Source organism: Vicia villosa, linkage group LG1, assembly GCF_029867415.1.
Source record: "Vicia villosa cultivar HV-30 ecotype Madison, WI linkage group LG1, Vvil1.0, whole genome shotgun sequence".
Classification (NCBI taxonomy): domain Eukaryota; kingdom Viridiplantae; phylum Streptophyta; class Magnoliopsida; order Fabales; family Fabaceae; genus Vicia; species Vicia villosa.
This window is the reverse complement of record NC_081180.1, coordinates 101451027-101523115: the sequence shown is the minus strand read 5'-3', so window position 1 is coordinate 101523115 and position 72089 is coordinate 101451027. Positions and strand designations below refer to the sequence as shown.

Here is a 72089-nt window from a genome sequence, read left to right as displayed (position 1 = left end):
GATCATCAAAAAATACAGCAGTTGGGATTCTGTTCTGCTCGTAACCGGTTACGCCTGTATGTACTGGCTGACCGTAACCGGTTACGCTGTTCCCTGCAGAATTCTGACTCTGTTTTTCCTGTCCGTAACCGGTTACGCCTGTTTGTACTGGCTGGCCGTAACCGGTTACGCTGAGACTGCTGCTGTTATTTTCTTCAAAAATAACATCTCGACTAATTTGAATCTTCCGATTTCTCGCATCGAACAGTTTGTAACCGCCTGTAGAGTGATATCCAACGAATATCATCTCTTCTCCTTTATCGTCCAACTTCTTTCTCAATTGTCCCGGCACATGTTTATAAGCCACCGAACCGAATACACGCAAATGACTTAGATTCGGTTTGAATCCACACCAAGCCTCTTCCGGTGTAAGCTTTTCAAGCTTCTTTGTAGGACAACGATTCAATAAGTATGTGGCTGTAGAGACCGCTTCTCCCCATAGTTCCTTCGGTAGGCTTTTACCGCTTAACATGCTTCGAACCATGTTCATAATTGAACGATTTTTCCTCTCGGCAATACCATTTTGCTGCGGCGTATAGGGTGGCACAACCTCACGCACTATACCCTCATCATCACAATACTTCCCAAACGCAACCGAGGTATACTCACCTCCACCGTCCGTTTTGAGAACTTTCAACTTGCGACCGCATTGCCTCTCCGCCATGGACTTAAACCTTTTGAATACATCAAACACCTCATCCTTTCTCTTGATGACGTAAGTCCACAACTTTCTACTAAAATCGTCAATGAACGTGACAAAATATCGATTGCCACCAAATGTGTCCACTTGCATAGGTCCACAAACATCGAAATACACCACCTCAAGGTGTGCATTGGTCCTATGACCCGCATCCTTGCTAAAACTTCCTTTGTGTTGTTTTCCTTTCACACATTCCTCACACAACTCAGCTGGAACGTTAATGTGTGGCAGCCCGGTAACCATACCCTCTTGTTGCAACGCTTTGAGATCACGAAAATTCAAGTGACCGAGACGATAATGCCATAACCACTCCTCTCTACTTGCAGCTGTAGCTAAGCACCTATGCTCCAATACTTTCAGCTCCACTTTGAAAGTCCTATTGGTAGCCATGGGAGCCTTTAGGATCAACACTCCACTAGCATCAACAACTCGCAAGATCTTATCTTCCAACCGTATATTGTAACCTTTTTCGAGCAATTGACCAATACTCAAAAGATTACACTTAATACCTGGAATATATAGCACATCCTTGATCATAGAATGTCCACCATCCTTTTTCTCGATCAACACATCACCGACACCTTCGGCCATGAGAGTGGAATCGTCCGCAAACTTCACTTTGTTTTTCGCCACTTGATTGATTTGCACAAACCAATCTCTTCTTCCCGTCATATGCGTTGAACATCCGGAGTCTAAGTACCACTCCTCTTTGCCTTGAGTTCCATCACGAACCGAAACCATCACATTTTGTTCCGAACTCAAAACTGTCGCTTTTTCTGCACTGCTGCAGCTGCTGTCCCGTGACTTGCAGCTGCTGTCCAGCACCTCTGTCATGCCTTCGCACTCATCGGTAATCATCATTAAGAGTGTGGCTTCATCATCCACCTCTTGCCTAGCAACCTTGGCTTCATCCCCTTTAGTTTCAAGCTGTTTAGCACCACACTTTGCTTGAAAATGCCCAAGTTTCCTGCATTTCCAGCATTGTACCTTGCTCATGTCTCTTGGTTTTCCACCTCTCGCGTTGCTTCGATCACCATAACCGTTTGAGCTGCTGCTCTCACCCTTTTGTCCCTTCGAATGTTTAGGTTCACCATCGCCTTGCTTCCCTTTCGAAGGCCATTTCCCTTTCGAACCTTTACTCCTTTCATTGAAACGAGCTTGCAAAGCTAATTCCGCCTTTGCTTTATCGCTTCCTCTCTCGTCCATTCTTTGTTCATGTGCTTCTAGGGAACTTTGAAGCTCATCCTTGCTCAGCGACGTAAGGTCCTTCGACTCTTCAATAGCAACCACAATGTTGTCGAATCTTGACGTCAACGAACGTAGGATTTTTGACACAACATTCTGCTCTAAGATCGTTTCCCCACACGACTTGATTTGATTCACTAAGCGCGTAATGCGCGTCACATAATCGTTGATCGTTTCCTTCTCTTCCATTTGCGTTAACTCGAATTGCCTCTTGTGAGTTTGTAACCTCACAACCTTCGCCTTCGCAGCCCCAGCATATGCTTTCTCAAGAATTAACCAAGCTTGCCTTGCGGACTCGCAATCACCGACCTTTTCGAAGTTATCACCATCGACGCAAGAGTGTATCAAGAAGAGAGCTTTGTAATCTTTCTTCTTCTCTTCCCTGAAAGTTGCTTGATGTGCAGCTGTAGGTTCAGCCCCAAGAGGTGTGACTCCATTGTTGACGATATCGAGAACTTCTTGATATCCAAACAAGACCTTCATTTGCTTAGACCACTTGTCGTAATTCTTCGAATCAAGAATCGGTAAATTGGATGGGATTCGATCATTGGTACTCATTGTTGCAGCGGAATCGGATCAGAACCAGAGCTCTTGATGCCAAATGTTGGAACATACAAATCAAATTAAGGTTTCTTTAATGGGGAAAATGATCAATTGAAGAAGATGAGGATTAAAGAAAGAAGAGAAATAATAGAGAGAGAGTAATTGAGGGTGAGATAGTGAATTGGCATTAACCACAACATAGGAGTAGTGAGCTCCTTATATAGTACAAGTTACAAAATGATTGGAATGATTTAAAACAGCCTAAAACAAACAGAAAAACAGTTGGGCTTCAGTGTAACCGGTTACGGCAAACAGCGTAACCGGTTACGCAAACGCAACATCTACAGTAAATCTGTTTTACGGGTTCGTAACCGGTTACGGTAACAGGCGTAACCGGTTACGCCAACTGAAGTGCTAAAAACAGCAGTTTCAACAAAAATAGTTACTTTGATTTATAATTATGATCGGAGGGAGTATAGTTTAAAAAGGCACCATCGTTGTAGCCACTGCACACTCAAATGTTAATTGGTTCATGGTATAGAAAAGTCGGGCCTAAAGCTTTGCCTCTTTTCAAGAAAATTAGAGCGACCAGACATGCAGGTCTTGCATCCCTAAAAACTAAATTACAACGATTTTTGATAATATTCGCATTTGTAAAAATTCATAAAAAAATTAGATTGAACGGACATATTAGAGAATAAGTCTAAAATTTTGTTTTACTCAGCCAAAATATAGAGACAAAAACAGACACTAATTCGTTTTAGGCCTGGTATTACCGTATAGTGAAAAATTCTTAATTAATTACTTTTCTATTTAGATGTTGAAAATATTGCTTACCCTCTCTTTTAACTATTTAGGGATGGTAGTGGTATCATATTAAAGAGATAATGAAGTTAGTATGGACCTTAAGTTTTAGGAGATAATAGAACCATATGTCCTTAAATCAGTCACTTCCAAAGTCATTGTAGCTGGTGTTAAGTCCTTGTTTTAAGAAATATTATAGTAGGTACATTTTACTAATTTTGTCATTTTTATTTGGTGTTATTCATCTTTTTCTCAATGTATATGCTAAATGTTAGTGCCCATTTTGTCTACATACCCAACTTATTTATATCTTCTTTAAATTAAATATATTGTTATGATATTTATATGGATGTGACCAAACTTCATAATGGAATCTTTCTTTAATTTAATCAAAATTATTGGCTTAAGAGCTTATCCTTCTACCACTTGGCTCTTTTTGTTAAGTTCAAACCCAATGAGTTTTCCATTCACACTCTTTATCATTGTTAAATAAATTGGATTAGAATGCTTTTTGGGCCCCAAAAACATGACTTGTTACTAAACTAATTTAAATTTTAATAAGAATGACAAAGATGACAATGATAATGACAAAAGGTTCTCTTTATGAGTTCTATCCCCTTCAAATATAATTCCAAAACAATAATTTATTTTGCATCATGTATTGCCTCTATCACTCTTTTTCTTTTTATTTAATATCATACACGAGTTGTAAAATGAAAGGTTATCATTTATGGCTCTGGTTGTTATTAGGAGTCCAAAATGGAGATTATGACATAAAAATTGAGATTTATATGTAAATGTCTCTATTTATGTGCCGTGCTTAGAAGAACTTCTTAGTGTTTAATTGATTTGAGAGTTCAACTAAACCTAAAATTGTAGTACAACAATAGATGGTGAATCGGCGTACTTTTCTTGCAAACCCTGCAAAAAAACGGAGTAGAATGGGTCCAACAAACCTTAAATCCATAAAATTTAAAAATGATAAAAAAAAAAATTATGTCCGCTCCTTGGTGTTTGTCAAATTCATGGTTGTTTTTTAGGACGTGCAAAGCGGGCTACTGCACAGGGTCTCAAATTTTTTAAGGTTAAACGATAGTTAAATAGAATCTCATAAAATATCGGATAGATTAAATCGGGAGTACATAGGTCCTCTATTAGTTTTTATGGTTAAAATTTGTCAAGAAAATAAGAGGCAAAAATTATGAATAATACAGACAAAGTAGAGAGTGCAAATCAAAAATTTTAAATCAGTATGTCAAAAATAACGAATAATACAGACATGTGTGATGGGTCCGTAAATTTTTTAATTCAGTCCGTAAAAACTTACGAGTTAAACAGATATGTGTGATGGGTCCGACCCGGCCCGTTTTGCCCCTATTCAACTACACATAATAGTATCATTTTTTAAAGATTTGAAAACATACTACCTTGTGATATTTCGTTTTCATAAGTCACTATATAAAACGTGAATTGCCATGAAATGTGGAACTGGTTCTTTACCGTTAAGTATTATAAAATTCTATTTTTTGTCACTGAAAAAAACATTCGATTTAGTTTTCATTCTTATAAATAATATTCTTAAGAAAATGTTCTGTTAATATTATTTTTTGGCAAACGGTCGAATCATCATCTACAATTAAAAATATAATTACAATTAGTACGTCACAATCACATGATTTGGTGCATTAATTGTGCCACAAATCAGGACCCAAAACCTAATTTAAAAAGCTAAAAACTAAAATTGAGCCAACATTAGTGACGTTATATATATAACTAATAAAGTAAATTAACCAAATCAAAGATTAGTCTACTCATATAACTCAAAAGAAAATATGAAAAATACCTATAGTTACACATGATCCAATATTTTATTATATTACAATTTCAGTTGTAAATTAATCTAATTAAAAAATATTACTGTCACGTTAATTAAATTCAATTAATAATTATTCAATCATGATAAAAATTTATAAATTTTGATATCTTTATATAAGAACGTATTATAGAGATACATATAAAATTGATGTATATATAGACATAGTATTAGTGTGTACGTAACAAAACAACTGGTACCAAACGACAATCACAAGCTGTCGTTTTAATGAGTCATTAGGATTATAATTATAAGAATGAAAACAACAGATTATGGGTCGTTATTAATATTATGAGTACACTAACGACATTTCTTCTGCTAAACATTTATATTAGCTGTTAATCCTGTCTTGAATATGATTGAAAGATGGTGATACTTGCACAATATTTCGATATAATTTTGAAATTAAACCAAACAATTGGACTCGAGTGGTAAACGAATTTTTACTAAAGACAAAAGTTCAAAAAATGCCGAGTTTGATTCTTAATAGGAATAATACTTGGCCCGTGCTAAGACCTCTCGGCACGAACTCTGAATTATTAGGGCTCCATTCCCATAGGAAACCGATTGCATAAAGAAAATAATATATAATTTTGAAATTATGTAATAAGTTTTTTAATGTACTGAATATAATATTAAATAATTTTTTTCCTCAAAAATCTTATACTCAATAATGAAATCTAATGACCTCATAGCAAACATAGGATAGGAATATATATTCCTTATCCATATTTCTAAGAATCCACAACAATAAAGACATTATTTAACAAACATTTCCCTATACAAAGATAATATCATAGTCATAATCCAAATCTCCAAAAGATATAATGACGTAGATAGTGATTTTCTAATAGGTTAATAATGGAGAGTATAGAAATAACTCTATAAATTAATCTGGAAAATATTCATCGCATCTCATTTAATTCTCTCAAATTTTATGAAATTCGAATTTACTTTTTTATTATTGGATAGAGATTAAAATTCAGACGCACCAAAATACAATAAATCTCTTCATTAAAAACACATTTTATACAAGTTAAAAAAATGTCTGAATTACAAAATCCGAACACTCTTCAAAAATTAAAATTTATAACAATTCAAATAAGAAAAGGAATTCTACATAACCTTGCATGTGCACCCTTCATTAACTGTGATATCCTTAACTCTTCTAAAAAAATTTGCATATTTATTCAATATTTTCACATACAAACACAATTTTACTGTACTTCGATATCAAACGATGCAAAATTGATAGGTTTACAAGCAATGTACATGTATATGATTAATCATCATGTAGATAATCTGACTTTTTTTTTTCTGTAATATGAACACATATTTTGGAGATTGAAATTCAAATTCTTGAAGGATTTGTCCATAAATTGAAATATGAATTCGTCGAATGTTGGTTGAGTTGTTTTTTATTGGTTGTAGTTATGGTACACCTTAATATTGTGATCAAAATGAATGCATCTATGGATGGTGATCTAGAATTACTCCAACAAGTTGTTGTACATGTTGATGTTGAAAAAGAATTTACCAATAAACATGAATTTACATTACGTGAATATATGCTTCAATGAGTCTTCGCGGAGGTTGTAAAATTAGAGTTCGACATTGTTATCGAAAGGTCGAACTATGATTCTAATAGAAAACAAATATTTGTTACGATGAGATGCGAAAGAAATTGCCAATATAGAGAACCTATCACAAAGTTGAAATGCGGTGACACCGAAATAAGGAACTGTGTGGATGTCCTTTTAAGTTGTGTGGGTACACAAGACGAATAATACATGGACATTTAATGTGGTTTGTGGTGTACATAATCATAACTTGTATCATAAATTAGCTGGTCATCTAATTTCTATGTCGTATAAATTCTAAAAAGACCTGAAAACATACTCCCAACTTTAAAAAGGAAAAAACCTGAAAATATGTCAAATAATAGGTAAGTATATAATGTTTGGACAAACCCATAAAACTGCATTGTATGCATATAGGTTATACCACGGGGTGAATTTGAATTTTATAATCTAGACATATTTTTAACTTGATTTGACATAGTTCTGAAATTGGGTTTGTAGTCTTATGGAGCGATTGGATTTCAAACTCCAAATAGTGCAAAACAATGTTTTGTTAATTTCCTCCAAGGTGGGTGAGTAATGGCATGGGTGCCATGAACCATTCCCTTAATCATCTTGTTTACTTTTGATATTGACCATTTTCTCTCCCAAGCCCAATGAAGTCCATTTCCTGTATAGTATGGTGTAGACTTTCCCTCCATTTTTAAAGGGAATTTCTTAGTACACTTTATGTACCTGAAAAGTATCCTATAAAAATTTAAAAATGGGACGCACATTAAATTACTAAACGTTAAAAATGAGTACAGAGATGCATCTCTGAATTAACTCAATGTATACACCATGAATCACTCTTTAAAATGCCCCCTTTTTGCCATAGATTTCTCTGGAGATGCATCTCCTTATTCTCACCAGACAGAATCCGGAGACACTTCTTCATACCCAGTCTAGAAAGTAAATTTTAAGTTTTTTTTACTGATTTTCAAATAAATTAGTCAGAAGGTATACTACGATGAATTAGACGATACAACGGCTATGCAGAAAATGGCATATATAAAGTTATAAATCAAGAATACATAACGAAGTCTAAATAAAATAAAATCCAAAATAAATTCGTACAAGTACTAGAATCAACTGCGTATGATGGACTCGGACTCGGCCTCGATAATCCCGAGCCTCTGCCATCATGGCATCTACAACGTCTTTTGCCTCAGAGTCATCTAGAAATAGTCCTTTGTCTATACCTACCTGCCCAATCTCTATGATACGACGACATCTATGCAACATGTCAACAACATGATTTTCCCTAGTCTGCTCCTCTTCTAGTATCTCCTGATAAGCTGACCTCAACGGATCTCCTAGATCATCATGTACCATATAAGGATGTGACACCATGAAAAACCACCGAATATAAATGTCTATGTTACTCCAATTGCTCTCAGCTCTGGTACTTCGTGCCTCCTCTTGTACCAAATGATTAATATAATCATCAAACATAGCATCCATATCTCTGTGTCATAGTAGGAGGAGCAGACACAAAAAGATATATGGGAATGTATTGCATGTAGTCGAACTGACGCATGACGCACTCAAGAAGTTGAGAAAACGTTAGACGTGAAACGCAAGTCAACCATCTCGAGTATAAGACTATGTTGTCAAAGGGATGCGTCTCGCAGTGATCAACGAAAGAATGGAAATGTATATCCTATGCTACCAAGCGGTCAAGATATACTTTGAACAACTCTGTCACCTAATTTCCTCTGAGCAGGGCAAATGCAAGAGCATGTGGCCTATCCTCAATATAAGTCAGTATAGATGACCAGTCGGAGATGCGTGGGAAGTGCTGGAAGATCCAAGCCTAAAAGTGTTGGAACACGTAAATCATTAGTTAGTAATGGTGTTGCAAAAGTGTAATGAAAATGACACGCAAACACTAAAAGACAATTGGCCTCCCAATTGTACTCATGGATTCTTTCAAAGTCATCAAAGTGCTGCAAGTAGATGACATCCACATAAGTGGCACTCTTGTCCACAAAAATAGTAGCGCCAATCAAATACAACAAGTATGCTCTCGTAGATGACATCCCACGTGGTAGATGAATGACGACGTCTCCGTGTGCCATCTATCTACAAACGCATTAAGGATACCATGGTTAGACATAACATTACCGGTCTTGCACAAGTCTCGCATCCCAGATAGATGCAAAACTTCCTCAAACCAGTACTCAGTAGGATGATACATGCCACTAATCTTCCACCCATGGTTGATTTTTAGCGGATCACAATCCCGCGAACATAATTTAATAAGAATAAATCCAATAAACATAATTTAATATTACAACAAACATAACTTCAAAAGAATGAATCCAACTAAATTTTACCTCTCCTTCCCAGATATGTCTGGCAGTATGGTTCAGGTAAAGAGGAAACAATGATAAGTCTGACGGGCCTCCTCCAAACCTCTGAGGTACCTCCTGGGCCTGGGGTTCCTTAGGTTCCTCTACTATCTCTTGGGTCTAGGATACCTCAGGTTCCTCTGTTGTCTCTTGGGTTTAAGATGCCTTAGGTGTCTCTAGTGTTTGAGGTACCTCAGGTGACTTGGGTACTTATGCTGCCTCGGGTTCCTAAAAATGTGAACTATGTCGCCTACGGGAAGATGGAAGTAGGGATGTAGAAGGAGGGGACCCTCATCTCCTATGGGAAAAGGAAGAAGACGACGGAGATACATGAGCCCTAAAAGCTGACACATCCCCATCAACTGGGCTATAGGTAACAAGACCCTGAGATGGTTGACTTTTTCCATCCGAACATATGCATGTTGTGCAATCCTGCCGTGTCTCAATTGGTCTTGTCTATCATCCATAATTCATTTAAGTAGACCACACCACAAGCGTTACACAATGAGTTCAATCTAGAAAAGGCAAAAAAATGCAGATTGATACACTACAGAGATGCGTCTTCGATTTCTGAGTTTCCAAATGTTGCAAAATTTCAGAGATACATCTCCGGAATATTATGCAACTCTCAGCATCGTCAATGGCGGAATGTAGACCCATAAATCATTAAAAATAATGCATTGATCATAAAATCTACACATCTAACTCGTTTCTTATTAAGTATAAGCTATCAAACATGTATAGTCTATCTATTTCATAACCTAATTATCAACTTTTAGAAATTTATACAAAAACTCAAAAAAAAATTACAAAAATCAATAACTTAAAAATAGTTGGTAGAAGTTGGTTGATTGGACTTGATGTTGATGGAGGAAGTTTTAAAGTTGCTTGATCCTTCCAAATTAAGAAACTGATTCACTAATTGGGTGACTAAAAGTGTCGTTTTTTAAACCTCCAGGTAGTGTGAGTTGGGATAAAAATATGTTTATTGTAAGTCATAAATTGTAAATTAGGACATTATAATTTTAAAGAAGAGGATTTCTTAATGCACCATATACATTACTATGAGACCTCGTGAAAATACTATAATACCCGCAGATTTCAGAGATACATTTCCAGATGCACCAAACACATACAACCAGGGCTGCTTTTGAGCCATACCCCAAATTTGTGTATAGTTTTATTCCGGATCTACATCTTCGTAAAGGTTATGAAGATGTATTTTCGGAGCAAACTGAAGCAGCAAACCAGAAAGTTGACAAAACAAAAGCAAAAACCAACAAGTTTACAAAATAAAATTACCATTGACATCATAAAATCAGTAATACATAAGAGATTTTAACATAGATCAAATATTGCATTTCAATATACTGGTGGATGTTGCAACAACTTCATAATATCTTCGACCGATCTCGAAATCTTCGCATCCAGCTCGATCATAACTTTTGATTCTAAACAGAAAAAATATTCTACACAGGCCTTAAATTTGCAGTTGTCTTTAGCTCAAAGTTTCTGAAATCAATCTTCCCTTCTTTGTCGGCGAACGATATTCGATCTTCACAATTTTTTGATTATCGTCGTATGGTAGGAGCTCATGCAGTGTGTGTGTCAGATCTTAAAGAGGGGTGTATTCATTGATCTTAAATGTGTGTAAGGGTTTTGCATCGTTAAAGTAAACATTTCCAAATAATGTGCGCAATGAGGTTTGAAATAAATTAACTTTAACTTGAATTTCAAATTCTTTTGCTCCTTTTGATTTGATGAAACACAAGTTTTTGAGTGAAAATCTTGATTGAGAATGGAAGAGATTTTCAAAAGAGTTTATAAAAAAGTATGGGATCTGATCATGCATGTGGATGTTTTTAGCGATTTCACGTTTGATTTTTTCAGAGATGCATCTCTGAAATAATCTGACATGCAAAAGTGACATAGTATCAAATTCCCACTTTAAATATTTTGACATATATCTCCGGATAACTCACTAGAATGCATAACGAAAAATACATTAAATATTATGCAACAGAGATGTATCTCTGAAATAAAATTTTGTTTGACTATAGGGTAAAGGTATTTTTGTGTTTTGTTGTGTTATACAAATGGTACGTTTGAAAATATATTTTTGAAAAATTCAGGGGCATTTTTTGAATTTCTATAAGATTCTTTTCCATCTCATATGATGGACTAAGAAATTCTCTTAGAGTGTGTTTGGTTTAGGAGAGAAGTTGTGACGAGAAAAATATATAAAGAGAGAGTGTGTAAAGATAGAAAAAGAAGAGAAATATGATAGATTTATGGTATTGATTGGTATGAGAGAAAAATTGAAGAAATAAAGAAGGAATAAGTGTATTATTTCTCTTCTCTTGCTTCATTGAATAGAAATTGGAAAGCTTGATTGAATAGAAATTGGAATGAGAGACATATAGTTCTGTTTGAAATGACAAAAAGACCACAATACTTGTTATTCAACGTGAAATTAGTGTAATAGGTGATAGGGCCCACATGTTTTTATTTTCTCTTTACAAGTTCTCTTCTATCCCATCAAGAGAAGTATATTACTTCTCTTCTTTCACTCTTCTATCCAACTTTCTCTCTTCTATCCAATCAAGAGAAGTGTATTACTTTTCTTCTCTTTTTCTCTTCACTAACTCTCTCAAAACAATCACACCCTTAAAAAAAAAAAAAAACTTTTTGTACACCCATATACATTTCTAGAGAGTTTTGGTGAAATTTCTTTTTTTTTCATAGAATTCGGAGATGCATCTCCGAACGTATTAAATTTATATCTTTTGGTATTTTCAAAATTTTGGAGGGTACAATTTTGAAATATTTCAATATTTAGTGTTGAGATTTTTCAGAAATGTATTTTCAAAATAACCTAATATTTGTTAAAAAATTAAAATCAAGGTGAACTAATTGTATTAATAGTATAATTAAATATATACCAAGATATAATAATAATTTATAAATAACGATGATCAACCTATTAAATATTTAAATCAACACATTACTTTCATATAAAAGTAATTTTAAAAAAATTAATATAAATTAAAAATTATAAAACAAAAAGGAGGATATTTTTAACATGATAATTTTATTAATTAACAACATTACTCTAAAATTTTCTTATGAATTAGAGAGTTCAAATTTATTCGAACGCATTTGTAATGCTGTAATTCAAATGCTGTAATTCTTTATAATGTTGTAGTCATTTAAAAAATAATTATTTTTATAATTTAAAAAAATTGTGACTGATAAATTATTACAAAATTAAAATTTTATTTAATTTTTATTCATTATTTATAATTTAATCTCTTTATTTCTTATTTATAACAATTTATATTTAAATAATTTTTTATTTATAATAATTCACTTTAATAATATTATAAATACATATTTTTCAAAATTAAATTAAAATAAAATAGGGATATTTATTACTTCGGATGTACATATCCGAAAATCTATTGAAACTGAAATATTGAGATTCTTCGGATATGTATATATAAAAGATATTTTGGAGTATTCAGGGATATTTTTCACTTATTGGTGTACAAAGAAATTCTCAAGACAAGGTAGCAGGTAAAAACAACTCGTGCACCACCAGTTTAGTCATATAGCCCAACATTCCAATCCGGAGATCCAGGAATAATTAAACAGGAATGCAACAAAGATTTTGAGTACTCCTTTGTTGTTTTGTGAAGTTTTTACTCACTATATGTCTATATATGCTAATTAATACACATAAATAAGTAATAAGATAGAGTCCAATTTTCATACAACAAAAAGTACAATTTTTTCTTCATAATATAACCTTAAAGGGTAACACGAACAAGTTAAACTCGCCAAAGCTTGATTTATTGAAGGCAGAGCAGCACTTATGAGAATTCAGACTTCAGAAACTACAAAATTTCTTACAACAAATACGATTCATTATAAAATACATCTATCTGTGCCTTTGCAGCATGGCACTCTAGAAACAATGTTGACAAAAAAGCAAAGAGAAAAACATAGTTTAACCTTTATGTATTAATACAAAGCACCCACAAACATACATATTTGCCAGAATATGAGATGCAGACCAAGAGCCGGGTCCTCTTAAGGAAATTTGAACTTTTCATCAAATCGAAGTAACTGTCGAGTAAACACTAGCCAGAATGAAGACTTTATCTGAGGCCAACTATTGACTTATGCACCCACTTCATTTTCAAAAGTGCACTTCTTCTGTTTCTAATTTGGCTGACATAGATTCTTGAAAATCAAGGTTCACGGGAAATAGATTACTTTGTGCATATTGGGCCATCAATTGGTCCACAAGTACCAAAGCTACCATAGCCTCTACCATGGGTACAGCTGCAAGCCCAGTCCAAATAAAAATTTAAGAAATTTTCTTTTCTAGTGATGAAAAGGCAAAACTTGAAATTTAATAAAGACAGCACTTCAAAAAAGGTTGAGATACTAACCTCTCGGGACAACACAAGGATCATGACGACCACGGGCTATGAGATCTGTTTCTTTCTTATCCCGAGTCACTGTAGATTGCTTCTTCTGCACATGTATAACATTATGTTCAAATCATATCAAATAGCAAAAAGTCATCATCATGTGCAACAAAACATGCCAAGGAACTGGAGGTAGTAGAAGAACGCAAACAAAAGGCTCCCTCAGTTGCTACCCCAAAAATAGAGCATATCTATGAAGAATAAATCATACATCATGTACGCTAATCAGATGACGTTTACTATTCATAACTATGCAATTGTCTCATTCAAATAGAGAAAATGGAAATCAAAGTAGCAGCTTCAGTAGTTGTGTTTTGGTAAACACGCCTTACTTCAAGGGTGAAAAAGGTGAAAGGGTGGGCGCAATTTTTTTAATGCAATGATGTATTTATTAATATTGATAGATGATTACAAATAGATAGGAAGGTTTGTTTCCCCATAGAACCAAAATAATTCTTGCAATTAGAGGATTTATGTAGCAAAGGGAAAGTTAGGTATCATAAAACAGTGTATGATTTTTCAGTTATCCATCAAGCTTTATCTTAACAATCCAATTTAGAAGTTGAGAGCTTGGCTCATTTCATTTACTCCCCTGGCACTGGTTTTTGCTATGATCTATGATGTATGATGTGTGTGTGTGTGTGAGAGAGAATGTTGGACTTACCGTAATAGTTGATGTCGGCTTGAAAGCTACTCTCATGTTAATTATTTCTCCATTGGAAATTCCACCCTAATTTTTAATATAAACAATACGATTAAAAAAAAGTGCATGAATGTCATACAGCATATATAGAAACAACTAATTTGCTATTGAACAGAATAAATACCTGTATCCCACCAGAGCGGTTTGTTCTTGTCCTCACATTTCCATTTTGATCTATATAGAACTCATCATTGTGTTCACTTCCAGTCAAAAACGTACCTATTATGATTTCACTAAGCCATCAGAAGATACACCAGACACAAGTGATCAAAGAAAATTATATTGTTCAATTATCCATGTATAAGACAAAGTACTCATGCATAAGCAAGATTCAATACCTGCAAACCCACTACCAAATTGAAAACCCTTAGTTGCAGGCAATGACATAGCAGCTTTGGCCAGCTCAGCTTCAAGTTTGTCAAATACTGGCGAACCAAGACCCTGAGAAATAATAAAGTTAGTTTCTATTATAATTGAAAAACAAAATTAAAAATTTGAACACAAGCATAATTTAAAGTACTTGAATGTAAAACAATGTAATGATCAGATGTGTATATAAGATATAAGGCATTCCAGTAGGCAAACAAAGGGAGATACAAAGCTGCAAATCAACACGGGTTGTTTCAAAGCAGTGTTGTTTTCTTCCTTTTTCTCACATTCTTATTATTAAAATATCAAATAGCACAATCATATCTCAAATAGCAATCTAATATTGATAGGCTGCGAACTTAATATTTCTAGGGGTATACTGATGATTGATGAGTACAGCAAATACCTGGAAGGTGACCTTCCAAACTCATGAAATCACAGATAACTAAAGAGCACAGCTTCTGAGTTTATTTAATTTCCACTGATTTTTCTATAATTACCACAAGAATCTATATGACATATATTTACTAAATTTATTTCTGGATCAATCATATGATGCAATATTCCAGTCAGGAGCCAGAGCTGAAAGATATTCTGAGGAAAATATATATAAATACATATATTAAAAAATATGTAGAGTCTTTTGCAATTTTTGGTTTACAAATTTTGTTCTTTCAATCTGATTCATTACAGTGTCGCCGTTATGTTTCCATTGAAATGCTGCAAGCCAAATATATTCTCATAAAACCCTTTTAGAAGTTAATTTCTACACTAAACCCTATTATTTTGCAGATGTTTTTTTTACTTGACAGAAAAGTGGAAAGACTTACGCGTGGACAGTTCCTCACAATGCATGTTACAACACCACCAACAGAATCACCTTTCACCCGGACAGCATCAATAGCAGCTATCATCTTCTCTGCGTATTCAGGGTCTGGACATCTAACAATGTTACTCTCAATCTGGACAAATTTCAAAACATAGTGGCGAACCAGGAATTTGGCTTCAGAGATGCAAGAACAAAATATCATAATATCACCAGCAAGTATTATTAATACAAGTCATAACAAATAATGAGCCAATTCGTCAAAATACACGAGAAAGTATATGACAATTAAACTCATTCAATATTCTAGCTATATGAATTACCCACTTTTTGATATGAGAATGAAATTTTATCCATTTTATATCAAAGGTCCCATTACAGTTCAATCAATACTTTCATCATAAGTAAAAAATAAATATGTGAAAACTGTCTCCCTTTGAGATGTTTATTTAGGCACTAATTATCTGTATTTTGTATAAATTGTTATATCAAATCAAGAAACCAGTTGACGCTAATATGCACATTTACCGATTGGGATGGTAAAAAATCCATCGCCCATTTTCTTAAGGGTAATGCTAATTTGTGCCCCAAGGGCACATGTTTAGAAATCTACAAATGGAATGTTTGTGTTGGATATAGAAACTTTGTGTTTGAAAATTGTGTATTGATTTGATTAAAAGTTCATAGTTAATTTATTTATTTACTTTTTCAACACAATCACTCCATTTATAGATTTCTAAACATGTGCCCTTGGGGCACAAGTTAGCATTACCCTTTTCTTAATAATGTAAAAGTCATTTTCTTGGTAATACTCATCAGTCATGTACAAATTACATTAAGTCTCAGTTTAAGATCGCAATTAGATTTCTTCCTCCATGAGTCACTTTTGTCTATGGACTATGATAGGACCCTGAGTTTGGGCCTTAGACCAATAAGTGTTAGTAAGAACATTCCCTAAATTTTACGAAATTTCTGTTAAAAGAGAGAGAGAGAGAGGGAAGGGAAGTTGAGAGATACTCAGAAAGTTTGTTGGTAAATAGTTAGGAGAGATTTCTCTTTGGTTTCGGAGTTCATAGAATTCTGGTTTACATTTTCTTTTTCTGTTTTCCACTATTGTAAGGGCTGTGAAGCTCCATTTTCAGTAAATAATAAATACAGTTTCAGTAGTATAAATTCTGGTTTCTATCATCAGTCTCTTTGGCAAAATCCGTTTTAGACTTTTAGCTTTTATAATTATGTGTTATATTATATAGAATATATATTCTATATGTGAACTGAAATTTTTCTTTTCAATTTGATAATCTAGAGTGAATTTATTTTAAATGTGAAAAATAAAAGTTAATTAAATATGGACAATTTAGTCATTTCATACATGAATGTCAAAATTTCTTCCGACAAAATCAATAGTTTTAACTTTTATGCGTGATTTGAAAATGCATTCCAAGAAATGGAATTATAAGTAGTCTTTCTAGTTAGTGATAAGCAGGCTTGACAAAAATATTTGCTACTTAGTAGCATCCGAATATCCATAAAAAAGGATATAAAAATAAAACAGATAGCCAGCTTGGTGTTTATAATACATGACAGCACAAAATCTAATGCAAACAATTTTACAAAAGGTACATTCTAGCATATATAAATATGAAAATAACAATTATATTTATACCTGATCAAGTGTCAGTGCATCGTTATCAATTAAGTCCTCAGGAAGAATAATCTTGTGAACTTGAGAGACATAGGCAAGAATCTGAAAATCCAAGAAATTAGCTAAGGATACTTCTGAAGGAATTAGCAAATAAAGCACATATATCTACATCATATTACATAAGATCAATATCGTTAGGAGGATGCCCATTTTACATTTCGGACCTTGTTATTTTGTTTTGGTACCTACACTAACTATTTTTTGGTGAGTCTCTGGAATACTCACTTTTTTTCCGAGTCCCTATCTGTTGCGAACCAGAAAATGAATCACTCAGACAAAATGCAAAATATAAAAAACAGAAATGATCAAGAGATTGTGTATTATTGATGAATAGTGAAGGAATTGCAGATAGGGACAGTACCCCAAATCTGCCACAGAACTAGGCTCCTATAGGAAGCTACTCAAACTAGTTTCTCAATTCTTAAAATACCCCTCAATCCACACTCAACTCCAGATAATCAGGAAACAGATAAAAGTCTCAACCTTTTACTGCCATGTCACTAATACTCACTTAATACTAGAAGTTCCCACCTCACCGTTTCTAGAATATACGTACCAAATCCTAAGCCTACTATTGCCTTGATGGACTAATTGCTCATTTGAGTTTCCTTCCTTAGTAACAGGCCTAACAATATCATACAATCACAAATTTTGCGTAAAATAAATATTACAGGGACTAAAACAAACCCCAAAAAAGTATATATAGGGACTGAAACAAAACAAACATCGACTGAAGTGAAAAAGGTAAATATTATAGGGACCATTTCAGCCAAAAAAAAAATTACAGGAACTAAAACAAGATAACCTTTATATTACACAGAGGGCGAAAAAAAATCCTAATTTTTCATATGTATATCCTATACACCGTGTTTCCAATATTAGGGACCTTGGTGGAATAATGAATTCAGAAACTACAAGATGTTCAACTTGAGGACAAGGTGAATGATTTTCATTAGGTGGGTGAGGTGTTTGTTAGGACATTTCGATAGAGGATTTATCAAGTAGTTAGTTGGTTTGGTTGGACAGAGATAACTGTAACAATTGAGGTATTTTGCCCATAAATAAGAGATAAGTCGAGAGGGAGTGGCATGATGCCAGTTGATAGGAAATATGAGTCTTTGGGCAAGGAGGATGCATTCCCTCAGTTTTGTATTGTTCTTTCAAGGGATTTCCCAATACCAATTTTCTATTGGACGGTCAAAAAAGCCTGACACACTCCTAATATGATAAATATTCTTAGTTTATTAAAAAATTGAAGAAATATTAGCTAAACTTGTGAGACTAGTAACACACCTCAGTTCCAGCAAACTTTTTAAGGATTTTCTTAGCAACAGCGCCAGAAGCAACCCTTCCAATGGTTTCTCTAGCAGAAGATCTACCACCACCCTAAATATAGGAGTTAAGACATATGAGCTTAATACATATCTCATTGAATGAAAATACCTCTTATTACATTGTAAAGGTCAATACCTGAACTGATCTGACACCATACTTCATGTCATAGGTTGCATCTGCATGGGAAGGCCTATAAGCTAATGACATCTCGCTATAATCCTGAAAGAAAAAAACAGCCGAAAGTACAAAAATTTAACCGCCCCATAAATCAAGGACATGAATGCTTATCTTTAATGAATATTTCTGGACATGAAACAACACTCACATTTCCTCTTTGATCAGTATTAGGCACAAATACATGGATTGGAGTTCCTGTAGTAACTCCTGCAATTAATAAATTACAGATTAAGAACTTTTGTCAAGAAACTTGCAACTTCCCAGATAATAGTAGTAGGAAGAAATACTGACCATCTGAAACTCCTGAAAATATTTTACATGTATCAGTCTCCTTTCTAGGAGTTGTAATTCGGCTCTGACCTGGCCTCCTATACACAAGAACTTGCACTATTATTTTTTAAAGTCGTGCTGTGCCAGAAGCAATCATGGCCTATCAGCTATTATTCATAAATGTCACATTCTTTTACTAGCAGTTCAGAATGCATTTCAATAACATCCATCTTATACAATACTCCTATGTAGCCTCCAAAAGCCATTTTACAGAGCAAGTACAGTGAAATAATTTTGAAGCCAATTTACCTTCTGTCAAGATCCTCTTGCATGTCAGCTTCAGAAAGAGGGATGCGAGGAGGACATCCATCAATGACACAACCAACACCTCCTCCATGAGATTCTCCATATGTCGTAACCCGAAAGTGGTTCCCGTAGGTGCTCCCAGCTGCCACAATCTCTGTAATAAATCAATGGTGTCAAAAACTTAAATGCCCAGCCATCGCAGTACCATTATATTAGACTTCCTAAGATGCACCCAGCGTGAGAAGTAGTAGTGCAACTACTTCCTTTAATTCATTGTGTTTAACATAGTTTCAAAGCAAACATACTTGAATTTTAAGTTGAAAAAATAAAGATGGAAAAATCACTTAACTGAACTATCTATATCATTTTCAATTCTCACTGGTTATTTTATTTCCAGACTCTTCCTACATCAGCTAGTGAGATTAAAATTTGAAATGGGCAAAAAAATTACGCCTGAAGGCAGTTCAAGGAAAGTTAGCACTATCAGCCATTCCTAAAGGGGATCATGTTTGGATTGACTTATTTGAGTTTATCAATTGTGTATGTTTAGTTTTGCGGTGAGGAGAATTGATTCATAGTGAATTGATTTTACAGAATTGATTCAGGTTAAAAATGAGTTGGATGTAAAGTGGTTTATTTTGGATACATTTATGTAAAAGTGAGTTGAACAACAAATTTCAGTGTTTTAACCTCAAAAACTACAAATTATAACTTCAAGTAGAATCAATTTTGGAGGCACAATCAATTCTACTTTAGAAGAACCAAACACCTCAAAATCATTCCAGAATCAATTCTACACCTCTAAAATTATTCTTGGCTCTTCCAAAAGCTAAACCAAACATACACTAACCTAAGTTTTATGACACTATTTGGGTGACTATATCAATACAGCTTATAACATTTTTCATACACTTTTTGAACTTACTAAGAAAACAACTTATATCATATAAAAAAATAATTTGAATTTATGTTATCTTTTGTTATAAAAATGGTTTATGTGAGCTTATTCATAAGTGCTTATTTTGATAAGTACTTGAGCTATAATCTACAAATAAGCTGCTTATCCAAACAAACTCTTAATAACATTGAAATTGAAATCCAATTACACATAACCTAATACATGCAATGCAATTTCAAAAATTCTTACATGATATGAACTCCATATCCATAATCTAATTCTAGTACCGAAAATTTCAGGTCGCGAAAGTACTCAATCAAAGGAGCAGGAAATTCAACTAACAATTCTCGAATGAAAAAAAAAACAGAGAGAGAGAGGGAACTAACGGAGTTTCTTTGGGAAGCGAGGACGGAGGTAAACGGTGGAGAGAGATCGGAGATCGGAATTCGGAGAACCGAATGCGGTGAAGGAGTCGGTTCTGGTAACGGTGAGGAAGGGTTTGGTGGAGAGAGAAGAAGCCATGATGGGAATTGGGAATGGAAAAGAGAATGATGAATTGAGGAAAATGAAATAGTCTTTGTTTCAGGTTTGGTGGGTGTTGGTGTTGAGTTCACAAAAGTTGAATTGGTTGGTGGCAAAGGGGAATTGTGAAATGGTAGTGTTTTAAGTTGTCAATTGTCACTACCTACCCACTATTTTTTAAATGTGGGTTTGGGAAGTTGGTGAGTTAGGAATGTGGAGATGGATAATTCTTTGTATCTTGTTGGATTCACTGAATATTACAAATTCACTTAATCATGTATTTAATCCGATAACCAAAATTAGATATATTTTTAAAACAATTTTAAAAAATGCTTCTTCTTTTTTTAATTCAATGTATTGTAGTTAAAATCATAAATAAATACATGATGAATACAATGTGGTTTTTTTTGGTTCAAATAGCATAATTTTAAAATGGTGTGGAAAAGGAATTGGTATTAATATATTTAATTCATTTACTTTTTTTAATAATTGTTTTATATAGAATAATAAAAATAAATAAATACATATTCATTCATATATTTTTAATATTTAAAATATTATAATTATAAATTCAATTTGGAAATTTATGTAAATTCTTTTATTCCTTTCGAATACAAATTTTTTTTCAAATAAATGAAACTTTTGATTATAAAATAAAAAATAAAATAAACGTCAAATTCTCTGAATTCAAATTATTCAATCATTTTTATTTCATTCTTCTTATTTTAAAATCATCTTCTCATATTCAAAATTTTCAACAAAAGATAATAGCTTGATAATTTTTTTAAATGGTTATTTATGAATTGAGTCAACTACATTTTTTTTAACATAAGCCAAAAGGTAATTTCATTATAATATAATGCACGAGATGTAGTATGTTACAACCAGAATTAGAAAACAATAGACTATAAAGTATAAACACACAGGCTGCATAATAACAGTAGCAAGCAACCTACAAATATAATAGATACAGTTTTATTGGGCCTTCGACAAACCCGGAACAGTTGTCTCCCGAGTCCTTGATATCGGTAATATAGGGAGGAATGTTGTGTTAGAACAAAATTGTGTTAGAACAAGATAGAAGGAAAGCAACAACTAATTGCTCTTGAAGTAAAGGAATTTCAAATGGCTCTTCAACGGCATTAACCAGATCAGAAAGCTTTCCAACGTCTCTGATGACGCTTCTCTAAAATACTACGTGCGCATGAAATCTTCTTCAACAACTTTTTTATGTTCCTCAATTTAAGGAGTTGAAGATTTGAAGAAAAATACAACATTGCGTCTTGACAACTAAAGAGTTGTTACTCTATCAATACAATAGCTCAATTTTAGGATTTCTCAACTCTTGTATATTCTAAAAATTCTTAAGTCTTGGAGTTTTTTTGTGTCGTATTATTGTTTATACCTCTGATTGTAAATCAAGGTAATATTTCAATAATGTTTCTTACTAAGTCAGATTGTAAAAAGTCTCTTTCTTGTGAGCTTGAGCATTAGAGGTCTCTTACTTGTGTGCTTGAGCATTATAAGTCTCTTACTTGAAGGTTTGAGCATTTAAAGTCTCTTGCTTGTGTGCTTGAGCATTGGAAGTCTCTTACTTGTGTGCTTGAGCATTTGTAATCAGATTTGGTTATTAGTGAAAATCCCTTGGAAGTGCAGGGGGACTACACTACTCCTGATTTGTGAGAGGAGCCATGATATATCATTTGTATCTCTCTTTATCTCTTATCTAACTCTGAACTATTTTTATCCGCTGCTAATCACTTAACTCTAATTCAGATTCTTGACCTTGTGTTCAAAATCTGATAAGAAATTTTTGTAAAGAAAGAAAAAGTTAACACAATTCAACCATCATTCTTGTATTTTTCTCACCTTCATTTGGCATCAGAGCTACTGGTTTGTGCTCTAACACTTAACAGTGGTACACAAAAGATCTTGAGAGAAAAACATGGGTACAGGTGAATCTGGTGATAGTGGTATCCATAATGTTAATCATGATTTATATTACTTCTGAAAAGAATAACTATATTTTTAAACCTCTTACCTTCAGTGGATATTCAACAAAGTTTGAATGGTGGAAAAGTAAAATACAGACTCGCATCATAGGTGTTGATGATGAGTTATGGGATATTCTTGAAGATAGCATTGATATTCAAGTAGATGGAATAGGCATGGTGGCTGACAGAAAAAGTCTCCTGCCTACTCAGAAAAAGATGTATAAAAAACATCATAGAGTACGAGGAATTTTGGTAGATGCTCTACCTCATTATGAGTACCTCAAGATTCTCAACAAATTTACTGCTAAAAATATATTTGAATCGCTTTGTGCTACTTAATAAAGCAATCAACAAGTAAATGAGGTAAAGGCTAACCTTTTAGTCCAACAATATGAATTTGTCAAAATGAAGGAAGATGAGAATATTGAAACCATGTTCTCAAGGTAATTTCAAATTTTTGTTTATAGACTTTAGGTTCTGAACAAGATTTATACTACTGTTGATCATGTCAAGAAGATTCATATGATTCTTGAAAGTATGATAAGCAATTTTCAAAGTCATGAGTTGGAACTTAATAGAGATGAATATGAAAAGAAACTCAAGTTTCTTGCCTTGAGATCTGTTAGTCAAAATGCCAAATCTCCTCAAGTCTGGGATTTTGAAGAAGCTCCTTCTGCAAGAGGTTCTAAAAAAGGCTCTGATGATGAAGAAATGGCTTTCTTTTTCAAGAGATTTTAGTATCTAGCCAAGAAGAACAGTAAACCCTCGGGAAAAAGCAGTGGCTTCAAAGGATATAGTTCCAGAAGTAAAAAAGGTGGCTAGAAAGGGTGCTTCAAATGCAAGAAGCCTGGTCATTTCATTGATGACTGTCCAGAGTTGCCGAAAAAAAGGTCAAAGAAAGGAAACTATCAGAAGGACAACTTCAGAAACAAAGTTAAGAAGAGTCTCATGGCAACATGGGATGAACTTGACATTGAAGGAGAATCTGACAAGGACGAAGATGAAGCTAATCTAGCTTTAATGGCTTCAACATTGTCTAACACATAATCTAACTCGGAATCTTGTTCAGATTCTAAAGAAGATGATTTGTTTTCTAAACTTTCTCATTCTGGTTTAATTACTTTAATTTAAGACCTTATGGGGCAATGTCAAGAAAAAGCCAGACACATGAAAATTTTGAAAAAACGCTTTGATTTAAAAATAAATGAATTGAAATCTCTTAAAATCATATATTATGAGTTGGAAAGAAGTCAAAGGGAAAAGGTGTCTGATAAACCTCCAAATAAGCAAGAGCTTGCTCTTTAGAAGTTCATAACATGTTGATTTAACAGGACAAAACTTGCTCCATGATTTATGGTGTTAGCAGGAATAGAGGAAAAGGCATTGATTATTCATAAAAAATTGATAATCCAAGGATGGTAACCTTGAATAAACCAATGGAATCTTCTTACTCTACTGAAAAATGTTATATTCTTCATTTTGTGCTAGATGTTGATAAGGCAAAAGTTCTAAACCATCCAGAACCAAAAGCTGAATAGTCTAAAGTTTTGAACAACTCAAAAGAGTCAGAACCTAGAACTTTAAAGGTTCTAAAGAAACCAGAACCAAGGACTCAAAAGTCAAAGGTTCTTAATAGACTTGAACCAAGGGCTTAGAAGTCAAAGGTTCTGAATAAGCCAGAGCCTAAGACATCATAGTCTAAAGTTTTGAAAGGGTTACAACCCAAGCTAAGGTTAATTCAAGACCCAAAACTTTTAAACTCAATGCTTGAATGACCCCCAAGCCTCTTTTCACAAAAGTTAAGGTACAAAGTCGGAAGAAGTCTTTCAGGACTAATCCTAAAGGATCCATAAGATTATGGGTACCTAAATCTTAAGTTATATTTGCAACATATATGCTACAAGGAAAAAGCAAAACAACAGTCATGGTAACTGGACAATGGCTACTCACAATATATAACAAGAGAATGGCATGTTTATCAAACCTTAACTCTGAAAGAGGAAAGAACTACGGGGTTTGGAAGAAACCATAATTGAAGAATCATTGGTACAAAAATTCATGTGTCTGAAGACACTTCAGAAGCTGGTGGTTTAGAAGCCATAAGATATTTAGAGGTAGTTGGTTCAGAAGTTAATCCAACTTCAGTATATGGTGATTTAAAAGCTATTAACCACTTTAGAAGAATAATATTATAACAAAACGAGTGTTCAGAGTCTAATGTTAATTAGAAGTAGTTTTGTTTAAAGACCCCGAGTGATCTTTTGATGAGTAGTCGTTTCTAAAGCACTTCAGTCTCTGATAAATCTGATGACCTGTCCTTTAACTATTTTAGTCTCTGATGAATCTGGTGACATATCTCTGAAGCACATGTGTGGTAAATCTCTTAAACTTCTTTTAACATTTATCCACTTATTTACCTTGTTTTATGAAAGGTCTTTTAACACGTGTTTTAGCTAATTGATTTTAACTGTTGGGTAAAAACCTTCAGATAATGATGAGTTATCTTAAATTGTGTGCTTCCCATCTCCTTAGTCATTAAGTTTTGTTTGAATAAAAAAATTATTTTTTACTCATAACACTTAATAGATCGAGACTCACACACTTTTCTCACTTCACTACCCACACATTTGTTCTCAAGCTCTCTCATAAAAACAACCACTTTTTTAAAATACCTTTTTAGAAACTCTAAACTCCATTGCAACGGCTTCATCACCATTTTCTCATAAAGATTATATGATTTTTGAAACTGGGAAGAGTCTTCATATCAAGCCCAAAACTACGAAGATCATAAAGGAGGATTTAAAGTTGATTATAAAGTAGATTGTTGATTTCAAATCTTTAAGGGTTAACGGGTATCCTTTAAAAGAACATTTCAAACATCAAGGGTGGATGAAGTTCTTTGTTATGCTAAATGGTCCAACCTACCCTTAGTTTGTTAAATATTTTTGGATTAGGGCTTAGGTTTATGATGAAGGTGTTACTGCTCTTGAAGAAATTCAAGAGACTACTGGGAATATTTCAAAGGAAATATAGGGCTGAAATGGGTTTGGACAAGTTCAAAAAGGTGGAAATTAGGTCTGATGTGATGGGAATTGAAGTGACCATCACTCAGAGTCGCATTATCAAACTTATTGGTATGGACAACAAAGGAAGATGTGCTCTGAACACAAAAGACAACAACAAAGAATCAAGTGTGATCAAGAAGCTTTTGTTCCTCAACATTAATGATTTTGCTAAAGTGAAGAACTTGAAGAATGAGCTTCGGCTTTTGTTCAAAATTTTGATTGGATGTTTGACTTCAAGAGAAGGGAGTATTGATCAGATCTCTTGGGATCATAAACATTTTATCTGGTTTTTAATCAATATGGAGGAAATCAACTTACCGGCATATATCTTCAATCACTCGTGTGAATGTATCAAAGAAACCAACAAGAATCACAAGAAGAATGTTCATTATGCAAGGCTTCTTTCTGATTTGTTTCATTGTAGTAAGCTGATTGAGACTCTAATGAATTATGGTGCTTCATAAGATTTTGAAGAAACACATGGCAATTTTCTTACACCTGTTGTGCTAGGGAATATGAAGATAATTTCAAAGAAAGATGTGGTGCAACCTGAAGTTGGGATAAGAATGAAGAATGTCAAAACTGTCTTCATTGATGATTTCCCTTATATTTCCAAGCTGGACGATCTTGAAGTTATTCAGGAGTTCATCAAAATTTCTAGGGAAGAAGCTGGAGTCATTCTGGCCATGAATAACATTTTTGAAGCCCCAAAAGGAAATGTGTACAAGCCTCCAAGAAAAAGGAAGCAAGTTGCTTCTGAAATTGTGAAAGAGGTTCAGAAGCCTCCTATGAAAAAGGTTGTACACCATAAGGAAGTTCAGAAGAAGGTTCAAGAAGTGGCCTCCACAACTGTGTTGATGCCTACCAAAACAAGAAGTGGATCCACTAGTAAAACTCCTTAGTAGACAACCTCTTATGATTTAGTTGTGTCTGTGAAGAAGAAGAATCTAAGAAAGATGGTGTTGTCAAAAGAAGAAGAATGTGATGAACAACCTCTAATAAAGAGGACCAAGGTTGTTGAAAAAGAAGCTCAGAACCTCTCTACAGAGGCTATTCAAGAAGGGGCTATATTGATAGCACCAGCTTTGATCAATCAGGCTATGAAACAGCCTTCCATTGCTGAAGCAAGTGGAAGTTGAAGCTGGATTAGAAGTTGTGTTGAAGGAGACTGAGGGTGCTTATGAAGTTGGAGCTTCTCCTGTTCCATAAGAAGTTACTACTCATGCTCTTGAAACTATTGTGGAAGAAGATCAAGTTGCTTCAAATGTTGTAGAGACTGTTCACACAAGTAATCCTCTGAATTTTGTCTCTGATACAGTTTTAAATTCTTTCATTTCACTTCATCTTGACCAAATCAGCAACTTGATAAGTGCCAAATTGTAGTTATTTTTAGTAGTATTTTTGTGGCATTTATTATATTGTTTCTTTTGATTTCTTTGTTAAAACCTCAACTTTAGTGTAAATATTAGCTTTATAATTTTATCATGTAAATACTGTATAGATTAATTGTTTTTGGATCTTTTTGTATAATTTATTGCATTGTTGAATCATTGGGTATTGAGTACCACAAATAAAGCTTTAAGATGCAAAATAAAGGAAAATGTTGTGCTGCAGAGCAGGCTAAGCACAGTGTAGCATGCTTAGAGGTTTCCAGGAAGAACTATTCGGGCTAAGCTCGCTTTGCGCAATTTAAGTGTAATAAGTGGATCTGCACTAAGCCTGCTCTAATGGGGCTTAGCATGGTCTGCGATTTTTTGACTTGTATAAATAGAGTTCTCATCAGATTTTTGAGAGTGTGGCCCAATTTAGAGAGAGGGGTTTCACCATTTTTAGGGTGATACGTCAATTTTGGAGTGTTAGATGCTTGGAAATCAACAAGGGAGGTTGAATCTTGAAGATTGGAAGTTAGATTGGCTTCAATTTTTGAGACATCAAGGTAAAAGTTTGCTCATTTTCTCTCTTCTCTGTGTATGATACCTTTTCTTATTGGGATTTGGGTAATTTCACCATTGTTTTATGTATGTCTTTTAAACTTTGTATTATGAACTTTATTTTGATTGAATATAGATGTTAATCACTTTTCATAATATGTTTTATTTGTGTTGAGAGATGTATTTCAAACTATTGATTTAAGATTTATCATATATCGATAACCAAACTCTAGACATAGATTTGGGAGTTGATATTCACTATGTATCAGATCTTAACATTTACGTGTTGTTTAATATGTTGAGATGTCTTATATTAATCAACTGGTATAATCCCACCATGATGCTCTAGGCATAGAATGTTGTGATAATTGGATCGAACTCTATTATGTTGAAGGGTAGTTTCTGGTTCGACAGACAATATGCATGAGATCGAAGCTGGTTTGCATGCTGTTGTCGAAAACCTACATATTGTAGTCGAAGTGTGTTATAATATGTGGGTGTCGAAATGCTAGGGTTGTTAGTATTTCAAATTGGTCCTGTTTGCTATGTCTAATTGTTTATGTTAATTTGTACCCTAAGTTGGCTTATAATGGGTATTTATGAAAGAGCCCGTTAGTTTAGTATGTTAGGTTTATTATAAATAGCATACTAGTCTCTCATCATTGCATACGGCAAATACTAATTTAGGGTGAGAGAGTTATTTGTTATTCTTGTAACACTTGTAATCTTGATTTAAGAGAATGTAAAGAATAGCAGTTATAACCAAATCCTTGTTGTTCTTCTTTCTTTCCTATTGTGTTCCATATTATACTTTGTTCTTGGCATCATTTTCACAACAAATTGGTGCGGTAAGCGTGGAGAAGATGCCTTCAATAAAGTATGAGATTGAAAAGTTCACTAGAGTGAACGATTTTGGTATGTGGCACTTGAAGATGAAATCCTACTGGTTCAACAGGGTTGTTTGGAAGCGCTGAAGGGAGCGGCGATTATGGACGTTGAATTAACGGAAAAAGAAAAGACGACCATGATCGAGAAAGCCCACAGCGCAATTCTGTTGAGCCTTGGTGATAAGGTTCTTCGATTGGTATCAAAGGAGACGACGACATCAGGGTTATGGGTGAAACTTGAAAAAGTTTATACATGACCAAATCTCTGGTAAATCGACTCTACCTGAAGGAAGCTTTGTATTCATTCAAGATGATTGAAGACAAAATGTTGGCTGAGCAGTTAGATATGTTCAACAAGCTGATTCTTGATCTTGAAAATATTGATGTGAAGATCGATGATGTAGATCAAGTGTTGTTAATGTTGTACGCTTTGCCTCAAACACATGTTAACTTAAAAGAAACTCTCTTGTATAGAAGGGAGTCCCTGACCTTTGAAGAAGTTCAATCAACCTTGTATTCTAAGGACTTGAACGAACGAAAGGAGCATAAACCTTTGAGTGTTGGTGAATGTTTGGCCGTTAAGGAAAAATTCTTGTGAAAGGATGGTAAGTTTGACAAAAAGAAGGGCAAAAGTCAGCAGAAGTCTTACAGTGGCAAAACATTTGGTATTCGATGCTATAATTGAAAGAAGGAGGGTCATACAAGAAAGGTGTGCCCTAAACGCCTAAAAGATCATTGAGGGTTTATGTGGGTATGGATTATGTTGTCATGCCTACTTAGCGACAATTTTAACAATTATAGTATTAGGGACCAAAACTGTGAATGAAAAATATTTAGGAAGACCATTCTTTGAAGATAAATTAAAGATAAATGGTATTATTATTTTCAGAAAATATTTTTTAGAAATTTTAAAAGTAATAATATATTTTGAGGAATTAACTCATGGTTAGTTGGTTGAGAAACAGATTAATTAGTCCAATAAACTGAACAGTGGTGATGAAAAAAAACACAGTATATATTTTGTTGTGTCGAGTAAAAACATATTATAATACTACGTTGCCAATAGTTCGGCGATCCAATATCTTAGATAGCCGCCACTTCCCCACCACATCCTTCAAAGCTACACCGCCATACATACCACCTATCACCATCCTCCCTTTCCTCTTTCCTTCCATTCCTTCATCTCCACGCGTCTCTCTGATCCACAACACCTTCATAACTCTTTTTTTCATGTTTTCCTTTTCAAATCTCTCCCTCCACATGATTTGATTTCCCACGGATCTTTCTCCCCATCTCACTATAACCTCTTGAATCCACAATTCTCCACACACACACACACACACAAATACAGCATGTAAGTTTTTCGAATCCACGTCTCTGTTTTATTTATCGCAAATTTGTATTTCTACGTTTGAATTTTGTTCCCTCTGTATACAACTATACATAATGACATAACCAAATGGCTTGTTATATAGTGTGTAATTTAGTTATTGCTTTTTTTTTTTCAATTGATTCATATAGAGGACCTGTTTTTATTGAATTATTTCAGCTTATTTAGTGGCATAAGCACTTGTGCAGCTTTTGGACATTTTTCCAGCAACAAAATGAACATGTCAATGCGTTTGTTGTCTTCTGAGTTCACATGTCCTACAAGTGAAACCAAGCAGTATAAAAATCTGAATTTCCTTTTGTCCAAATCCTCAGTAAGGGTTTCTTCTTTCGTTAATAAAGACATATGTAATGGTGATGGAAGAAATGGAAGAAATACAAGGGTGTCTTGTCAATTGACGCATGGGCATTTAGAGGAATCATATAGAAGAAAGAAAAGGCTACAAGTGTTGCTACAGAAGCCGGATTTTGTGAGGACTTTGTTGATTGATAACTATGATAGTTATACTTACAATATATACCAGGAGCTGTCTATGATTAATGGTGGTAAGCATTTTGGATTAGTTTATTTTGTGTCAAAAAATTTAAAATGGCTTATATTAAAAAAGTTAATCTAGTCCAAAATGCCAAATCTGTCTTTAAGTTACACAAAGTAAAGACAAATGTTGAAAGTTCAGCAGAATACTTATTTGGGAAAGTTTGTTTTATATAATGGTTTAAATTGTATGAATATTGCAAATTGTAACTTGCTTGTTGATATCAATTGAAAAGAATAAAATCTTATATAATAAAAACAATTGCACTATAAGACATGATTGACTAAAGTTATATCATGTCAAATTTTATTTTTGTTATCGATGTACATGATGTTAGACTTTTAGAGTTTGCTCATCTCATTTTCATAAAACCATCTGTTCATTCTAACACAATGTCCACAGCAGACTGCTAAGGTGAAGCAGTAGTAGTCAATCATTGAGTTGACACCTTAGAATTAATGTAAAAAAAAAACTATATTCATATGTAAGTGTTCTACATGTAAAAAATATAATACTGTTGCCAAACATGTTTTGCGGTGTAAAATTATCACCCTTATTTTTAAAAATGAAATAGATTTTTAAGAATCAAGATGGGGCTATTTTGGAAAAAAGAATAATAAACATCTTTTTTAGCATTCTAAAATCTTGTATAGAATACTCTATTCTTGGATAGTTTAACAAGTTGATGTGATAATTTCATGCCGTTTTTAACAGCTGGTTTTGGTTTTCATTTTGCCAGTGCCTCCTGTGGTAATTCAAAATGATGATTGGACGTGGGAAGAACTTTGCTATTACCTGTATGAAGAAAATGCATTTGATAACATCGTAATATCACCTGGACCTGGTTCTCCAGCATGCCCAGAAGATATAGGTGAGAATCATGAAATGTCCTTGTGGTCTTGTAGTTTCATTGAAGTTAATTAATTCAACTGTCGGTAAATGTTTCGTTGAGTGGATATGTACTGCATGTTTTTATCACATTCATTCGTAATGCAGCCATTGTGAATTATGATGTTTCACTTGCAATTGTGAAATGCTTGCTCTGGTGCCCCCTGATATGCATGGTGGCAGTGTATGGCTCAAGAAATAGGTTAGAGGGTAACCTTGGCAGTAAAAAACTATCCTTAGAGTGAGAGTCTACTGGCCATCTCTGTTATGATAAAATCTGATCTTCAACACCATATTTAGTTAATCCATATAAGCATATGTATAAGTGAAACACTCGCAAACCACATGTGAATATAATTTGACGAATTTTATATGATTATTTTAATGTTATTTGGTTGTTGTTTAATGAAATGTGGAAGATTCTTTATTTTGACATCCTTTCTTCTTTAAATGATTTTATATGCTTCAGGCATTTGTCTTCAAATATTGCTTGAATGCAGGGATGTTCCTGTTCTGGGTGTTTGCCTAGGACATCAGGTATTTCCGTCTTCTTTATTCAAAATTGTACTTTTTTTTCTTAATCTAATTTAATCACTCCCTGGCTGAGTAAACCTTCCAAGTATCACACTTTGTACTTTTCTAGAAGATTAAGTAAGCCTTTTAATTTTGCAACTTGTATAGCATGAACAAGTTTCAATAGAGTGCACTTTATCTGTCTTATTTTTGTTTTACCTTCTATAATAGGGTTGTTTGGTAGAGCTTATTTGGGCTAATCTCTTGAGATAAACTCTTACGTTAGTTTTTTGATGTACTTATAAGAATACCTTGTGTGACATATTCATAATTTATTTTCACCTTTGTCCATAATCTCTCAAGAATAGCTTATGCAATAAGCGTTTGATTAAACTATTTACTTGAACATGCCCTAGACCAATATGCACTCATATTTATGATAGGATCTCATTAGCGTTTGTCACAATATGTTCATCCTCTATCATGTTTCTTCCGGGGAAGAAAAGTTGTTTATCTTATAGCTACATTAGTTCAATTTTTTTTATGGGAACACCCTTGCTCTAACTATAATTCATTTTTCTTTGGCTAGCAAATTTTCATTTAGTACAATTTTGAGCATGGAAAAAGTGTTGGCCTTTTAATTACAGGCATACTACTTTTGTTTGCTTTGGTGAAAATTGTTATATATCGAAATTAAATGAGCAGTTTTGAACTCGAATTGTTTAAATTCCTATTTTCAAGACACCGAGGGCATTTAATTCTTCATTTTTGTAAACAATGTTCACTCATATTTGGAATGTTAAAACATAACGCTCATTTGTATACAACATATTCGGGGTTTCCATAATATTTACTTAAAGTTATTTACAAAGAGTACTATGGACTTGCGGTAAAATTTCCAAGAAATGCCCTTTGATGTTGGTCAATGCTTTTTGATAAGATGAGGAAGAAAATCTTGTCGCAAAATACCTAATCGTGTTTATGAACTTATTCACAGACCCCTTTTTATCAAAACACTTCTTCTGTTAATCATTGTATTAAACTAAATCCTGTTGTGATTCATACTTCTGTCTTTGGTAATTATTGTTTGCATTGTGTACATTTTATTTTTTCCTTAGCTTAACCTGTTTCTGTGATTTGATAGGCATTGGGTTATGTGCATGGAGCTCAAGTTGTCCATGCATCTGAACCAGTTCATGGGCGTCTGAGGTATGCTTGAACATTTCAAAAACAAGATGTAATTGCCACTCTCAGGAAAATGAATATACCTAAAACTTATGTCATTTAAAATTTCTCATATCTTTTTTATCACCTCGCTTCTTAGTTTTAATTATTTCTTTGTTCTATGCAGTGAAGTTGAGCACAATGGATGCCAGCTTTTTCATGGCATACCTTCTGGTAGAAATTCTGGTTTCAAGGTGAATTGCCACTATGTATCTGAAAGAATGTGAATTTAATTTACTCAAACATTTTTAGAGAGTTTTAGTTTGAATCTTAATATGAAATTCAATTTTTAGCTTATCATATTCATATTTGAGACGTATAAGGCAATCAGATGCTAGGAAATTCTAAATTTTAATCTTAATTTTTCTGAAGTTTTGATGTTGCGCATCAATTATGGACTAAGTTGACTGGGAATCTTGGTGAATTCTGATTTTTCTTTGACATGGGAATTTTTTTATCTTATATTGGTTTAGGAGAGGAAAAGACATGATGATATGTTCTTCAAAAAATCCAATTGCCTAGATTCTGCCCCCTACTAAGGAAGAGATCTTGGCGTAACCGCCACATTAGAAGTTGAGCACAATTAAGTGCTCTGTGGTGTTGTGTTCAATTTGTAAGCAAATGTCACATTTGGTTAAAGCAAAGCATCTTTTGCTTTTATTTTTGTGGATTTTTTAAGGGGGATTTCTTTACCAAATATGCAGAAGGATTATAGCGCTCTTTCAGCTGATGTTTTCATCTTCATTTGTCTTTTGTTCCTTGTGTCCTTTGTTTTAGGAGAATCCCTCATTATTCTTCTCTCCTATCCTAATAGATTATTTTTGTTTTCTTATTCAAATATTAATGATGATAGAAGAAGATAAGTGTAGAGAATTGAATATTTGGTAAAATGCTTGAGTTCCTAATGCACTCAAGTAATTTGATTATATACACACTAGGGAGTAAAGACAAGATAAGATTTTCAAGGATGTTGCTAGTTCCTAGATACATGTATGTAATTTTCTAGGCATAGACTCCTAGGTACATGTATTGACTCCTAAATACAAATTTATAATTCCAATATTTTATAATTCCAACACTCCCCCTCAAGCTGGTGAATGGATATCAATCATTCCCAGCTTGCAAGTCAATTGATTGAAACGATCAGGTGGCAAGCCTTTTGTTAACACATCTGCTAGTTGATGCCTAGAAGGAATGTAGGATGTAGCTATTAAACCACTGTCTAGTTTTTCCTTGATGAAATGGCGGTCAATCTCAATGTGTTTGGCCCTGTCATGCTGAACAGGATTATGAGCAATACTGATTGTTGACTTGTTGTCACAGAACAACTTCATAGGCCCTTCACATTGTATTTTTAGATCATTTATAATGATCCTCATCCAAAGTAACTCACAAATTCCTTGAGCCAAAGCTCGAAATTCTGCCTCAGCGCTTGATCGAGCCACTACATTTTGTTTCTTACTTCTCCATGTGACAAGGTTCCCACACAAGAGGGTGCAAAAACCCGAAGTGGATCTTCTATCACTAATTGATCCTGCATAGTCAGCATCGGTGTAGGCTTCTATAGTTAAACTTCCACCTCTTTTGAACAATAGTCCTCTTCCTGGAGTAGCCTTGAGGTATTGCAAGATGCGATCAACAGATTGTAAGTGTCGCATTCTCGGGTCATGCATAAATTGACTCACTACACTGACTGCATAAGCCAAGTCAGGCCTAGTGTGTGCCAGGTAAATCAACTTCCCTACCAACCTCTGATATTGGACTCTGTCAACTTTGGCACTTTCTTCTTCAAGGCTCAACTTGTGGTTTTGCTCTATGGGAACACTTGAAGGTTTGCATCCTAGTTTCCCAGTTTCCTGCAAGAGATCGAGTATATACTTCCTTTGAGATATGAAAATGCCTTGGTTTGAGTAAGCAACCTCAATTCCTAAAAAATACTTGAGTTGTCCAAGGTCCTTCATCTCGAATTCTGCCGATAGTTTTTCCTTTAGCAATTGTTTCTCTGCCTGATCATCTCCTGTAATAATAATATCATCAACATAAACAAGAAGGATAGTCAGTTTTCCTTCATGCGAGTGCTTAAAGAAAAGAGTGTGATCTCCTTGACTCTGCTTGTAGCCTAAGTACACCATTGCTTTTGTGAATCTTCCAAACCATGCTCTAGGAGATTGTTTTAGCCCATATAAGGCTTTCCTCAATCGACACACCTTGTTGGATCCACATGAAGGGCCAAATCCCGGCGGGATTTCCATGTACACCTCTTCTTCTAAGTTTCCATGCAAGAATGCATTTTTGACATCAAATTGTTGTAAGTCCCATCCATAGTGAGCAGCAAGAGATAATAAGATTCGAACAGTATTCATTTTCGCAACTAGAGCAAAGGTTTCCTCATAATCTATGCCATATGTTTGTGTGTATCCTTTTGCTACTAGTCTGGCTTTGTAACGATCAAGAGTACCATCTGATTTGTGTTTGACTGTATAGATCCACCTGCAACCAACAGGTTTCTTGCCTTCCCGTCTATCAACAATCTCCCAAGTTCCATTTTTTTCAAGAGCTTTCATTTCCTCATCCATGGCTTGGACCCAATTTCTATCTTTCAATGCCTCTTGAACAGATGATGGGATGACCACAGAGTCAACTGCAGAAATAAAATTTTGATGCTGCAAGGAAAGATTTTTAGTGGAGACAAATTGAGATATAGGGTATTTGGCACATGACCTTTTCCCTTTCCTTAAAGCAATAAGCAAATCATCTGTATTAGTGTCGCAAGTGTCAGAGCTATGGGAATCACTAATAGGATTATGAGTTTCAACACTTACCTCCGGTTCTGGCAATTGGAGTTGTGTTTGGAGCAGGTCGGGCTTACTTCTTCTTTGATACACCAAGGTTGGCTCACCAGCCTTAGTTTTTGTTGGTATGAAAGATGATGGTTCCTGCAAAACAGACGACAAAGGAGGGACAAAAATAGAAGCAGGCGACTCAGATTCTGTATTTGGAGAAGCATGATCAATAATAGGAGGATCAGTAATAGGACTTGACACAGGATTCACAGCCGACTCGGGAGACTCAATTGTAGGACCGGTAATAGGACTTATGAGAGGAGTCATGGGCAACTCTGGTAGGACTAAAAATTCGGAATCAGATTCTACATTCTGAATGCTCTCCCCCTGAAGCTGAGGACGAGAGAAGTAGGCTAAATTCTCATGAAACGTGACATCTTTAGAGACAAAGTACTTACGACTAGGAGGATGATAGCATTTGTATACTCTCTTGTTTGGGGGATAGCCAACAAAGATGCATCTGGCTGCACGGGGGTCCAACTTACTTCGGTGTTGTTTATGGATATGGACAAAGGCAACACAACCAAATACTCGAGACTCGAGACTCTGCAAAATAGAAACAGAAGGAAACCGTGAAGTCATAAACTGAACAGGACTGACATTACCTAACATGCGAGATGGAACTCGATTAATCAAGTAGGCAGCTGTCAAAACGGCTTCTCTCCAATATGAATTGGGAACTGCCATTTGGAAGAGAATGGCTCGAGCAACTTCAAGTAAATGACGATTCTTTCTTTCTGCAACACCATTTTGTTGTGGGGTGTCGACACATGTAAATTCATGAACTATTCCCCGTTGACTGGTAAAATTTGAAAGGATGTGATTGGCATACTCTTTGCCATTGTCAGAGCGGATTCTTTTAATCCCCTTGCCAAATTGTGTTTGTACCATATTTAAAAAATTAATAAACAATTCCGGTGTTTCTGATTTATCCTTCATCAAGAAAATCCAAGTTGCTCGAGTACAATCATCAATAAATGATACAAACCATTTAGCACCCGAAATATTAGAAATAGGTGCTGGTCCCCATACATCAGAATGTATGAGATCAAAAGGTTCAACACTTCTATTGGAACTAGGAGTAAAAGAGACACGATGATGTTTAGCTAACTCACAAACGTCACATTTAAAAGACTCAACTGAATGATGTAAAAATAAAGAAGGAAACATAGACTTAACTAAAGAGAATGGTGGATGACCAAGACGTTTGTACTGAAGCCAAATTTGTGCGGCGGAATGAGAAGAGGACACCGAAGACTCAGTCTGCAAGTAGGAAGCCAACACCTTCGAACAATTTGGTTCATTAGATAGGTAGTACAACCCTCCCTTTTCCTTAGCAACTCCAATTGTCTTCCCCGTGGTAAGATCCTGAAAAACACAATAAGAAGTGAAAAATATTATTTTACAGTTCTGATCACGGGTGAGTTTACGAACAGATATTAGGTTGTGAGAGAGTGTGGGAACATGTAGCACATCCTGCAATTGAAGTGAAGGTTGCAATTTAACACTCCCAGAGCCATCAATACGAGCATAAGAACCATTAGCAACCGTAACATAACGGTTCTTCTCAGAGGAGGTGTAAGATGAAATCCAACTGGGATTGAATGTCATATGGTCGGTGGCACCAGAGTCCAAAATCCAAGCATTCTTAGGGATTTTATCGCAAACACTAAAGGATTGAGAGCATACGCTCAAGCCAGTCGTCGGTCGAGAACAACTACCAAAAGGCTTACTGACAAAGTCAAGTATAACCTTTAAATGATTCACCTCATCCTCGGTGAATGATAAAGAGTAATCAGCATAATTTTTTTTAGCCATTAGAAGCAAGCTAAAAATAAAAATAACAAGAAGATGAAATATTCCTCAAGAGGGGCCTACAAGACAGCAATGAAGGGTTGACAGATGAAAGAAATAAAGAGGGGTTTGAGTGAGGTGTTTCGGACAGTGTAACAAGGCTGTAATGAAGGGTAACAAGGCTGCAATGAAGGCAGAAAAAAAAATTGCAATGAAGGGTAACAAGGCTGCAATGAAGGCGGAAAAATTGTCACGATGAAGGTGACTTAGGATTTACCGAAATGAAGACGGCTAGGGTTTATGCGGAAGCAAGTCTCTCAAGATCGAGAGCTCTTGATACCATGTAGAGAATTGAATATTTGGTAAAATGCTTGAGTTCCTAATGCACTCAAGTAATTTGATTATATACACACTAGGGAGTAAATACAAGATAAGATTTTCAAGGATGTTGCTAGTTCCTAGATACATGTATGTAATTTTCTAGGCATAGACTCCTAGGTACATGTATTGACTCCTAAATACAAATTTATAATTCCAATATTTTATAATTCCAACAATAAGAAAGACATCTTTCTTCTAGTTGGTGGAGTTCTTCTACTCGCGATTCATATTTTTCCAGGGGAAAGGGAGATGTTGGATAGTTGGGTGAGTGAGGAAGGGATGCAACGCATGGTGTGGAATTCATGAAGTTATTTTGGTTTGCTTGGTATACTCTCAAGTTGTTTGTTGAAATTCTGAGGAAAGTTTGATTCATGTGTTTGGTCAATTCAATTTTAATCACAATCGAGAGCCATTTCTAAGAAATCTAAAACTTATCCAAACAAACTCTTCTATATCCCTTTACTATAGTATGTATTTCAACAAAAGTGACTAATTGACAAAATCCAAAAAAAACAAAAATACTTATGATGCCAGATTCAGCAGTGCCATCATTCATTGAAAACATGTACTTTGCACAGATGTAAACTACTTCCTTGCAATTTGTTTATATTTTTTTCAGCCAAGTTTATTCTTCTATTTTCAAATGTTAGTTAAAATCTATCTTCTACCACCACCAATCATAATTACTGTTTGTCACATATTTCAGGTGGTTCGATATCATTCGCTGGTGATAGATTCTGAATCACTTCCTGAAGTGCTCATTCCAATAGCATGGACTTCTACTAGCTCACTTCCGTCTATTGGATCCAAGGTTTCTGACAAGTACAATGGTCATGAAGTTCAGACTGATCAAAGCATTTTCTTTGATTCATTTTTACCTGAAGCAGGAAATGGTGGTTCAAACCTTATTGATTATAAAAAAACTAGAAATGCAAGGGTTCTTATGGGTGTCAAGCATTCTACAAGGCCACACTATGGTGTACAGGTATGCAGTACTGAAATGATCTGTCTATAGTTTTAGCTTTGTGTTTCTATTTATTTATCCATTTATTAACCTTGCTCAACTCAACAAGTTTGACCTTTCAGTTTCATCCAGAGAGTGTTGCAACCTGCCATGGAAGTCAAATATTCAAGAATTTTAGAGAGATTACAGAGGATTATTGGCTGAGATTTAGGTCATCACACAACAAGGAAAAGCGTGCTAATTCTAATGGTAAACTGAATAACTATGCCCCCACCCCATCCCACACACTCATACAGAAAAAACTGAAAAATCTTTATTACAATTCACTCTATCTTTCCTATGTGCTTATCAAATTATTTACACCGCAATAATTTGTAGGTTAGTTTTACTTGATTGCTATTTTTAGACTTCTGTTAAATGAGAACATGGGCTAATACAATTATTACATTGTATCTTGTCCAGTCTTATTTTGTATATATTCTAGAAAATATCCAGACCTTCTAAACTATAATGAGATCTTTTTATTATTGTGTTCGTGCTGCTTAATTTTATTATTAATTTCAATTGGCCTTCAGCTTAATATAGTAGTTCCGCATGATTTACCTGAGCAGTAAACTTTCTTTAGCATACACGCAGGTTTCAAGTGCTAGTAGACTCTACAGAGACTTTTACAGAAGTAATAATGAAGAAATTAATACTGTGGATCAGCCGAGAAAAGTAAATCATGGAGACAAACATTTAGTACATAATAATACTGATATGAACTATAAATGTTTGAAGCTGAAATGGAGGAAATTTGATCACTTGGCTGGCCAAGTTGGGGGAGCAAAAAGCATATTCTGTCAGTTGTTTGGACAGGAAGCTGAAAACACCTTTTGGTTAGATAGCTCCTCCACAGATATGGTATTTATATGAACTTATGTTAGTTTATCTTTGATTCTATAGATATGATTCCGAAAATACCGTAGTCATCACCAACCCGTTCCTCGATTCTGTCTTTAATACACAGAATACATTTTTACATTTGGATCTTTAAACTAGAATCATTTGATCAACATAGAATCTCTCCATATTTTGGGTAATATACTTCATTATATAGTATATTTTTCCTCATCTCAATATTCATCTCATCCCAATAGGGAAGAGCGCGCTTTTCATTCATGGGAGGAAAAGGTGGATCACTTTGGAAGCAGTTAACGTTCAGATTGTCTGATCACAGGTTTGAAGTGAATTCTCTTGACTGTTAATTTTTAAATATTTCTGATATCTCTTCAATATTCTTTCATATTTTAGATTCTCTTTTTACAAAGCATTGACCTGGAAATTTTTTTTTCAGTCGCACTTGTCTAGCCTTCTTTTCCTTCGGCATTGAAGTAGTATATAATGTTATAAAATATAATCATTTTTTTCTTCAGTGATGGGTGTTCAAAAGGTGGTGGCTTTTTGTCCCTGGAAGATTCTGAAGGTTCTGCCAAAACAATATTCTTGGAAGGAGGTTTTCTTGATTTTTTGAACAAGGTATATACTGAAATTACGTATCACATTTAATGCTTTATTCTTGCGTATCACATTTCTCATCTAAGATATGCCATATCGTTAGAGATATGACATGATATTAGACTCTATCAGGTTTTTGGTTCTTGTTACATTGAGTTAACATTTTACATAAAAAGGAGCCTGTGCTTGTATATGATTCGAGTCTATAACGCTCTTCCACAAAAGGGTGTTCTAGAGATATAAATCATTATTGAACTTCTACCTAACATATCAAGCATTTGATAGCTTTGGTCTTTACACTATTTCGGCAAAATGCTCTTTTTTAGGCTGAAAAAAGTGGAATTTTCATTTACATGGCTATACCTCCTTTTTTTTCTCCAACAAAATTTCTTTTTGTACCCTAAACAAGAAATATGCTAGCGGAACAAATATTCTGAAAGATTAAAAAAAGAGATGCCCAGTCGCTCGTGATTTAGACCAATAAAATGCTATGTACTGCTTTGGATGTTTTTTCTCTTACCATATACGAAATTAAGAAATGAAGAAAGGGGTGGGGTTAGGTAAAGGATTGGTAAACAGGACAAAAACATAAATAAGGGAAGTCTTATGAGTATTGACTATTGAATCATCAGCATGTATGTATTTTCTTGGTGCATATTTAGATTACGTTTTCATTTTATTACTGTCTCACTCGTAAAGTTTTTGCCTTAATAATGTCACAGGAGCTTCAATCATATCATTATGATAAGAATGAATACGAAGGTCTACCATTTGATTTTCACGGCGGATATGTTGGTTACATCGGGTAGGTATTTTTTTTATCAAAAAGAAAACATCAAAGGGAACTAAACTCTAAATTTAACATTGCCTAAATCATCAGCCAGAAAGTTTTGCGTTGGCTGACAAGGACATTTCTGCCATATCTTCAAAGGTTGATCAATAACTTCACCGAACTGTGCTAGCCAATCGGCAAATTCATTGCCCTCCCTCAAAGTATCTTGGAATGTAAGAACCAGACCATGGGAGAAAACTTGTGAATGTGGTTGATTAAAAGAGCATATGGATGGATATCCGGAGTGTCATCTGCAATGAAATCAAGAGCATATTTTGTGGAAGCTAATAAAATACCAAAAAAAAAAGCCCCGTTGCAGTGCACGGGTTTCATACTTGTTATCTATAATACCTATTTAGTGAACTAATAAATAATTGATTTTTTTTGTGTTACAGGTATGATCTCAAAGTTGAATGTGGTGCCACATCTAACCGTCACAAATCTAAAACTCCAGATGCATGTTTTTTCTTTGCTGATAATCTTGTAGCCATTGATCACAAAAATGATGATGTTTATTTATTGGCTATATATGAAGAAAGTTCAAGTACGACAGAATGGTTGGATGATACTGAGGAGAAGCTTCTGAGATTAACCGGCTCTACGAGCATGGATTTAGAAAGGCCGTATTCTCATCCTTCAACTTTTTCCTCACATAAGGCTGGTTTTGCAGCTGAACAATCTAGAGAGCAGTATATTAGAGATGTTAAGAAGTGTCTAAACTTCATTAAAGACGGAGAGAGCTATGAGTTGTGCCTCACAACCCAGATAAGGAAACCAATTGAGGTATCAAATTCTCTTGGACTTTACCTAAATTTGAGAGAAAGGAATCCAGCACCTTATGCTGCATGGCTTAACTTTCCAAAGGAAGATCTGTGTATTTGCTGTTCTTCTCCTGAGAGGTTCTTGCAGTTGGATAGGAATGAAATACTAGAAGCTAAGCCCATTAAGGGTACTGCAGCTCGTGGTGCTACTGAAGAGGAAGACAAGCAACTCAAATTGAAATTACAGCTCAGGTGACATTTATTTCTAGAAGATTTTAAGTCTACCTATCACTATTTTAATAAGTGTTTCTATAGCTTCACTTTGCATAATGGAATTGCTTATCTTGTTACACTTTGTCATGACATCAAATTTACAAGAAGTATATTTGGTAATTCAGTAATTTGGTTAGAATCAAGATTCGTTGGAATCCTATTTGGATGCAAACCAATTGAATGAGATTCAGTTTGGTGAATCTGTTATGAACTGACTCGTATTTCTATTTCAGTGAAAAGGATCAGGCTGAAAACCTGATGATTGTTGACCTTCTAAGAAATGACCTTGGTCGTGTATGTGATCCTGGATCTGTTCATGTGCCACATCTCATGGATGTACAATCATATGCAACTGTTCACACAATGGTGAGTACAATTCGTGGGAAAAAGCGGTCAGATGTAAGTGCAGTAGACTGTGTCAAAGCTGCATTTCCTGGTGGTTCGATGACAGGTGCACCAAAGTTGAGATCAATGGAACTTCTCGACTCTCTTGAAAGTTGTTCTCGAGGCATCTACTCAGGCTGTATTGGATTTTTCTCGTATAATCAGACATTCGATCTAAACATTGTCATAAGAACAATTGTTATACATGAGGGTGAAGCTTCGATAGGAGCTGGAGGGGCAATTATTGCTCTGTCAAACCCAGAAGAAGAATATGAAGAGATGATCTTGAAAACTAAAGCACCAGCAAGCACTGTGTTAGATTATGAATAGATATCAATAAATCAAACAATTAATTTTTTCCCTTTTGGCCAATGGTTGTTCAACAATGATTTGGTCTTTTGGCCTACTAATCATTTTATACTTTCACATATAGAATTACAATGGGTCCTCACCTTCGTGGATCCATTTCGACAGAAGCTTCATAATGCAGTTGCCCTTTACAGAAGAATATTAGGCTGAAGCAAGGATCGGTTGTTTTGGGGTTAGGTTTCCTTTTTTAACAGGAAGATTACTTTTATAGTGCGTGCTTACAGGCTTGATTTGATATGTAATATATGATATATTTATGCATATATTTTTGGCTGTAATTTTGGCTTGCTGAGTTTTGTTTCTGGTTTTTCTATACTGTAATTTCGGCTTGCTGAGTTTTGTTTCTGGTTTTTCTATATTGTAATTTCGGCTTGCTGAGTTTTGTTTCTGGTTTTTCTATACTGTAATTTGTGTTGAATGAATTCTCAACAATTTTATTGTAATTTGTATTCATTATTTTCGTTGTGAAATTGGTGAACATTTGTTCATTGACACTCTTAGTTCTTACCACATGGTTTCTGTTACGTGTTGCTGCCTTATTGAGGTATCTATTTGTGTTTAGACAGTTGTGTGTTTGAGATGAAAGTTAGATCTTAACTGTCTGGAAATAGAGTAGAAATATCACAACAAAATCCTATCATAACAAGATCAGCCGTGTTTGCTAGTTTTGCTTATCTTTCTTTTCAAAATTATCAAGAGAGGAGGCTTTTGCCAGCAATGTACTTATGTTTATCTAATGTTGAGCCTATTTTAAGAGAATCTACTGCATGACTGCATTATTAGTATTTACACAATATTGGAAACGTTTCCCATATAAATTCCGTCATTATTTTAACTATAAGGGCTTGAAGGATGGCCGATCCCATTATTTACTTTTAATCCAATTTTGGATGAAAAGACTTGAATATCACAATAAAAAGTACGCCTAAAGTATCAATGGTTTGTTTGAAGTATCGTGAGCCCGTCAAAGCATCAAAGGCTTGCTCAAAGTATCAAGGGATTGCCGGAAGTATTATGAACACGTCCAATAGTATTAAGAAGGATTGCCTGTTAAGGTGCATCAAACATTTCTTAATAGGTTTTAAAGTCTTTCACTTTTACACGACTCATTCTTGAGGGGTTGTGTAAATGTTCATTTTATTGGTAGGTTTTAAGGAAGAACTTCACACTTATACGATGTATGTTTGAGAAATTGTGTACATGTTCATTTTTTTGATAGGTTTAAGGAAAGTATTTCACCTTTATATGATTCATATTTTGGGAGATGTAACATGTTTGGTTTTTTGGAGGACGAGAAAAATATTTCTCCCTTATATGACTCATGCTTGATGTGATGGTTACATGTTCGGCCTCTTGGACCATATTTTGAAATAGTTCAGACTTAACATAAATATGATGGAACTAATCGCATTTAAGTTATTTATCTAGAAGAACATGGCTGGGCTGAAATAACTAATGGGTCCATCTTATTTCGGAAGTTCATTTTCGAAAACAACATTTCGGAAGTGAACTTCCGAAATACTGCGATTTCTGCAGATTTATCAAAACACTCCCCCTCCCCCATTCATTTACCCTAACTCAAATAAAAAACAAGCAAAGGCGAAAATTTGTGCAAACAGAATTTCAAGGCTGCATCAAGGCTCCAATCACATTGCTAAACAACATTCAAAAGCCCTCAAATCACTCAATTTGTAAGTTTTGAATTTGTTAGATTCATTATTCAAATGCATGTTATTTAGGGTTTCAATTGCATAAATGATAGATAATTTAAATAGGTTAGTAAAAAACAAATAAAATAAAGCCAGGGTGTTGAGAATAAAAAGAAGGGTGCAGATTCAGTGCATTGGCTTCATGGTGGACTACGATGGAGATGCATCTCCGGGCTCTTAGATCCAGCACAACGTTGATCCAGCGGTAGGGATGCGAGGGTACATGATTAATCCAGGTAGACTAACTGTATCTGTAACCAAAGTAAATCAAACGAAATTAGAAAGAAAAAAAACATACGCAAGAGGCAAGGATCAACGGGTTCTACAAGTTATCCAGAATTGTCAGCCCTTCTAAAGCACCCTCGGACATGATGCATTCGCACCATGCAATGATACTTTGAGAAAGAACCTATCTGAATTGTTGCATCGGGTAGCGACTAGTTCTTAACATTTGTCAAGAGTAGTCCCCCCACTACGTTCCTAAAGGCCAGGATGGGTTAAGGGTAACTAAAGGTCCTTGAGCTCCGACGCACCCACAGACACATACATAGACCCCCCTCATTTGAGAAAAAATTACGCAAATAACCATACTTCAAAAAAAATTACGCAAATAACCAAGTTTCAGAAAACATTGACACCAAGGCGCCATGTGAGATGGCGCCACCATTGTATCAGATGAAGGGAGGCGCCATTTGGGATGGCTCCTATGTACAACTTTTCTGCAATAAGCCATCTCAGATGGCGCCTTGGTGCATTTTCAAATGGAAAATTGAACAAAAATATACAAGGAGGTGCCATATGAGATGGCTCCTCCTCCTAAAAGTTGAAGGGAGGCGCCATTTGACATGGCACCCAAATCTAGCACCAGTCAATATTTAATTGAGATTTGATTGAGAAGATATTTATTACTGATAGAGAATATCATGATTCAAAATTTGGGGCAATAAAGCCTTATACTCAATTACTATTAAGAAGTCATGTCAATCGGAAAAATCACATTAAATTCTCCATACTGAATTTTTTTGTGTAAGGTAGCTTTCACGAGCCTGTCTTAACCTCTATGGCTTGATTTCTTGTCTTTTTTGAATCTAAGGCTGCCAGAGACATCTCGCTCTTGAGAGCTATGTTGAACAAATGACTCCAAACACAAAGAGGAAGGGGGAGGGGGTGTGAATAGTGGTGTTAAAAAAATTATGATTTTAAAAAAAATTACTTATGGTAATAATTTGTGTTAGTATAGTTAAAACTACAAAGATAAAAGCAACGACAAACAGAAAAGCAAAAATAAAGGAAAATAAATAACTGGAAATAAAGAGAGAGAAAGTTTAAAGAGGTTGCACTAGGATTTATACAGGTTTGACCGATCTCTTGACCTACTCCTTTTAGTGTGGATTAAAATTACATAATGCACAAGTATACACGGTTCGTAGTAGCAAGTGATAAAATAGAAATATCATTTCTACATGGAGTGTAATAATTTAGATTGATTTTCAAAATTATCTTTTGTGAGTGAGCATAAGCAAAAATAACAATAATCGATGGTTGTCACAATCAAACTTTCAAGTATACAATAGTAGAAGATGTGATATGTCATGTTAAATGAGATTAAAATGTGATCTCATGGTGTATTCCTACAACATTATAAATATGTACGAAAAGGCAGGGACAAATTTCGAAGTCTCACATTTAACTTTAATGCATGTCTGGTTTTTTCCCAAAATTTTCCTATTATTGTAGAATATATGTCTAAAGTAGTTAATACAGTGGCGGAGCCAGGACAAAAAAGTTGAGAGGACCGATAAAATAAAAAATTTAAAAATTATTTAAATTATTTTTTATACAAAATCTTCACATTATAATAAAATATAATAAAATGTTATATATATATATATATATATATATATATATATATATATATATATATATATATATATATATATATATTAATTTCAATTCTCAATATAATACTAATTTGTAAAATTAACATTACTTATATCATTTTCAAATTAATATCTTACCATTTGTGTTAATAATAGAATACTCGATAGAAATAATTTTGGGATACTCTAGGATACCTGCACAAATAACAACTTCTACTTCTACAGTTTTGGGATTAGATTCGTCAAAGGTAACATAGATTAATTCTTAGATTGTTCTGGTTCTTATATTACAGACTCTAAAAGATTTGCTCAAAGTAGAATATCCTATGAATATACCTTTATCAGCTCTTGCATTGAATTTTCCAAGGTTATCTTTCCCGTTATTATGGATGAAGCACTTGCATCCAAAAACATGAAAGTGAGAGATGTTGAGGTGTCTTACTTTGTATAGCTTATAGGGCGTCCGCTTTAGAATTGGTCGTATCAAGACATAATTCATAATGTAGCAAGCGGTATTTGCAGCATCAACCCAGAGATATTTTGGAAGATTTTTCTCATTGAACATCATCCTCGCAAGCTCTACTAGAGATATGTTTTTCCTCTATACTACCCCATTTTGTTGGGGAGTTCATGAATTGGAAAAGGTATGTAGAATATCATTCTTGTTGCAAAAGTTTTTAAAGTTTTCATTTTGGAATTCTTCGCCATGATCCCTACTTGTAGATGCGATGCTTACTCGTTTTTCATTATGGATAACCTTGGCTAGTTTTTAAAAGGCGGTAAATGTGCCTCTTTTTTGGGATAAGAATTTTATCGTGGTATATCAAGAGTAGTCATCCACAATGACAAGAGCGTAAATATTTCCGCCTAAATATACGTTTCTGTTCGGGTAGAGTCAAATAAGAAGGGCCAGCAGCGACAACGTGATCTTCGGTGATGGTAGCAAAGGTACAACAGAAAGTATGATATTTTGGGTAAAGTTTGAATACCTTGCCCTCTAGGTGGAGATGGCTATTTATATTGCTCTACTTAGCGTGTGACTAGGTCATGCTATATTTTAGGCTGGACGCGTTTCCAGTGCCCAAAATATAGGTGATGGTTGAACAAGTCTTAATGTATCCGGGAAAACTGAACTAGCCGTTGACAGAGACGAGAGAGTTAGCGTGCCCGGATGATCCCTTGTTATGAGAGGACCATCCTTCAGACGTGCTCGACAGGTGGACAAAAGAGGAAATGTGTTCTCTGTTTGCTCGAGCGACTGGGCCAATGCATATTGGTCCGTTTTTATGCTTATGGGTGTATTGGGCCAATTCTGATAAACTTCAAGCTAGTTCATAATCGTTTCTATATGGGCCAAAAAGATCCACGTGAAGTAGTTGTAAGGGCCTATCATTAGAAACTATATTTTTAGATTTAAAAGAGGCTCTTACTTGCTTATCTTTTTGACACACATCATATGATATGTGTTAGTTCTCTATGTTTTAGGATTGACATTAATTTTAGTAAAACAAATATATATATATATATATATATATATATATATATATATATATATATATATATATATGCATTATGTTAAATAGGATGTGTTAACTTGCTGAGAAGAACGGGTTGGGCAAGAAGTTCTATTTTATGAATAAACATGTTGAAATGAAATGTTTCATCATCTGGAGCAACATGTAAGACAAGATGTCCTATACATAAGTCATTCGACATCGCGACTGGTTGGGCTGGGTTGTTGGATTGGTTCAAGATTTAACAGATGAAAAATATTCTGGGAATATCATGCAGTCATACATGGCTCGAATTTTAAAGGTATGGAAAATTAAAGTAAGAATCAAGAAGAATATCCACTTTCTAATTATGGAGATAATTTAGGAAGATTTGATTAAAGATCTATTTTTTTATGCAGGATCTTCTACTGATTTATAGCAGCTAATATACTTTGATTTTAAAGCCCAAATCCAGTTGAGGAAAGGTTATAAATAGAAGCATTGTAACCTAGAAAAGACACGGGTCCAAGATGTAGAAATACTAGGGCTTTATCGTTGTGCCACTCTCTATGAGGGTGGTTGTTTGTGATCCACTCGACATGTGAGTTGGACTGTTGTTCCTTGAGTTGTAAGGTTTTGTTATCTCTCTAAAGCTGTGAATCATATAGTTGATTATTGTTTATTCTAAAGCTTTTAAGCATAAAATGTTTATTGTTCTTGGAGGAAGCTTTTAAGAAACTCTAAGTATTGTTCTTAGTCAAGAGTCTTGACTAGGTATTGTGTTGGAAGTGTGTCTTCTTATTTTATTCTAAGTGTTTAGAAGTATCCAATCACTGACTGTGATTGAAGGGGAGTTGAGGACGGCCTCATATTTAGGTGAGTCAGATATAGAAAGTTAACTGGGTAGTGATTAAGTGAGAAGTCAGTTAACTAGAGGTTGTTTACGTGTGAATCAGAGGTTGTTTACATCAGATACCATGCAGTGGAACATGCACCAAAGCTCCTCAACGACCTTAATGATAAGCGCTTGAAATAACATGATGGGAAGGACATTAGCGTTTGATCTCTTCAACAGGGGTTTCTAGCAGTCTCTTCAACCAGCTTATTAAAGTTTCCAATGATACTTGAAGTTTATCTCGAGTCCACTCATAAAGGCGCTTTAGTGTATGGTTGATATATTGTTCAGAAAGTCTGACAAAATCTTAACACACCTTAGAACAATGTTATAAGCCATTTATTTTGGCCTCTATAAGAGTTTACCTAATCCTTGACCTAATTAGGAAAGAGACTTTGAGTCTTGCTGGTGGTGGTGTAGCAAGGTATTGGACTATTGTTGAAAACCTTGAAGGTGATCAAGGAATGTTATGTTATTTTATCTGTGAGCAGTAATGGTTTCAAAACGGAGCTCAACTTTGTGTTCCATGAGAAGATAACTGATGTCCGACCAGATGTCGGGAGATCAAGTGTGGAGATCCCTCTTGCATAACAGATGATCTAGGTACTATACAAATGTGTAATGGACACATATGTTTGGAACCTACTCCTGATTTGGAAGAGGAGGCATCTAGGCTATATATCTAATATATCTTATCCAGAAAACATTTCTTAGATGGGTGGATTGGTGGAATGATGATCAACCTATTGGTTACTTCCTGGTTCAGTTGACCTCTGAGCCAAGTTAGTAAAAGTGCAGTGGCTGAGCTATAGTGTCTAGGAGAGATTAGTATCTTAGCCAGATTTCTTGAGTATGAAGGTCAATTTCATATGTCAGGGATATCCTCTTTGACACCTGACATATTTCTCTAATCAAATAAGCGAGATGTGTGTAATCTTGTGCATTTAAAACACTGATGAAGTTGGAACATAGAAAGTATTATGTGGATGTGAATTAACCACAATTTATGCTGCTATTAAAGGACGAGAATGTATTATTCCTAGCAATTGGTGAAGGAGAATCCCTAATTTAGAGCTGGAGATTCTTTAAGGGATGTCAACGAAAATGTCTTGACACCATTTGCATTGAGAATTCATGTTTCTTAATATCCTTGTCTTGTGTTTCTCACAAACATGATGGAGGTTTTTTAATCAAACTTGATATATCCTATCAAGTATACGAGAACATGGAACTCTAGTTCTGATGAATTGGAATATACATCCAAGGGGTTGTTTGTTATGGAGATATGTCAACCCGAGGCAAGAGGCTGCTTCTTTATAAAAGGAAGTTGTTCTGAAGATCATGTTGGAATGTAAAGTCAAGTCAGTGGCCTAATATGGCACAATATTGTTATAGAGATCAATCATGAATGTCGATCATAATGAAGAATTCTCAAGTACTAGTGGTGTACTGAAGAAGGATGTCAGACCTTGTAGCCTACCATGTGTGTTGACGGAATTTTGTTAAATGATTGTACCTACTAGAGAAGCTATAAAGAAAAGAACACGAGAAAATGGTCTTTTTATGAAGGTGCATATGTGCCTGATTGTAAATAATCTGAAGGGAGATGGGTATTTGTCTGATGTGTTCATGCTAATCTACAATCTGGATGTTTTGATTCAAAAAAGGCATGAGCGTTTATATCTTCCCACGATTTCCAAATGCATGGTGGGTAATGAGAGTATGAACGAATGAGATCTCCTGGATTGGAAGGACCTTTGAAGGTTACTAAGTCCTATGAAGGGAAGTTCCAAGACCAAATGATATTGTAACATCATTTTTTGATGAAGGTATAAAGGATGGTGCACCAAGACTGATTCAGGAAATACTGATATAGGGGTAGATCTTCGAATACAAACAACAATTGTAGGATGATTCTTATGCATCTCTTGTAAAGGAGTATGATTTTAAGTACTGTGGTCATTCTCTTCAGAACCATAGTATATCATCAAGACCAATGATCATGAAAGATGTCTGAAGAGATGTTGAAACATCCCTAATGTGACTCTTCCTCAGAAAAAGGAATGTGTGTTAATGACTCTCTTGTATCTGCATTGCTAAGTAGAGCAAGAGAAGTACATCAGGAAAAGTGATCTTACCGGCATCATAATGAGATGGTAGTTTCATGATAAAGGTGGTCCAAGACTAAAACTTGTGAAGCAAAAAACTACTAATAGACAAATTTTTCCTCATGCATATCCTCTGATACTCTTGGGATTATCGTTAATAGAAACACTGTTTTTCCATGATAGGGGGAGTGAAGTATTTGTCAACGGGTTGTTAGTGCAATGGTGCATATGCTTTTGAGGACATGTTTGGTTCAAGTTTGTTGAGTTTTGCGGATGTAATGTCAGAAATCATGTTATGATATTAAGCTACTGGATGTAGTTATTAATGATCTAAACATGGCATGGTTGGTCCTACCCTTTGAATCCTAGTGACTTAGTTTCACCGAAGAACTCTGTTTGTGTCACACGTGTGAAGGTCTTATGTTCTAATAAAAGACTATGTGATGAATTTGTAATGGAGAATGCAAACAGTGTCTGATAGAATGTCAGGACATCATACATGACATGTTTTCAGTGTGAACAACAAGGGGATATTGTGGACGGAGTATACAAGTACACGTCAGAAGGAAGCATAAAACATGTTTTGCATGCGCATTCGTTGGAACTTGTGTTCAGGAGAGTGAGTCAAATATCATTCAAGATGTTGAAAAACGAACTTGGACGATACTTCTTAATTTGTGTGGTTATCTTCCTCAAATAAAGGTCTCATTGACCAAGACCGTTATTATCCAAGAGGACTACTGGGGTATTTAAAGAAGTCGTTACCTTCATTCTCTCATCTCGTTTAAAGAAATGTATGTTTGGCGTTTGTTCAAGCATGGGTGAATATAGGCTATGTTTGGGGGTGTGACGAGTACCTTTGTCAATTTTTGACTTCAAAAGGGGAGAATGGATTGATAAATTTGATCATGTTCCAATGTGTTTTTTTTGCGGGGGGGGGGGGGGGGGGGGGGGGGTTATTCCCTATTCTCTGTTTTTCCGAGTTCACAAAGATGTTAGATCAAATGTTTGATCCCCTTTCTTCTTGTGTCTTATGATCTGAGTTATGAACACAATTGTGTCTTGTGTTATGAGTTACCCGGAAGGTTTCTTATGCTCCCTGCGAGGAATGTTTCTAAATTAAGAGGTGTAGCGGTAAAAATGTGACTCGACGCGCTTTCGCGCGCTCAGAGTACAACAGAGTCGCCACCGAACTTTATTTGTTCCAAAGAGGAACGGGGAAATATCGATAAAACCCATGGATAAAAAAAACGGATAAGATGGTCATTGCAACCAAATTTAGGTTCGGGAGTCGGTTAAGCAAGGGGAAGGTATTAGCACCCCTCACCTCCATCGTACTCGATGGGACCCATTTAGTTAATCTTATGATTTATTGTTAGCTTATATCTACTTGCGTTATTTATTAGGTTGGAAAGAAGGAAGAAACAAAAAAAGGTTTTTTATTATTGTGCTCGCCAAGACATTCGTATCTTGTGCCTACGTATTCCCTAGTGCAATGGGAAAGTCAGAGCAATCGTAGTTCGGGGCTAAAACTACGAAATGTTTTGTTGATTGATTTTAGCGAGAGGTACTCGATCGCTTTCAAATGGAAATACTACGCGCACATGGATATGATATCATTACAAGTATGGATAACTAAATCAAGATAAGACATGATTTTGGCCATTATCGCATTCGTGTGGAAGATGTTAGATCTTCACATGTGGGAGTATGTTCGTATTGAAATTGAATAAGTGTCTCGTTTTATGGAAAAAAGTGTTTTAGAATGTAAAAGGGTATGGATGAATTGAAAGTTTGTTTGTTAAGAGAAATCAAACATTTAAACAAAAGCTTAACGGCCATCGCTCAAATGTTTGAAAGAGAAAATTGTACAAGTACGTACAACCCCCTCGTAGGTGATGAAAAGGATTCTCATTAGGGTGAGAGAAAGAAAATTAATTGGGTCCAAGTATTTAAACAAAAGCTTAACGACCATCGCTTAAATACTTGAAAGAGAACTCGCTAAAACAAGTTTTTATGAAGTCTTTTAACGGAGTCAACGCGCTCAAACAATGGCTTAACGGCCATCGCCTAAACGCTTGAAGAACAACTCGTACAAGTACGTACGAACCCTTCTTCATTATCCGTTATTGACTAAAATAATTTGAATGTTTAAAAAGAAAGCGTTTTGTAAAAAAGAGGATGAATTAAAATCGAATTTCATGGAGCGTTTGATGGAATCCAAGTATTCGAATAAAAGCTTAACGGCCAACACCCAAATACTTTTAGGACAACTCGTACAAGTACGTACGAACCCTCCTTGATTCATCCATTAAGACTCAAAATTCGATTTGATAAAAAAAGAAGGTATTTTTTGTATCACTTTGAAATATTTTTGATAACATAAAAAAAACTATACATCTAAAGAAAATATTCTTGTCTTTTAATAAATATAATAGATAAAATAAATAAATACCTTTTTTTGGTGATTTTATATGAGAAGAAAATATTATCCTAAATAATAGGACAAACTTTATTTATTGCTTAAAAAAAAACACATGAAATTAGAAACAAAAATGTTAAAGAAACATATTGGGCAAAGGGGGGTGTGATCCGGATGGGGGGTAAGGCCCAATATTGTAAAGGAGATTTAAACAAAAATAACAAAATAAACACAAACATTGGGTTGGACCGGTTCAATGGATCCAGACCCACCCATGCTAAACCAGTTTCGGGTTAAAAGAAAACCCTAAATCTCACAGCAACTCTACCCTCTCTCTCAAACAACAAAACAATAAAAATCTCCCTGTTCTCTCTAACCTCTCAATCGCACATCTCTCTAACATACAATCAATAACAACAACAACATTGAAGCACGCAGATCATCGTTCTCAATTCAATCAATCATCAGAAACAAGCAAGAAAAACCACATATCAATCCCTTAATCCCTCACAAACCCTAAAACCTCAATTCAATATATCAGAGCTATTACATGATACAAACTGAAATCAAGAGGAACAGGAAACTAAAATGTACAAAATAAAGCAGTAGTTTAACAATAAATCAAGGTTCAAGAAGGATCTACCAAGCGTGAGAGCTTTAGAAGACGATATCAAAGTAAGGTAACTCCTCAAATCTCTCTGCTATGGGTGTTTCAAAATCTTCTCTTCTACTTTCTGCGATTTGAGTGCTTCTTTGCGATCTGATTTGTTGTTGTTGCGGGTTTTGTGTTGGTTCTATTGGCGTGGTTATTGATGTGAGTGTGTTTTGCGGAGAGCTTTGAGTGTGCTTTACTGAGTTTAGGTATACGGTTTATGATTGATGAAGGCGAGGGTGAGTGATTCTTAGTTAAGTGTTGCTGAGTTGTTGTGAGGTTGTGAGGGTTGGTGAGAGTTATTGAGGTGGATGTTGTGAGTAGAATGAAGAGGATGTTTGGTGAGGTGAGTGTTGGATTTGTGAGTTAGTTGTCGAAGATGTGTAGTGAGGTTAGTGAAAATGATGGTTGAGTTTCAGTTTTGTGGTAGAACTTCAGCAGAGGTTTTGATTATGAATTTTCGTCCCCCCCTCTGATGCTGTCTTTGTTCTCTTTTTATAGAGGAATTTGTGGGGTTTTGGGGGGAAAATTGGATGAGATTTTGAACATTCTTGGTAAACTGTTTGTTGCTTTATGATTGCAGGTATTGTTTTGTTGAATTAGTGCAAATTGGGGACTGATTATAGCAGCAGCTTGGTGGTGGAGCAGGGCATTTGGAGTGTAGTGGCAGCACAAAGATTGCAGAGGCGTGGGAGAAGAAAACTGCAGCATTTTCTGTCTCTTTTTGTATTTTTGTTTGACTTTTTCTTTGTACTAATTTTTTGTAAAAGTAAATGGGCTTAAGACCAAAAATGGGCCTAAATTTAATAAAAAGGACTTTTATTTTTTTCTAATATTTTTTCCTAAAAGAAATTAGTAATAATAAACAAAAATAAAAATTAACAATAATAAATAAAAAATTATCTAAATTATCTAAAAAAATGTTATACTATTAAAACTAAAATTAATTCCAATTACATCTAAAATGCTATTAAGACTAAAATTAATCTAATCTAATGAGATTTTAAATAAAAATTGAAACTAGAAGATAAAAATGATATAAAAATTGAAATTAAAAAATAAAATGATATTAAAAACTAAAATAACTCTAAACTATCTAAAGCTATTTTTGTTGACTTTTAAAGGTCAGATTTTTTTTCAAGATATGCACATGAAATATGAATGCGATAACATCAAAATGAATGAAAATGCGTGGGTCAAAAATTGGGGTGCGACAGATGCCCCTATTTAAGTTTCTTTCATCGAAGATGTGAAGAGACTTAAATACAAAGTACACAATTTTTGTCCTTCATATGCAAATGGAATGTAATGCATGAATTTTTTTGTTGAAATGCAATATGATATGGGACACTCTAAATTCTATGGGGAATATAGTGTCACAAAAAGACAAACTGTTGATGGAGAAACTTTGAAACGAGGGATAAAACTCTGGATAAAAATGACAGTAGGAATGTCTAAGAGTAACTTTAGACGGCGGAAATCACCAGAGACATTCGATAGTAGCTTTGAACGAATCTGAAACAAAACTTGGGAAGGAGCGTCTAAGAGTGGCTTTAGACGACATCAAATATCAAATACATTCAAGAGTGACTTTGAATGAAGTGAAAACACTTTACTAGGGACCGTGGCATCCAATTACTCGCTTTTAGATGACAACAAGGATTATGACATCCGATAACAGGCTTCAGATGGCAATGAAAAATTATGACATCCGATAACAGGCTTCAGATGAAGGAGAGATTATGACATCCAATAACAGGCTTCGGATGGCAATGAAGAAATTATGACATCCGATAACAGGCTTCGGATGGAAGAAAGAAAAAATGACATCCGATAACAGGCTTCGGATGGAAGAAAGAAAGAATGACATCCGATAACAGGCTTCGGATGGCAACGAAGGAAGCATGACATCCGATAACAGGCTTCAGATGAAAGAGAGGTTATGACATCCAATAACAGGCTTTGGAGGGCAATGAAGATTTATAACATCTGATAACAGGCCTCAGATGGCAATGAAAGATTATGACATCCAATAACAGGCTTTGGATGAAAGAAAGGTTATGACATCTGATAACAGGCTTCAGATGGCAATGACATCCAATAACAGGCTTTGGATGAAAGAAAGATTATGAATCCAATGACTAGCTTTGGGTGAAAGGACAAACAATGTTTTGGTAGATGCCAAGTAAGTTGGGCTTTGATCTCAAGGTAAAGACGTAAATGAGTATGAATTTTGTTTAGATGCATGATTTTTTGAATTTTCTATGCATGATATGTGAATGATGAATGTAATGCAATTGATTACGACAACTGAGGTAGACTCTTTTGTGAGGGAAGATTGAGACTCTGATTCCTCAACACAAGCACATTGCCAACTTTTTTTTGTCACGCTGATGATCCTTTTGAGAAGGACTGTTGGGGATCGCTGAAGAAGAATGCCCCTGATTGGCTGATTGTTATCTGATCGTTGCTTTAGTTCTTTTGAAATGAATGTCGGGAACGCATGCCCCAGTATAAGTCTTGAATAAGAGTACCTTGAAGTGTCGTGCCCCTGATAGGATCACTGACCAAGTTTCTCGACTGTCTGAACTTCCTAGAAGATGAGTACTTGCAAATAGATGTTCATTCAAAAATGGTAATTTTAATGCAATGTTCAAAGCATATTTTGAAATCAAGATCATTATTGGAATGATATTATTGATGTAAACAAAATGAATCAAAGGTCCAAACACAGTTGTCTAGACATTCAAAGTGATGAATAAAAGCAAAAGGTACGGTAAAACAAAATATTTGCAAAGATCTTTAGGAGTCAGGTTAACGCAACCTTGTTGTAGTATGCTTTCAAAATAAACCTTGCTTCAATTAGGTCTTTTGAAGGTTGTAACGTGGCTTGGTTCACGGTTATAGAAACAAAGGAAATGGGCCCAAAGTATATTTGTACCCACCCAATTCTTCGTGATGAACTTCAATCCTATGCTCAGTTAATTCAAATTACGCATTCAGGCTCCAAGAGACTTTGGAATTGCACCTATGATAATGTGATGGTTTAAAGACCAAGGGAATCTTTGAGATGGCAGTCACCTCTTCCTTTCGATAGTCACAATGTTTTATTGTTGTTTCAAGGAATTTATTGACTTCTCTTTTTTGCTTTATATTCCTAACTTTTGCCTGAACTGTTTTATTTGAAATTACAGCCAGCGGGATGCCCCAGTTTTGCCTAAATCTCCTTCATAGGTGTTGACTTAGCGGGCTTTTTCTTTTTGAATTTTTTTTTGATATATTGGAAAGATAGTGACTGCCTTGATAATGATAACCATTTTGTCACTTGTGATTGAAACCCTTATTGGAAGATGTACTGAATGATTCTCTTGAAATTGAATGCATAAACAAATTAACTGAGAACTACCCTGCCCCAGGTTAAAATTTCGGGTTTTTTCGTTTAAAAAAGAAACTCCAACTTCGAAGGCTCAGAGGGGTTGACTAGGGATTAACTTCCTTATTTCTTCAGTGTTTAGGGATTGAAACAATGCCTGTACATCATCAGCAAAGTTTTACTCGAAAGCATACAATTCAACAACTTGGGTATTTCGTTGTCATCATCCTCCCTCCAATCTTTGCATAAAAGAAAAGTTTGATAAAGAAAGTGAACATGAAATATATATGTTTTTGTTTTTTTTTTTTTTTTTTTTGAAAGATAAAACATAAAGATAAACACAGTGGATTGAATTGAATCAAAATTACGCAATGCTCATTTCATTAACATTAAACAATTAAAAACAAACATAATTCAAATGCAGTACACAAGATAAAATAAGGAAATTGCAAACAGAAGGAAACTAGGCTTAGTGACTAATCAGGGACGAGGAGGAGCTGTCCTGCCTGAAACACTAGGCTTTAGGGAAGTAGGTTGCCATTCTCAATCTTCAGCCACTTTTGTCATGCTCGGGCAAAGGGTTGTCGACAACGTTGGGATTGATGTCTTTGAAAGTGAGCATCTTTGCATTAATCAGCTCTTGTACTCTAGTCTTCAATGCATAACAACCTTCCAAGTCATGTCCTATACCACCTTGATGAAACTCACAGCGAAGATCAGGTCGGAATCCTCTTGGAGGAGGATCTCGAAGCGGAGGTGGAGCCCTAGTCGTTATCAACCCCTTATGAACCATTGCAGGATACAATTCAGTGTACGACATAGGAATAGGATCAAATCGGGTGTCAGTACGGTTCAAACTCTGATTAGCAGCTTGAGGTCGAGGAGCTTGAACTTGCGGAGCCTTGGTCACAGGAGCAACAGTAACCACAATTGGTTGATCATAGTTGTTAGTTCTCTGACGAGGTCTTCTTCCTTCGTCGCTCACAGCGTTTATTTCTCCTTCCTTTTTCTTATGGAAGTTTCCAAAAGACCTCCTTGCCCCATTAGAGGACTCACCAGCATTGACAACCTTGCCTTTCTTAATTCCTTCCTCTAGCCTTTGACCGATAGTCACCAAATCAGTAAAGTTGGAGGATACGCTTCCAATCATCTTCTCCCAATAGAAGGGTGAGAGAGTGTCCATAAACATTCCAGTCAGTTCCTTTTCAGCCAAAGGAGGTTCCACTTGAGAAGCTAGCTCTCTCCAGCGTTGAGCATACTCCTTGAAGGACTCTCTTTCCCTTTGAGACATGTTCTGTAGTTGACGGCGATCAGGAGCCATGTCCAGATTATACTTGTACTGTTTCATGAAAGCATCAGTCAGATCTTGAAAGCAATGGATACGACTCTTCTCCAGTCCCATATACCACTTTAGAGAAGCACCAGTCAGACTATCTTGAAAACAGTGAATCAACAATTTGTCGTTCTTGGTATAGGCAGCCATCTTGCGGTAGTACATGGTCAAATGACTTCTTGGACAAGTGTACCCTTTGTACTTTTCAAACTCGGGAGTTTTGAACTTGGCAGGTATGACCAAATCAGAAACTAAGCACATGTTTTCAGCAGCGACCCCAAAGTAATCAGCGCCTTCCATAGCTCTTAGTCTTTTCTCCAGAATTTGATATTGTTCTTTGACTTCATCAATATCACCAGCTTCTTTTTGGCTTTCACTTTGATGGTCTCCAGCCTGGTATTCAAAGAGAGGATTTCCAAAAGTGGTTTGGGCAGCAGTGTGCACAATTGGCTGAGACTCAGTCATGATCGGAGCTTGGAACATTGGTCGTGAAGTTTGACCCAACATAGCAGCAGTGGCGTGAGGCGGAGAATAATTTGGAGGTAAACCAAACTCAGGCCAAGTAGTGGCGGGCCTCTGAACAGGAATAGGGTCTTCAACATCATCGGTGATTTCTTGAATGACAGTCCTTTGAGGCGGTTCTCCTCTAGCAATCAGAACTTGCAACATTTCAGTGAGCTTAGTCATTCCTGACTTCAAATCTTCAATCTCCATTCTGACTTCAGCATTGTGTTGCTCTTGATCTGCCATTCTTCTTCTAACGTTGGCTCTAGTCTCGTAATCGTGTGGAGGAACCAGCTTGACGGTTAACAGAAGACTGTTGAAGATGAATGCAGACGGTATGAGTTGACAACTCGAATGAATATGGATGCATGTATGTCATGAATGGTTTACATGTAATGGATTTCAAATCATATGGAACAAAAATATTCTGATTTATCAGCACAAAGTGGCACACAACGGGATAGTTCTAAGGTTCTTTCAAACAAGGTTCTAGACACGGTTCTCAGAGTTACGAGCTACTTTTGAAAACTTGATCACCTAGCAAATAACTTCCCACACAACCATGTTTTCAAATGAAGACTATTCTGAGTGTGGTTTTCGCACTTACCCACGGTAATAGTTACGTTACGCAAGTTGGGTGCGAAACCACCATTTCCTAAAAAGTCATGGTTTAAGGGTTATTCTAAAGGTCCCTAGAGTTAACGATCCAAATTGAAAACATCATCGCTCAAGTAAATAACTTACTTAACCAAAGGCATCTTCTCAAAGGACCTACTCTAGGCGGGGTATTAGTACCTCCCACTTGACACTACGTCAAGCAAGTTTAATACTAACCCACCATCTTATCTTATGTGTTTCTTGAGCTCGGGTGTAGAGCTTTGTCCACAAAGTGCCAAAAATCAAGATATTCCAACCATAAAATAAGAAATCAAACAATAAAGGAAATAAATAAGCAAATAAACAAAGCTAACAATAATACAAGAAAAACTAAACTAGGGTTGACTCTCTTAAGTTATCCCCAGCAGAGTCGCCACTTTCTGTAGCGGTAAAAATGTGACTCGACGCGCTTTCGCGCGCTCAGAGTACAACAGAGTCGCCACCGAACTTTATTTGTTCCAAAGAGGAACGGGGAAATATCGATAAAACCCATGGATAAAAAAAAACGGATAAGATGGTCATTGCAACCAAATTTAGGTTCGGGAGTCGGTTAAGCAAGGGGAAGGTATTAGCATCCCTCACCTCCATCGTACTCGATGGGACCCATTTAGTTAATCTTATGATTTATTGTTAGCTTATATCTACTTGCGTTATTTATTAGGTTGGAAAGAAGGAAGAAACAAAAAAAGGTTTTTTATTATTGTGCTCGCCAAGACATTCGTATCTTGTGCCTACGTATTCCCTAGTGCAATGGGAAAGTCAGAGCAATCGTAGTTCGGGGCTAAAACTACGAAATGTTTTGTTGATTGATTTTAGCGAGAGGTACTCGATCGCTTTCAAATGGAAATACTACGCGCACATGGATATGATATCATTACAAGTATGGATAACTAAATCAAGATAAGACATGATTTTGGCCATTATCGCATTCGTGTGGAAGATGTTAGATCTTCACATGTGGGAGTATGTTCGTATTGAAATTGAATAAGTGTCTCGTTTTATGGAAAAAAGTGTTTTAGAATGTAAAAGGGTATGGATGAATTGAAAGTTTGTTTGTTAAGAGAAATCAAACATTTAAACAAAAGCTTAACGGCCATCGCTCAAATGTTTGAAAGAGAAAATTGTACAAGTACGTACAACCCCCTCGTAGGTGATGAAAAGGATTCTCATTAGGGTGAGAGAAAGAAAATTAATTGGGTCCAAGTATTTAAACAAAAGCTTAACGACCATCGCTTAAATACTTGAAAGAGAACTCGCTAAAACAAGTTTTTATGAAGTCTTTTAACGGAGTCAACGCGCTCAAACAATGGCTTAACGGCCATCGCCTAAACGCTTGAAGAACAACTCGTACAAGTACGTACGAACCCTTCTTCATTATCCGTTATTGACTAAAATAATTTGAATGTTTAAAAAGAAAGCGTTTTGTAAAAAAGAGGATGAATTAAAATCGAATTTCATGGAGCGTTTGATGGAATCCAAGTATTCGAATAAAAGCTTAACGGCCAACACCCAAATACTTTTAGGACAACTCGTACAAGTACGTACGAACCCTCCTTGATTCATCCATTAAGACTCAAAATTCGATTTGATAAAAAAAGAAGGTATTTTTTGTATCACTTTGAAATATTTTTGATAACATAAAAAAAACTATACATCTAAAGAAAATATTCTTGTCTTTTAATAAATATAATAGATAAAATAAATAAATACCTTTTTTTGGTGATTTTATATGAGAAGAAAATATTATCCTAAATAATAGGACAAACTTTATTTATTGCTTAAAAAAAAACACATGAAATTAGAAACAAAAATGTTAAAGAAACATATTGGGCAAAGGGGGGTGTGATCCGGATGGGGGGTAAGGCCCAATATTGTAAAGGAGATTTAAACAAAAATAACAAAATAAACACAAACATTGGGTTGGACCGGTTCAATGGATCCAGACCCACCCATGCTAAACCAGTTTCGGGTTAAAAGAAAACCCTAAATCTCACAGCAACTCTACCCTCTCTCTCAAACAACAAAACAATAAAAATCTCCCTGTTCTCTCTAACCTCTCAATCGCACATCTCTCTAACATACAATCAATAACAACAACAACATTGAAGCACGCAGATCATCGTTCTCAATTCAATCAATCATCAGAAACAAGCAAGAAAAACCACATATCAATCCCTTAATCCCTCACAAACCCTAAAACCTCAATTCAATATATCAGAGCTATTACATGATACAAACTGAAATCAAGAGGAACAGGAAACTAAAATGTACAAAATAAAGCAGTAGTTTAACAATAAATCAAGGTTCAAGAAGGATCTACCAAGCGTGAGAGCTTTAGAAGACGATATCAAAGTAAGGTAACTCCTCAAATCTCTCTGCTATGGGTGTTTCAAAATCTTCTCTTCTACTTTCTGCGATTTGAGTGCTTCTTTGCGATCTGATTTGTTGTTGTTGCGGGTTTTGTGTTGGTTCTATTGGCGTGGTTATTGATGTGAGTGTGTTTTGCGGAGAGCTTTGAGTGTGCTTTACTGAGTTTAGGTATACGGTTTATGATTGATGAAGGCGAGGGTGAGTGATTCTTAGTTAAGTGTTGCTGAGTTGTTGTGAGGTTGTGAGGGTTGGTGAGAGTTATTGAGGTGGATGTTGTGAGTAGAATGAAGAGGATGTTTGGTGAGGTGAGTGTTGGATTTGTGAGTTAGTTGTCGAAGATGTGTAGTGAGGTTAGTGAAAATGATGGTTGAGTTTCAGTTTTGTGGTAGAACTTCAGCAGAGGTTTTGATTATGAATTTTCGTCCCCCCCTCTGATGCTGTCTTTGTTCTCTTTTTATAGAGGAATTTGTGGGGTTTTGGGGGGAAAATTGGATGAGATTTTGAACATTCTTGGTAAACTGTTTGTTGCTTTATGATTGCAGGTATTGTTTTGTTGAATTAGTGCAAATTGGGGACTGATTATAGCAGCAGCTTGGTGGTGGAGCAGGGCATTTGGAGTGTAGTGGCAGCACAAAGATTGCAGAGGCGTGGGAGAAGAAAACTGCAGCATTTTCTGTCTCTTTTTGTATTTTTGTTTGACTTTTTCTTTGTACTAATTTTTTGTAAAAGTAAATGGGCTTAAGACCAAAAATGGGCCTAAATTTAATAAAAAGGACTTTTATTTTTTTCTAATATTTTTTCCTAAAAGAAATTAGTAATAATAAACAAAAATAAAAATTAACAATAATAAATAAAAAATTATCTAAATTATCTAAAAAAATGTTATACTATTAAAACTAAAATTAATTCCAATTACATCTAAAATGCTATTAAGACTAAAATTAATCTAATCTAATGAGATTTTAAATAAAAATTGAAACTAGAAGATAAAAATGATATAAAAATTGAAATTAAAAAATAAAATGATATTAAAAACTAAAATAACTCTAAACTATCTAAAGCTATTTTTGTTGACTTTTAAAGGTCAGATTTTTTTTCAAGATATGCACATGAAATATGAATGCGATAACATCAAAATGAATGAAAATGCGTGGGTCAAAAATTGGGGTGCGACAAGAGGGAGCTACTTCAGCCTGTGAGGAATGTTTCTGGGATAGAGAACCAACCATCATCCTAATTAAAAAGGATGCTTGGCCGTAGTGGATTGGTTCGGCCGAAAGAGGAGTTGCTGTATAAAGATGAAGAGTTTGGACCTCTGGTTATTCTCCTCATGTGTACCAAATGCTTTTCGTTGGTAGTGTGGATTTTTTTTGCTTCAATGGAGCTCATTTAGAATGCGATAAAGAAGATTGTAGTTTTTTTCTTTGTAGTTCTAAGCTGTATCATTGTGTTTATTTGTTTTAGCTAAAATTTTCCAAAGGGGGAGATTATTAGTTCTCTATGTTTTAGGATTGACATTAATTTTAATAAAACAAATATAGCAACACTATATTAAATAGGATATGTTAACTTGCTGAGAAGAACAGGTTGAGCAAGCTGACCGAATTCCCCGCTTTTGGGTTTGCCCACGTGCTCTTCCGTGAACACGTGGGATTGATGCTTACAACGGCTAGTGTGTGCGTCTATTGGGCCTAGAATGGAGTTGGGTATGTTCAGCTAAAGCTAACGGATTGGGCCTATTCGACCACATCCTAAGTGATGGGCCTGCTCGGCCCAAACCAGAACAGAAGCCCCCAAAGTCTTTGCTTCTAGGAGGAGCAATGACTTTAAGCTGTTCGGGATCGTGGTCGCCGTATGCGTCATGCTCGTGTTTACTACCCGCGGAGGACCGTAAGAGCATTTCTACTTGGCTGGATTTTGTTGTGAAGACGAGTACGTGTTCGACTGGTATCATACAGCTGTTTACGCAATTCGTCTACTTGAGATTCCCCGAGGAGACTACATTCAAGGAGATGGATAGTTTCATTCACCTTCACGCGTTTGGGAAATGTTAAATGACTGAATTTTAGCAGGTGAAGTGTCAAGTTATTTATGACGCGTGGAAGGTAATTGCAGCGCCATCATGACCTAGGGGAGTCTAGCAGCCTAGGTAATAATGGCAGTGACGACCCCCTTTCCCACTTCCCCGTAACACATCGCTATAAGAAGGGGAAAAGGAAATCATTTGAACATTTCGCTAAGTGTTTCCTTCCCTGCTTCTCTGTTATCAAGAACAAGAAGCTTCTAGTCACAACTATCTTTCCGACCTTCTATTCCTAGCAAGTAAGTACTTTCTTCTTAATCTTGTTACAGATTGCTAGTGTTCTGGGTTTTTGGGGTTAGTTATTACGTTAAATAGGCTCGTGGCAGTGGTTTATCCTGAGCAACCCATGATAGCGCCGATGGCGCGAGAGACATTTCGAGGGAGTTTGGATGAGTGAAACGAACAGCCTTCGATTGCCTTGAAGGGGCTATGAGCGAGACGAGTAGGATTTGTCCTTCTTTGCATGCTTTCATTGTGCAGCATATGAGTGAAACGAGGACGTGAGGGGTTTCCCCGAGGGGGATCTATATCATCGTGTGAGTGTTGGAATGCTAATTCTTGAGGGGGGATCTCCTCGGACAAGTGGCTGCAGAAGTCGTCTTTGTCGCTGCGTTTGGGCGAGAGGGAGTATCCTCTCCGGGGACTATGGCGGTGCCTAGCTGGGCTTTGCGGCTGCTTTCTGCTTGGGATTTTCTTCTTCGGAATCGGAGAGGGGCATCTCCTCCCAGGGGGAATTTGTTCTCGATCCTTTTCAAGCATTTTTAGCTCCAGTAATGGGCCGCGAGTTCTCGGCCGTGGGGAGGGACTTTCAGAGTCCTGTCGTCCTCGTCTTAGGGATAGAGTGTCCTTTTTCGGGGAGAAGGCGTGTAGGACCTAGACCGACGGGTCCTCCTCGGTGGTGATTGGGAGAGGGAGAGAGAGCGTGATCGGTGATGCCTCTATGGGGGAGAGCGTGATCGCTGCCTTTTCTCCAGTGCGGTGATTCTTCAATTTTGCAGATACAAGAGGCGGTTGGTCTGATTGATAGTTGTGAGTAGGAGATCTGTGGTTGGGTCGATGTTCCCAGGGACAGGGACATTTATGTGGTCGTAATTATCCTCTTGTTAGTTTTTGTGTCGACGAGAGGCTTGTGTGGAGGATGAAGCTGGTTGTCCATCCCTTGGGTCGACCTCGTCGTGCCTAGGTTGAACCAGCCCATCAACCGTGGGGATTATGGAGCAGCGGGTCAAGGTTGAAAGGGTCACCATTTTGGTGATTGTTGTTGTTGCTGACCATGATGACCGGAAATTGGTTTCGTAGTTGCTTTGCTCTTTGTTCGGGAATACGGGGAAGCAAAAGGTTCCCACAGACAGCGCCACTGATCTTACCTTATCAGAAGGATCGTCAAGGTCGGCAACATGGTGGACTTCTGCGACTAGGGGTGTACATGCAAGGTACCCGAATGCCAAAGTAAGTTTGAGAGCAAGGAGAGCAAGTATAAAAGAGATATGTTAGAGTGAATAATCAATACACGACCCTCTAGTGAAAGAGGGTATTTATAGCCCCCGGCGCTGGGCCAAGATTTCCTAATTGGGCCAAGTTCTTTGGAGGCCCACGTGCTTGAAAACTGCCAGAATCCTACGTGGTAGGGCTGAATCAGTAACCGACTCATATTCTGGATAAATGGAGCGTATGGTTTGGAGCAAGCTGCCTGAATTCCCCGCTAGTGGATTTTACCACGTGCTCTACCGTGAACACATGGGATTGATGCTTACAACGGCTAGTGTGTGCGTCTATTATACCTGGAATGGAGTTGGGCCTGTTCGGACAAGGCTAATATATTGGGCCTATTCGGCCACATCCTAAGTGTTGGGCCTGCTCGGCCCATACCAGAATAGTTATAAATAGAAGCATTGTAACCTAGAAAAGACATGGGTCCAAGATGTAGAAATACTAGGGCTTTTTTCATTGTGCCACTCTCTATGAGGGTTGGTTGTTTGTGATTCACTCGACAGGTGAGTTGGACTATTGTTCCTTGAGTTATAAGGTTTTGTTATCTCTCTTAAGCTAAAAAGCATAAAGTTGATTATTGTTCATTCTAAAGATTTTAAGCATAAAATGGTTATTGTTCTTGGAGGAGGCATTAAAGCAACTCTAAGTATTATTCTTAGTCAAGAGTCTTGGCTAGGTATTGTTTTGGAAGTGTGTCTTTCTGTTTTATTCTAAGTGTTTAAAAGTATCCCATCACTGACTGTGATTGAAGGGGGGGGGGGGGGGGGGTTAAGGAAGGCCTCATATCTAGGTGAATATTAGATAGAAAGTTAACTGGGTAGCCCTGGGAGTAGATGTTGTTGTACATCAAACTCGTTAAACAATTCTGTGTGCTATTTACTTTGCAATACTGCTGTTAATTGGTTATACCTTGCTTGTGTGATGTAACAGATCAAACATCCTAATAAGTTATAAGACATCTGGAATATGACATACCAGAATTTCAATGTGTTCGTTTTGAAATACAAGTTTGGAAGTCTGTCAATAAGATCTTTGCAAACCAACTTATTTAAGTGGTCCATGTGGATGTGTGATATTCTCCTATTCCATAGCCAAGATTCATCCTTGTTACTTAGGAGACATACATTATTTGAAGGAATCTTGTTTAAATTCACTATGTAGGTATTTCCACTTCTTGAGCTAGTAAATAAAGTTTCATTTGATTTTGATTTTATGTCCCTGTAACTAGAAGAATACAATATCACGTTGTTACCTTTATCACACAGTTGACTAATATTGCACAAATTATGCTTAAGTCATTTTACCTAGAGGACCTCCAAAATACCTGGATTTGGAAACTTATTGATGGTGCCAAAACCTAGTTGTTTCCTTTATTGTTATCTCCATATGAGACAAATCCTCCTTCTTTGGGAAAAAGGTGAAGAATAAGATTTCTTTACCTGTCATATGCTTTGAAAAGACGCTATCAAGATAGCATTTGGTTTTTGAGGCCGTAAAGCATTCATGTAGAGAAAATATTAGTTCTTAACTCTAAGTACCCATATCATCTTGGGTCCTTGTTTGTTTGTTTCATAAATATATTTCTTTCTTATCTTGGAGACATATGAATTTTCAGTGTTCACAGTGTTTCTTATAGAAGTATGAAGAGGGATGTCAATATTTTCTTTCATGGATTTTCTTTATAAAACAAAACATGGATATGTGACCTTCTTTATTATAGTATTTTCATTTTTAATGTTTTAATGTGAGATGTATTCTTGGTTTTACATATGTTAGCAAAGTTCTTGTTGTTGTTCTTCGGTTCATAACCTAACCCAACTTTGTTGTAGGAGGCTCTTTGATTTCTAATAAGTGTTTTACAAGTCCATGATCAATTACATACTTGATTCCACGAATCGTAATTGACATCTCAACAATATTAATTGCCAATATCACCTAACAAAATAACAAAGTGTCAAGTTGAATACAATATAAGACAAATGATTACATGCTATGATAAATATCAGAGGTCACTTTGAATATGCACAAGCTCACACTTAAAACTTGAATTTTATTATTGTTACACACAAGCTCAAATTAAATGGTGATACCCAAGTGTTAAAAAAACAGTATGGTTCTAGCAGTCAATGTTTTGTACATAATGTACTTTTTATACGGATTGTTTCCATGTCAAATGGCATAGTTCCTAGAAGAAAAATATGGACAGAATGCAATAAAACATCAAAGGTAATACAAGCGATGGCAAACATGTCAGATTACATATTTTTCGTGACAACAAATTATACAAAGTTTGTTTAAAATAAAGGCAAATCTAGAATTTTGGATTAGAGTGACAATACAAAAAATTGGTACATTAGTACATGCCAATGAAATTGAATCGATGATAGAAGAAGCAGAAAAAACGATAATGTTATTTCTAAAATTGATATCAAAGTAGTATAGTCCATGGTGGATGACAATCCACGGCGGAGAACCAAAATCCCACCATACCAACGAGAAATGACTATGAGTGTCAATGATATAAATTTTATTTCTCATCCACCGCCACAATATTATAATCTTGTGTGTGAGTGTGTGTAAGCAGAAATATGCATGAATGATTTATGCAACATGCAAACATGGATGAAAAAATGACATGGATGAGACATGAAACTACATGTTATAAATGCATACATGAAACAATTGTGCCAAATAGGAGTTAAGTATCTCATAATATGCTAAATGTTAAGCCGAAATATTAAATTATTAGACAAGTATAATATATTAAATCAATAAACTACCACTGCTACAACTATTATTTTTAATAACGTCTTGCAAATCAATAACATCAAGTCGAACGTTGCCACTACTATGCTATTCAGCTATAACAATGTTATGCTATTCTGCTATAGGGTGCTATTGACAACATAAATTATTTCAAAACAAAAAATAAACTGGAAACTTTATGTGAAATAAATCAAACAGGTTTTTAGTTTCTATTCTCTATCTATGGTTCATGCTTGAAGGGGAGCTTTGGCACAACAATAATAATTGCAACTATGTTGGAAGAGGCCATGGAAACCTTTTGCAAATTCAAGTAAACTTTTCTACATACAATATATCCATAAGCACTTATGGCAACACAGAAAATTTTGAATTGATTAATTTGAACTTATTTACTCACTTAAGCACTTCTGAGATTCCTTCAAGCTTCAAGGCAAGCATAATCAATTCCATCACCGCTGATATTTTGTTCACTCTGATTACTCATTCTGATACCTTTTCTATTCTCAACTTTGAATCCACCTATTCATTTTCAAGACCTAAGATCTACAGCAACCAACACGATAGATCCAAAAACCCTACAAATTAGCATGCACGGTTACAAAGCCTTAGTGGAATGTAATCGACGAGAAAGAGATGAAAAATAGGCATCCGTGAAAGGTGCAGAGAAGCAATGCGTTTACAAATGATTGATTATGAAGTCAACGATGAGTAGATGCAGACGGAGGAAGTTGTTGACGTAGGGAAGCAATATGTTTACAGATGATCAATTTAGGGTTTAAAGATGACAAAAAATTTACTAGAAAAACTAGACTGTGTGGGAAGATGTAAGAACTTGCAAGGGGAGAAAACCCTAATGGTAGAGGACGAGAACATTTTGCTGGGTAGTGTATTAGGAATACATAACCCACTTAATCTTGCCTAAAGATAAAAATATACAGTTACAAAATTATATATAATATTATAGTATTATAATTGTTAGCTAGCCTAGTGTCTAAATTTTCTAAGAAACCTAAATTTTTTATTATTGTTGAAATAAATAAAACTTCTTAGGTCATGTGGGCGACACCTTACTTAATAAATAGACTTTTTAAGTCAGTTAGTGAACATAGACGACTTAAGAAATTTAATGCGAATCATATTTTTATTTAAACTTTGTTAGGTCAGTTTTAAATGCACTTGACCTAACTAAGTTATAAATATTTACGAAATTGCCACTGCATCGTTTCTTAAGTCAGGTGGTAGGTAAACTGACTTAACAATCTCTGCTAAAGAATTATTTTTGTACTAGTGAATGGTTGTTAGCCTTAAGCTTCTATGCCTAAGCTTCGATACCCAGCTTCTTGAAAATGGACTAGGGCAGGAGTTTGATACTTGCTCTAAGATCACACAATGCCCTTCCACAAAAAGAATCTCCTATGTTGCATGGTATGGTAAAACTTCTGGATCTTTCAACTTTGGTGGTAACTTTCCCTAAACAAATTGGCTACATTAATTCTTCCTCCATGGTTGTCTTCATCCCTCTCGTGTTGCGATTGTTGAATCTTTGTTGATAATTGTGTTGATATCTCATTTATTCGTGTTTAATATGAAGTATTATTTTAGGTTCTTTTTAACCTTTTTCTTTTAAACTAAAAACTTAATTACTATACATTTTTAAACACATGATCAAATGATAAAATCTTTTGAAAAATAGAAGCAAGTGTCTCTTTTGAGTGATACTCTAACGATTCTAAGTTCCATGTTGCTTGACTTTGTATTTTTTATAGAATCCTTATTTGCAAAGTAAGAGAGAACTCCATATTCGCACAAGATTAGACAAAATAGTAGTACAATCTATGCAAAAATTTCAACTTACACCTTTGCTTGCATGATTGCCTTTGTGAGCTTTTTCTACTTGAAATTTTGAATTAAGAGAAGACCTACCCAAAAATCATGATTATGAGCTACTTTGACCAAGTTTGTTCAAATCTTAACTTAAAATTTACTCCATCATTCTCATTATCACATTTGATCATATTTTGAAATTATCAGTTTATGAGCTTATTTAGACACAATGTTGTGAAATTGTCTTTACAATTAAAATTGCTAGAAATTAAGAATCTCAAATTAATAGTATTGTATTTAGTATATTTTTTATTTTTGCTGAGAAAAAAATTAAAATGATAGACACTCTTACACTAGACAAGAGGACACTGCAATTTTTCAGATAGCAGTGAAGAATCTTACAAAATTAGCAATATCTGGAGAGTTATTTTTAGCATAATTAAAAATAGTTTTTCTAGCTAGTCCAAAAATTTGCAGAATCATTTTTCTTCATGTACACATGAAAAGACCAATCTATCTGCAGAATGCTTCTACAATATTTTTAACTAATGACTCAAAAGTAGTATAGAAAATATGAAACTAAAATTAATTAAAGGCAAAAACTATACTATAGTGCATATCAATAAAGGAAAAAAAAAAAAAAAAGAAACTGAGAAGAATAATGGAAAGTGAAATACATATTCATCTTAATTTTTATATAAAAATAAAATAAAAAAGCATTCATAAAGTTGGACAGGAATAGTATAGAATCTACTTTGACAGAATTGAAGAGTACAATTAATCTGGCAAGCAGAAGCATCAAACACATTACATAATTTACATATATCATATGATTGAATATTACATTAACTTATTTTATTCTTTTTTTTTTCTCTCTCTCTCTCTCACACATCTTTTCTTTCACTTAGGTAATGTAACTGCAGGTTATAACTCTGCATCAGCCGAAAGCATCCTCAGTTGCCTTAACAACACATTGCTTGCTTTCACAGAATTGTTTTGCTACATTCTTAAGTTTTCCCTCATTTTTATTTTATTATATAACTATAGATAACATTATATAGTTATTTTTTTTTTATAAGAGATGAAATTTGTATTAAAATCAAGCATTAGGGGTGCTTAATCCAAATACAACCAAAAGAAATCAGATTGAGATTTACACGAACCAACTAAACAAAATCCTACATGAAAGCGGATAACAGGCTATACAATACAACCACAAA

General features: G+C 35.2%; 2 protein-coding genes across 5 annotated transcripts; one reads left to right on the top strand and one right to left on the bottom strand.

The window, feature by feature from the left end:
- Positions 1 to 13007: 13007 nt before the first annotated feature.
- On the bottom strand, positions 13008 to 20964 carry LOC131643730 (chorismate synthase, chloroplastic-like). Its single transcript, XM_058914033.1, has 13 exons — positions 20649 to 20964; positions 19368 to 19518; positions 19080 to 19156; positions 18937 to 18995; positions 18747 to 18830; positions 18570 to 18662; positions 17238 to 17318; positions 15576 to 15707; positions 14715 to 14817; positions 14501 to 14595; positions 14338 to 14403; positions 13635 to 13719; positions 13008 to 13524 (listed from the first exon to the last, which is right to left on the bottom strand). Exons 1-13 carry the CDS (start codon positions 20782 to 20784, stop codon positions 13379 to 13381), a joined length of 1308 nt encoding a protein of 435 aa, XP_058770016.1. The 5' UTR covers positions 20785 to 20964; the 3' UTR covers positions 13008 to 13378.
- Positions 20965 to 29722: 8758 nt separating this feature from the next.
- On the top strand, positions 29723 to 43587 carry LOC131643729 (aminodeoxychorismate synthase, chloroplastic-like). 4 transcript variants are annotated; one of them, XM_058914031.1, is made up of 15 exons: positions 29723 to 30015; positions 30211 to 30596; positions 31326 to 31457; positions 31944 to 32011; positions 33132 to 33196; positions 33339 to 33405; positions 38936 to 39040; positions 39117 to 39214; positions 39303 to 39442; positions 39819 to 40096; positions 40333 to 40412; positions 40609 to 40711; positions 41413 to 41495; positions 41918 to 42535; positions 42790 to 43587. In XM_058914031.1, exons 2-15 carry the CDS (start codon positions 30266 to 30268, stop codon positions 43268 to 43270), a joined length of 2649 nt encoding a protein of 882 aa, XP_058770014.1. In that variant the 5' UTR covers positions 29723 to 30015; positions 30211 to 30265; the 3' UTR covers positions 43271 to 43587. The 4 variants fall into 4 exon arrangements, with proteins under 4 accessions (XP_058770014.1, XP_058770013.1, XP_058770012.1 ...); XM_058914030.1 differs by having other exon boundaries at positions 30240 to 30596; positions 38936 to 39214; positions 39316 to 39442; XM_058914029.1 differs by having other exon boundaries at positions 38936 to 39214; positions 39316 to 39442.
- Positions 43588 to 72089: the final 28502 nt, after the last annotated feature.

Excerpts from the sequence above, each read along its gene's own strand:
- LOC131643730 (XM_058914033.1), bottom strand. The coding sequence starts at position 20,784 with ATGGCTTCTTCTCTCTCCACCAAACCCTTCCTCACCGTTACCAGAACC. Across the intron at positions 14,818-15,575 it reads TTGTGAGGAACTGTCCACGC|GGTCTTGGTTCGCCAGTATT; the intron begins GTAAGTCTTTCC and ends ATTATTTCTCAG. Across the intron at positions 14,596-14,714 it reads ATTTGGTAGTGGGTTTGCAG|GTACGTTTTTGACTGGAAGT; the intron begins GTATTGAATCTT and ends AAATCATAATAG.
- LOC131643729 (XM_058914030.1), top strand. The coding sequence starts at position 30,266 with ATGAACATGTCAATGCGTTTGTTGTCTTCTGAGTTCACATGTCCTACA. Across the intron at positions 40,097-40,332 it reads ATAGCTCCTCCACAGATATG|GGAAGAGCGCGCTTTTCATT; the intron begins GTATTTATATGA and ends TCATCCCAATAG. Across the intron at positions 41,496-41,917 it reads GGATATGTTGGTTACATCGG|GTATGATCTCAAAGTTGAAT; the intron begins GTAGGTATTTTT and ends TTTGTGTTACAG.